The 71,690-nt window shown below is 50.0% G+C and overlaps 1 non-coding gene across 1 annotated transcript; it reads left to right on the top strand.

Annotated features, from left to right (window-relative positions):
* The first annotated feature begins 33,037 nt into the window (after positions 1-33,037).
* On the top strand, positions 33,038-33,141 carry LOC122495305. Its single transcript, XR_006300383.1, has one exon. It is a non-coding gene; the product is annotated as a small nucleolar RNA U13 (small nucleolar RNA).
* The last annotated feature ends 38,549 nt before the right edge of the window (positions 33,142-71,690 follow it).

The raw sequence follows: 71,690 nt of genomic DNA, 5'->3' as shown, positions 1-71,690 counted from the left end.
TGTCTGGCACATAGAAAAAGCTCAATACGTAATAACTTGGGTTTTTTTCTTTTCTTTCTTTTACATCCTAGAACCACAAAGATACAGCCAAGGGCTTCTCAAAAGCAGCACTCTTGGGGCGCCCGGGGGGGCTCAGTGGGTGAAGCGTCTGACTCTTGGTTTGGGGCACAGGTCGCGATCTCACGGTTTGTGAGTTCGAGCCCTACGTCGGGCTCTGCACGGACAGTGTGGAGCCTGCTGGATTCTCTCTCTCCCTCCCTCTCTCTCTCTCTCTGCCCCTCTCCCGCTCGCTGGCTGTCTCTCTAAAAATAAATCAATAAACTTAAAAAATTAAAAAAAAAAAAGCAGCACTCCTGACATTTTGGGCTGGATGGTCCCTTGTCCTGGGGGCTGCCCAGGACACTGCAGGGTGTTGAGCAGGATCCCTGGCCTCCACCTTCTAGATAACAATAGCAAGTCCTCAGGTATGACAAACAAACAAATATCTCCAGACCTTATCAAATGCCCCCCCCTCCAAGCGATAGAATTATCCCAGGTTGAGATTACTCATGTAGCCTCTTGACACAGATTATTTTGAATTGTTTTAATGTTTCTTTATTTTTGAGAGAGAGAGAGAGAGAGACATAATGTGAGTGGGGGAGGGAGACAGAGAGAGAGACTGAGAGAGACACAGAATCCAAAGCAGGCTCCAGGCTCTGAGCGCTCAGCCCAGAGCCCGACACGGGGCTCGAACTCACGAACCGTGAGATCATGACCTGAGCCGAAGCTGGACGCTGAACCGACTGAGCCACCCAGGTGCCCCTTGACACAATTATCTTCAAGAGAAAAATGGATGAGTCTTAAGATGTTCTTATTCTCTTAGTACTCCGCGACATAAATGAATTCACATTGGGTGGGCAAATGTTAAAATGATAAGAAAAATAGTGAAGACAACATTCTGATGGCAGATGACGGTCACTGAGGGCTCCCTGGGGTTCCAGCGTGTGCTTTCAGCTGCCCGTGCATCACCTCTCACCCTGACGGCGGCCCTGCAGGGTAGCTGTTGATCACACATTCCAGATGGGGAAACTGAGGCTCCGAGAGCATCAGATGGCTGGCCCAGCGCCACACACCCGTGAGCGGCAGGTCTGGAAATGCCAGGGAGGTGGGCGTGGCTCCCAAATGCGTGTCTTTCCACAACTCCGTTTCTGTGTCTTTCCAGAATCTTTCTAACTACTAGCTGGGAATTCCAGTTTCTAGTTGAATAATGTCCGTCTGAATGTCTATGTCTCTACCTCTCAGCCCCCCTCCCCCAACCAAATGTTGAAGAGTGAAACTCTCTGAGAAAATGAGCAGAACTTCTAAAAACTAACATCCAAATGTCTGGAAGGCTCTTGCATGGGTGATCAAATTAAGAGAAAGTATGCTTAAACAGAAAGTACCCCTGCCAAATTGAATTCTTGTTCGTCGTGTTGTTTTTGGACGGAGAACGGGACCCTCCGTGTATGGTTAGAGCCGAGATGATTCTACCCCCAACAGCCCAAGAGCAGCACACAGCCTCTCCGGGGGCCACAGGACCCTTCCTCCGCCTTTAATTTCCAAAGCTCCCTTAGGAAAATATCTCCACTGGTGCCATCCGGCCCCTCCACGTTCCAGAACCTACCAGCCAAGATGAAGAGGGCCTGAAGACACCAAGAGTCTTATCATTGCTCCTTATACGGTCCCCGGAACACCGCCAACACCTTGGGAGCTTGTTAGAAGTGTGGATGCGCAGGCCCAACCCCAGGCCCGCTGAACCAGAACCTCTGCGGGTGGGGCCCAGACAATTGTGTTTTCACAAGTCCGCCAGGAGATCCTGATGCTGCTGGTCTCGTCCCACAAGGCCTTCTGCCCTTTCCTCAGACGGGCTTCCCTTGACGGAGAGAGCTCTCCAGATTTTGGCCCAGATAAGGAACGTGCGATCTGAGAAGGGGGGAAGGAGTCATCTGAATCTCGGATGCAGACGCATTTAGAAAGACAAGGATGGAACAGAAAGCACGAAGAGCAGAAGGGGAGGCCCGCGTCGGGACGCGATGCCTCAGCAGTGCCACCGTCCAGGAAGCCGAGCAACGGACAGAGCGTCAGAACTGAAAGGGACCAACATCTCCTCTGCCTCCAGTCCCGCCCACAGAGCTGTCAAAGAGCCCTACTACACAGAAAATACTTGGCGCGGCGTGGGACACTCAGCTGGCAATGAGCGAAGTGTGGGGATCTGATGTCTTGCACTGGAAGAGAAATTATTACCTTGCCTCCCACCATTTCAAACCCTTCTGACCATCACTAGGGCATGCCTCTTTTTACATTCCAGACTCCTTTGCTATTTGCAGGCTGACCCCCACCCCCACCCCGATCGTCACCTCTGTTGAGCCTCAGAGCAGCATTCACTTAGACGCTAAGAAGCCATGGGGCGCCTGGGTGGCGCAGTCGGTTAAGCGTCCGACTTCAGCTCAGGTCACGATCTCGCGGTCCGGGAGTTTGAGCCCCGCGTCGGGTTCTGGGCTGATGGCTCGGAGCCTGGAGCCTGTTTCCGATTCTGTGTCTCCCTCTCTCTCTGCCCCTCCCCCGTTCATGCTCTGTCTCTCTCTGTCCCAAAAAAATAAATAAAACGTTGAAAAAAAATTTTTTTTTAAGAAGCCACAACCCATTTTCTAGAAGAAAAACTCAGGGCTTTTACTCGAGCCCTTACGGGCAAAGATATTTGGTAATCATCACCCAACTTGCCTTAAGATTTAGCCAGCATCTTGGTCAGGGAGTGCTCCTTTGTCACGGACCGTTTATTTGTTACAGTGGTTCTCTACAATCCAACCTGACTTTGAGATAGCTTTTTCCACCTTTCCTAAATATGGTGGGCGTGCGCTTTTCAGAGCCTATTCACTGGAGCCCAGAGCAACAAGCATTGGGATACGGGGAAACACCCAAGGTTAGAAGTGTGTGCAAGCTACAGAGGACGCTTAGTAGTCGGGAAGCCCCTTGAGAAAAGCCTTATGGTGAGAGAGAAGAGGGACAGTAACAGGAAGGACAGAATGACGGGGGAAGGCCAACGACAGAGCCAAAACAGTTGAGTGGCAAGAAGGAGGCTGGGTCCCGGGGCCAACTTACGGAGAAGTGACACATGTTTCTGCTTTAAGTGATCGGTTTTTACTTTTAACATTGAAGATTAAAATTAAGTGCATTACCATAGATCGCTTTACAGGGATTCGGTACATCTGTTTTGGAAATGTGAAACAAAACTGAGCAACATCATTATGTGCATTACCAGAATTGGAGAAAGGTATCAGTAACAACAGCCCCGCCCGCCTCTGCCCTGGCTCCACGCTTCAGCATTTCTCACACTTGGTGGGGAAGACGTTGGGGCCAGGGGTGGAAGAAGAGACCGTGCTCCAAAACCGCAGTGAGGCTCTGAGACACCATCCCGATCCCCTAGGTGGCCAGGTAGCAAAAGCCAGCCCCCTCCCGGGACGAGCCCCACCCCGCGCCCGGCCTGACCCCCTTGGACAACGTGCTCGCCCCGAGTTTCACACTGACCCCCCTGATCCAGCCTGAAGAAAGGAGACTGGCCAGTTCAATTATTGCTTCAATGACGAGAGAATGATTTCTGGTTTGCTATTTACACTGCTCTCTGGGAGAGAAAACAAGCCTTCCAACTGAAGTACTCCAATTTCTACTATTTATCCAAGATTACACATATAATCCCATAATAAAACACCGTTCCTGCCCAGAAAGCAACGTGATTGCCTACAGATGTGCCCAAACCAAAACATCTGCACGTCCAAAGCGGCCACCGGCGTGACCCTTTATCTACTCTGGATTGATGACCAAAATGGCTAATTAACTTCTGGAGCTTTCCGGGTGGAAAGCCCATAGAGGGAAGGGAGAAAGGCAGGCCGGGGACACGCATCTGGACGTGCTACCCAAGCCAGAAGTCCGCGCTGTGCGTGATTTCAAGTTAACACCTTGTGGGCTGATGAAGTTTGGCCCCAACCGCATGCCGTCACTGACACAGGAAAATAAAATGCTTTCCTAATGGTGCCTGGCACAGCGTCAGGAAAATACCTCATCTGAATTTTTATTCAACTGACAAATGATGTGCGTCCCTGCCTTTATCTGGCTGCTTATATTAAAGATCCGGGTGCAGCAGAGATTTCTTAATTTGCTCGTTTCTCTTGGTACCGTTTGGGGTGAGAGCTCGGAATGCACGCGCATCGCCAGGCGGGAGGGAGGTCTACCTGCTCGAATAGCACCCCCCCCCCCTTGGATCATATCACATAATCATCTCGGCTCTACCTTGATTTGTCTCTCAATATACTGTTTAAAAATGTAACCCAATCACCAAGCTCAACAAGCAGTCTGTTTATTATTACTTTTGATAGAAAGGTTCATAACATCCCGTAATGCGCGTGCATTTTTTATTCCGTTTGACTAGTAGACACTAAAACCATTTGGGACATTTATTAAAATGCACTCAGCCGCTCCTTAGGATGAGGTTAATGTGGGATTTATGCCTCTGTGGTGCACGGTGCGCAAAGCAGTAATAATGCTTGTTTGGTACTTGGTTCACGTATAAAATGATCGGCTATAAAAATTGAAGGAATATAAAGGTAGCAAAAAAAAAAAAAAAAAAAAAAAAAGAGCAGAGAACCGGGAGTGATTTTCAGGTTGGGGGCTTAGCTAAGACGTCAGCCAAGGAGGAGAAATTTATTTTAATGGAAAATCTAATTCTCTGGTTGGGTGAAACAGGCTGGGGAGCGGGGGCTCCCAGAAGCCTGGTTCGATAGACCCGGGCTGTCACCTGCCAGGGGACTCTGTGCCACCTCGCACAGACGGGGGACCCTTTCTGCAGAGCCACACTTCCTCTCCCTCTCTCCCTAATTCCTTTCGACCCCAAAGGCCTGCGGCCTTCGGTTCGACCCAGGCCTGTGAGAGGGCCGGTCGGACGTCAGGGCTCGGGCCCCTCTGGGGTCCCAACCAGATGGGCCCGGCAAGAGGGAGGTGCAAATTCCAAGCAACTTCCTAACAGTTGGCCGGGTGTCCAGCCAGCAGGCAGAGAGCGCATGTTTCCGACACATGTTGGTGAGGTACTTGCTTCCAAGAGCAGGAGTGATCCAGAAAACCCCTGGAAACCGCCCAGCACCATCGCCGGGCAAACCTGTCCCTTCAGAGAGCCGCTTCCCGGCCGGCCAGCTGAAGACCAGTGCGCTGCTCCCCTGCAGGAAACGGTGGCGGAGGGGGGGAAGGGGGGTGCTTAGGGACCCAGGAACCGGAGGGGGGGGGTGTTTCTCTCCGCTGCATCTCAGCTCGACTCACTGAAGCAGGGGGAGTCCCAGCGAAGAGGGTCACGCCCATGCTCCAGGCATTGCAGCTGGGCTGGGGGGTGGGGGGACAGGGTTCGCCTAGAGGCTTTGCCCCCCCACCCCCCGCCACTGCCATCCCCAGTGAGGACATGCAGGCTAAAAGCGAAGTCAGCAGGCCAGCTAGGCTGCTAGCACCCACCCTGCAAGATGGCTGGGGCTCCCTCCCTGCTTGCTCCCCCTCTTCCGGTCTCACCCCTGCCCCAGATCACTTCCAAAGAGCAATGGGACCAAGTCAGTCTGCCACCTGTTCAAGCCCTCCCAGGGCTTCCTACCGCACTCAGGAGAACACCCGAATCCTTCCCAGAGCCCGCGAGGCCCTCCACAATGTGGTTCCTGCCTCTTTGCCCCATTTCTCTCCTTGCACCATTCTGCCTAGTCCATTCTGCGGCAGCCACCCCGGCCTCCCTTCGGTGCCTCTCCCTCTCTGCACTCCGGCCGCAGGGCCTTTGCACATGCTGGTCCCCCTGCCCAGAATGCTGTTGCTCCAGATATTTGCATGGCCGCCTCTTCATCATACAGATGTGCGCGTAAACGTCCCCCTCTCATAGAGACCTTGTCTTGCCCCCCCCCCAGTGGAAAAGAGACCCCTATTTTGGTAGCAACAAGAGGCAACTTATTTTAATTTTCAGCAAAGCATTTAGTGCTGGTTCTCCCACTACCCTTGTTTATTCAGCCTGTCTGTAATAGGATGTACGTTTTTTGAGAGCAAGGGCACTGCCTGCCTTATTCACGCCTGTGTCCCTGCCCCTTGAGTGGGGCCGGGCACAAAGTCAGGCTTACTAAATAAACAGTTGTTGGGTGGCTGGAAAGCAGAGGTTACCATGCCCCCAGGCAGCCTAAATACTTCACAGACCTGATCTCATGTTCAGTCCTTGTGACACCCCTGGGCTCTGGCCACCAGACTACATTTATACCCATTTTACAGATGAAAAATCAAAATCAACCAGGTGAAGCACTTATCCAAGGTCACACAACCTGGCGAGAGTTGGCGGTGAGGACTGGCATCCCCGGGCTTGTTTCTTTCTGATCCCAGGGCTGGCGTTCTCGACCAGCCAGCGACCCAGTCTCCATCTGTGGATGACCCACAAGGAGGAGGCCACGTCTCCCCAGACAACCTGAGTTGTAAAAAGGCAAGTCGGGCTGTTTTCCGAGCGCTTCTGGGCAACTGACCCTGTAGCCACTTTCCTGCTTTTCCCTACCCCGAAACGATTCCGGATTCCTGGCCTCGGCATCTCAAACCTTCCCAGACGTGCCCAGGACCCTCTCTCTGTGCCTTTCGCCCTCGTGCACACACCCCTAGTCTCTCGCCCCAACTTCTTGTTTTGGCCCCTCCGTCTTCTCCCCACCCCCCACCCCGAAGTGAATGACTCTTTAAGAAAAAAAAAAAAAAGAAATTCGCACAGCACACACCACGGGAGGTCATGAGAAAGCAATAGAAAGAGGGACAAACTTGAGCGTCAATCAACAATTTTTTTAATGGGTCCTCTGGCTTCCGACAGCTTTCACTACGTGCCTGGGGCTCATTTGAGGAATTATTCTCGGGTACCATTTGCTTTCCTGGCACCGCATCTCCAGCACGTGTATTAGACACGTCCCAGGGCGGGGTGTTCTGCTTAGTTACCCTGGATGTGGAATGTTTCCACAGCTGCAAACAAGACCCTTTCGCTAAGAAGTTGGGGCTGCTGGAGAAGCATGGGGACCTTATGACTGGTGTTTGAACGAACAAGGAAGACGGCAGGGATTCCTCTGGAAGGCACCAGGGCAAATGGCAAATCGGAGGGAGGCAAACAGGGTGAGCCTCTGTGGTGTCTTCACAGGCAAGGTGTTTAACTGGAAACGTCGTCCGTAATTAAGTGAAAATTGGCAGAGACCCACTGCGTGCCCCAGTTAAAAGCAAGGCGAAGGACGGGCACGTACCGAGGGCTTGCTACACGCCAGGCATCGCTGTTACTTCCCTTGCTCCTCGTGACAATGCACGTCGCAGATGAGGACGCTGTGGGCAGGAGGACGGAGCCATGTGCCGGGGCTAGGGCTGGAGCCGAGGGCCCGAGGATATCCATCAGACTCTTAGCCTCTACTCTTCACATTCACGTTAAGCAAAGTGGTTTCCAACTCAACCGCGCCCAGTCACCTGGGGCGCTCTTTGCAGCAAGCAAAGACCCCAGCTCGGACCAGTTAAATCAGAATCGCCGGCAGTGGGCACCTCCACCCGCCTCCCCCAGCCCCCCACCCCCTCCCCGGGCCTCCGGGCACTGGGATATTTGAAAAGCTTCCAAAAGGTGGCTTTTACAGGGCGACCAGACTTGACCCCCGCTGCTCTCAACGGGTGCAAAGTGGTTCTCAAAGTGGGGTTCCCCGGACCCGTAGCAGCAGTCCCTGGGCACCGGTGAGAAATGCCAGCTCCGGAGCCCGACCCTAGACCTGTTGCATCAGAAGCTCTGGAGGGGGACAGAGCCTGGCAACTGACGTTTTCACGACCCCCTCCAGGTAAATCTGACGTGCGTTGTAAAGCTCCGACACGGAGCGCGCGCGCGCGCGCGCGCGCACCGGCTAACGTCTCTCGGAGATTCTGGTTTCAACGTTTTTCTGGATCTATTCCCAGAAGAGGGATTGCTGGATCCCACGGGAGTTCTACTTTCGGGGGGGGGGGGGGGGAGGACTGCTGTAGTGTTTTCCGCGGGGGCTGCGCTCTGTTGCATTCCCACCAACGGGGCTCACAGATCCTGCTTTCTCTATATCCTCGCCAGCACTTGTCTCTTGGGATTGTTTGGTTTAGTTTTTCTTGGCAAAGCCATCCTGACATGGGGGAGGTAGCATCGCATCCTGGTTTTTGCTTGCATTTCCCTGATAATTGGCGACAACCTTGTTTTCATATACCTGTTGACCGTTCGTATACTCCCGTATGCCCACTACAGCACTGTTCACAGCAGCTAAGATGTAGAAACAACGTAAATGCCCGGAGACAGACGAAGGGATAAAGAAAACGTGGTATATGCACACAGTGGGATACCACGCAGCCTTAGGAAAGAAGGAAGTCCCGCCATGTGCATAAACATGGATGGACATCGAGGATGTTATGCTAGCAAAGTAAGCCAGATACAGAAAGACAAGTACTGCCTGATTCCACTTAGGCGGGGCATTTAAAATAGCCAAAGTCATAAAATCAAGGACTGGAATGGTGGTTACCAGGGGCTGGAGGGAGGAAGAAATGAAGCGTTATTAATCAGTAGGCATAAAGTTTCAGTTAAGTAAGACGAATAAGCTTTAGAGAGCTGTCCAGCATTGCACCCACAGCCCGCAATTACATCTTGCACTTTTAAAAATTGTTGAGGGGCACCTGGGTGGCTCATCCGACTTGGGCTCGGGTCATGATCTCACAGTTCGTGGGTTCGAGGTCCGCGCTGGGTTTTGTGCTGACAGCTCGGAGCCTGGAGCCTGTTTCGGATTCTGTGTCTCCCTCCCTCTCTCTGCCATTCCCCTGCTCTGCCTCTGTCTCTGTCTCTGTCTCTCTCTCTCTCTCAAAAATAAATAAACATTAAAAAATTTTTTTTAATTGTTGAGAAGATAGAACTCGCGTTGTGTTCTTACGACAATAATAATTTTTTTTTTAATGCACTGCTCTTTCTAGGATATAAACTCCACGAAGGCGAGTTCACCCCTGTATTCCCAGCACTTAGCACCAAAGTACTTATAACATGAATGAATGGATGAATGAATGACAGCTGGCAGAATCACGTTGATGCTGTTGCCATGACGTTAAGAAAACCTGAACCGGTAAGGATTCAGACCCTACTCTGCAAAGTTAGTTCAGGATTCATTGAACTATCTGTATTGGCAAGACGAAAATCTTTGCGGTCCAAAACTGTTTAGTCTGTTTTTTTGTTTTTTGGGCTTTTTGTTTGTTTGTTTCAAGACAGGCTACAGAGAGAATGAAATTAACACCAACCATAGTTGGTAATTGCTGGCCTGGCCCTTCTGTGATTAGTCCTGGTTAAGCAGGCAGGTAGCTAATCTGCATGCCTGTTTTTTCTGCCATCCACCCCCAACCCTGAGGGTGGAGGGCCCCTCCTTATTGACAAAGACGGGAGAATTTTCCTAACAGTTGAAAGAGTCGATCCTGCATTCTTCTGCCCAGCCCAACACTCAGAGCCCTGGCTTAATCAGAGAGTATTAACTAGCCTTCCCGCTCTCCTCATTAAATGATGGAAATGCATTGTGCCTTTCCGCAGCGGCCTGCTTCCCTCAGATTTCCCTTTCCGCAGCCGGACCGCAGTTTTACTGTGTGTGAAAAATGGCGGGGAATCACAACGGTACTGCAAGGGAGCAGTGATTAAATTTGTCCCCACAATTAATGTGTCTGTGATTGGCAGAGGGGAGGGGAGTGGGGGGCGCTGGAGAAGAGGGTGTTATAGAGCAATCAACAATCAATGGCGGGAAGGTGACCCGACACCACAATCCTCTGCAATTGTAATCAATATCACTCTGGCTTCGAGAGCCTCTCTCAATCTACCCTGCTTCATCTCGATAGAGTTTATTCTTGTATAAATACCTTAAATAAATAGCACAAGGAGAACACCCAGGGATACTTGAAATTACATCCATATCGTGCAAAGGCAAAAGCGAGTTCCACTGGGGAGAATCTGTCTCTCAGAAGCAAACAAGCTTCTCCTTTAAAAACCCTTATAATTGGTTATTTACACACACTGCAACTTCGCATTTAGGCTGCATCTCGATTATCATAAGCATTTCCAATGTGACAGAATCCAACCGCAGTGAATATGCAAGCTCTTCTAATTTCTGACATGACTAACTAGAGCTGGTGAGAAGCGGTGATTTATCTGTTTGGGATTTGAATGGGATACTGCCTGTCTCCAAGCCAGGGCTGTTTTCTGGGAACATGTGTTGTCTTGAAACCCTGGCTGACACTCTTTAGGAATCAGAAGGATTATAGGGGCCAAGATTTTTGTTTTCCTTACTGGTTGCACCCCTCCCCCTCCCCCCCCCATCCCTTCCTCTGGTAAGGGGAAGGGAGGAGATTTTGTGGCGGAAAAACAATGCGGCCCCATTGATACGGTCGCTCTGCAGGTTGGCAAGAAGCAACATCAATTACATGCAGATCAATTTAATCACAAACACCAGAGCAGATTGAAAACAAAGGCGGTTCTGGAGCTGTGGGCCTGTGCCGGGGGGTGTGGGGGTGTGAGGGAGGCAGTTACCCCAGGGGACCCTCTTAGAAATGCTCCTCTTGATGAGAGCCTCCTAGTGGGGAAGAAGCCTAGAACTCCGCTGCTAAAGCTCATCCGGAACGTGCCCGCTTCCCTCCTTGTCCAGGCTGCCCCCTCCCCCAAGCCCCCCTCCCCTTGAGCCCGGGCTGCTGAGAATCCTCCCGAGAGGCCCCCAGCCCATCCCTCTTTCCGTTGTGCCACCCTAATCCGTGTGCCACAGCACAACCAAAGGGGCCCTTGAAAAAGTATACCTTACGTCTTGATACACCCGTGTTTAAAACCCGCCGTGTCTTCCCCTTGCATTTGGAGTGACAAGGCTCTGCGGGCGTGACTCCCGCACACCTCTCCCGCTCAACCGCTCTGCTCCAGAGCCCGTGGCCTTCTTTCTGTTCCTTGAACACACAAAACTTATTCCTACCCCAGGGCCTTTGCTCAGGCGGCGGCGTCTGCCTGGCCCGCTCTTTGTGCCTCCCTTGTATCTTCACATGGCATGACATAATATAATATATATGATACGATATGATACAGCATGATCTCATTTGTGCATCCCCCTTTCGCCCCAGAATGTTGGCTCCACGGGAGCAGAGACTGGTCTCTCCCGCTCAGTGCTCCAACCGTGGCATCTCAAGCAGTGCCTGGCACACAGTAGGTGCTCAGGAAATATCTGGGGAAGGAAGGAATGAATCCTTTCCTTCCAGAAAGGAAGCGTGGTGGCTAGATACCCTTCTGCCCTAAGCCCTAGCTCCACCGATTTGATGATCAGTTTCTCCGTCTGCAAAATTATGAACCCCTCCCCCGTGAAACTGCCTGATCAGAGATGCTGGTCTTGTTGAGGCCAGGCCTTTCCTTCTGCTGTTTCCTGGCCCTGACTCCTTCCATCTCCTTCTGTTGGCTCAACCCCTATGCTCTTTGGAGGCCCAACTGAAGAAGACCCAGGAGGCTTCCCATATCCCTTGCACCACCAAAGTGTCCGTCCATTTAAGGAGGCCTGGCCCCCAAGATCCCGAGACCCCACACAGAGTATTCCACGGGCCCTCTCCTCCCCCCGTCCTGGCTCCTTCCATCCCCTCTTATCCATCTGCACCAGCCCGGAGCTTTCCTGGCATCCCTCAGGGTCTCTCAAGGGGACTGTCCTACGCAGTCAGCATTTTTGGTCACCAGTCAACACAACAACTAAAAACAGCTTCCAGGGAGAAGAGCCATTTCTCCAGCGCCCTTTAATCCAGACTTGATGTCTCCATTGCATAACAGTTCAGAGCATGGAGTCTGGAGTCAGAGAACAAGCGGAGGTCCAATCGTGGCCCTACCACTTACCAGCTGCGTGACCTTGGTCAAGTGGCTTAAGCCTGTCTAAAGCGGAGAGGTTAATCTCTAATCTTATACTTAAGGTCTCTAATCTAATACGTAAATGAGGTTAATTTTGACGATGTGTGGAAAATGCCTGACGTAGTATACTGCCCAGTAGAAAGGAAAACACACACACACACACACACACACACACAAGAATTCTGTTATTCTCTTCTGTTAGCATGGGTTTGTCTTATCTGATCCCCCATATAAATGAGCTCTTTCCCCACTTCCCTACAGCTATGAATTCATCATTTATTTTTTTAGCATTATAGCTTTTTTCCTTGGTAATCTGCTTTATTAAAAGAAAAAAGGAGACTTTTTTTTTTTTTAGAGCATTTTTAGGTTCCCGGCAACTTTGAGATGAAAGAAAGGATATTTCCCATATGCCCCCTCCGCCCACACATGCACAGCCTTCCCCACTATCAACACCCCCAACCAGCGTGGTCCATTGTTACCATTGATGGAGCTTCATTGACACATCATTATCACTCAAAGTCCATGGTTTCCATTAGGATTCACTCTTACCGTTGGACGTTCTATGGGTTTGGACAAATGCATAAGACGTGGATACATCGTTATAGCATCACACAGACCATTTTCATTTTCACTGTCCTCAAGATCCTCTGTGTTCTGCCTAGTCGTCCCCCCTCCCTAAACCCTGGCAACCACTGATCTTTTTCCTGTCTCCATAGTTTTGTCTTTTCCAGAATGCCGTGTAGTTGGACCCATACAGTTTGGAGCCTTTTCAGATTGGCTTCTTTCATTTGGCAATAGGTATTTTAGGTCCCTCCATGTCCTTTAATGGTTTGATCGCTCATTTTTTTTTTTGGTGCTAAATAATATTCCATTGTGTGAATGGACCACAGTTTATTTATCCACTCACCTACCGAAGGGCCTCTTGGTTGCCTCCAAGTTTTGTTCTTGGCTGAGGGAAAGCTCTTCCGTGACCTTTTCCTTGAGAACTGATGACTTAGTGATCAAACTATGTAGCACTTGGTGCGTTTGGGGTTTTAAAAGCTTTTTATTATGCATTATATCAAACCGACCACTGCATGGCATGAGTGGAGATTAAGACTTTATAGAGCTTTTAGACATTGTAACATTTCTTCACATAACTCTGTCCTACAAAGCACAAAACTAAGTATTTGTAAAGGTACCGTAAGCATCCGTGTGCAGATTTTGGTGTGGATATGGTTTTTCAACTCATTTGGGTAAAGGTCAAGGAAAGTGGCGATTGGATCAGATATTAGCATAATAGCATTTTAATCTTTGAATTGTTCCTCGTGGTTTCAACCACTCATCCATTTATTCAACAATCATCTCCCGAGGGCCTATCCAGGGGCTTGGTGCTAGGTACTAGGGACCCAAAGGGGAATGTAACAGATTTGGTTTCTGCCCTTGGAGAGTGTACAGTCAAGGGGGGGAAACAGAGAGGCGACGAGGGAACAGATTAACATGTCATTACAGATGGGCTGTGCGTCGTGAAGGGATTGCGTGGGGCGCAGAGACCAAGGTGAGGGTCGGTTCCGGAGGGGGATATACTTACCCAGAGCTCTCAAGGAGGCCCCTCTAAGGGGGTGACGTCAAAGAAAGGACGAGAAGGGAATGAAAGAGTTTCGGCCATGACAAGAGCCAAGGGGAACGTGTTTCCGATGAAGGGACTCAACGTGAGGAGGCTGTGAGGGGAAAAGAGCTGGGGTAGCTGAGGAACTAAGAACAGGCCTGATGTGGAGGGGAGCCGGACTGCGGGGTCGTAAGAGTGGGGACTAGTCTTGCTTCTGGATAGTCCCTAGGACCCAGTTGCCTGGAAGGAGACAGAAACAAATACGTTCTCTGGAGCCTCATCAGCCCAGGCATCGCCTCTGTTCTAGAGGGGCTCTAGAGCCCCCAAGCTGCATCCTGCTGACCCTTCCAGGCCCAGGAGACGACGTGCAATCAATCACACCGATCACGGACGGAGAGAAGAACCCTCAGCAACCTGAGGAAAGAGGGGCCAAACCAACAGCCACCGCGTACCGAAGAGGACGCCTCAAAAATAAAGGACTCAAAGCTGGACCAGGGGGAGACACACAGGGGAGGCTGGACAGGGGAGGCACCACAGCCTGAGCCTACGATGTGACGCCCGGGTTCCGATGGGGCCACACAACCTCAAAGGAGCCCCCAGGCCAGCGCTCCGAGCACCCGGCTTTGCCACCACTGGAATGTCACCCATGAGCTCCGAGCTGGGCTATCTCCCTTATCGACACCCATAGATTCAGGACCACCACCCCTTTCCCCATATCAACACCCCAACTCTGGCTGGTTGCTTCTTTTCTCAGGGCAGTCGGCCTAGGTATCCATCCCCAATCTTTCTGGAGAGGCTACTCTCGCGGAATCCAAGGACGCTGTCTGTCCCTGTACCTGGGAACTCTTCCTAATGAAGCAAAGGGGAACACGAGTTTAATCCCGAGCAGGGCGCTCCCTCTAAAGACAGGCAACAGTGCGGATTATGGCAATGAGGACTTGCCTTATGAGTTGCAGAGGAATTTATACCTCTTGAAAAAGCATACCATCGCCATTCTTCCCCAAACCCAGCTTCCACTTTCCCTACACTTCACCATTAGGGATTCATTCCTTTGTGCTGACCACACGCGGTATTAAAATACAGATTGGTGGGGAGATTGGGGGAGGTCCATAAGTCATGCATTCACCCGTGTTAAGGGGAGGAGGCCACGGATCAGTGGTTCTCAACCCTGGTGTATATTAGAATTATCTGGGCCACACGCCTGAATAATTGAAACTAAGTCTCTGGAGACAGGGCCCAGACATCTGTAGTTAGCAAACACGGTTCCAGGTTGTTCTGATGCCGTGTGAGTACCAGTAACTACTTCCATGGGCAAACCTTCAAGAAAGGTACCAGGGGACACCCAGTTGGTCACTTGGACTTAGCTGATGGCCCAGGAGAAGCGAGCCGCTGTTCGGACTGGGGGCCACACTGGTTTCACCCGGTTGAGCTCTCTCTGCTGGTGGTGGCCGCTGGCCAGGTATGAGACGGGTTCCCCGGTCTCCGGATGGTTTCCCAACGTTCCCGGCACGGGGGCCGGAGCAGCGCACTCTGTGTTATACGGAGGAAAGAGAAGGGTTAACTGGTAAGCACGGATGTGCAGCCGGAACACTGAGCAAAAAGCCCACTGGCAGAGGGGTAGGACATTCTAACTCAGAAACCAGGAGTGAGCACCTCGGCGCGTTCCCGGCACGCACACAGGTCCCACCGCCTCCGCCGCATCCCGCCTTGAGGGATCCAGGGGAAATGAAAATTAATGGGGTGGGGAAGGTAATCAACAGTGAGTCCCACTTTTGTTAATCACCACCCTCCATCACGGGTAGAATGAGACAGAGCGTCCGTTCCAGGCCAGGGTCACCTTGGGAAAGGAGGGTGGGCGCCTTTGAGGGCGTCTCTTTCCAGCCCGGGTCCTCCCTAGGTCATGGAAGATGGCCTCAGAAATGGACTGTCCCTTTGGAGCTTCCGTACCCTGAGTGCTTTGCAGATTGGCTCCGCGGCATGAGCTGGAATTGTCCATCGGGACCCCCGTGGGTGCCTCCCAGCCCTGCCTTCACTGAGCCATCAGCTCTTCCCCCCGGCTCTGCCTTCGTCCCCGAGACGCTCCACTCTCGCATCGCTAACCTCGCCCCTGCTGCCCATTGCCGCTGACAGAGTTGCCATCGACATGGGGACACGCTGGGGCTGAAGCTGCTGCGAGCGGGTAGGGCGGTCATCGGCCTCGGACCCTGGTGATAAGTTCCCACTGCCCGCTTCCCCGCCCCCTCCCCTGCCGCCAGGCACCTACAAATCACCAGGCCCAATAGACAAACACCTTTCCCAAGTTGGCTCTTTGTTTCCAAAAGTAATTTCCATTTCCCATGTGCTTACTCAGCCTCCCCCCAGCACCGTCTTGCTTGGTGATGGGTGAAATGGGCAAACAGTAGCCTCCAGTGGCAGTGTGCTGTTGGGAGCTGGGGCCACAACAAGGCTGCCTGGGGCCTTCTCGGCCGCACCTGCCATGGAAACCCTGCGATGCAACTGATCCGCTCACGTGGCTGTGCAGCCCGATGGCCAACCCTGCCCGTGAGGTCACGGGTTGGCAGGGAAAGGAAGGGATCTCAGTCAATTCCCACGTGCCGGGCCCCAGGACGAGCCATTGGCATAGAGCACCTCACTAATTCTGCACACCAAGCCAGTCAAGTAGGTGCACGTTAGCGCTTAAAGCTTAGATTCTGGAACCAGACTACCCGGTTTCCAATCCCTGCTCCGCCACTGACTAGCTGTGTGACCTTGGGCAAGTGGCTTAACCTCTCTGAGCCTCATATGCCTGCAACCGATCTGTAAAATACAAATAGCAGCACCTTACGTCATACGGTTGCCGTGAAGCTCCAATAAGATGATATACACAAAGAATATTTAAAACAAAGCCAAGTGTATTAGTCTGGTCAGGCTGCCGTAATAACATACACAGACCCAGTGGCTTAAACAGCAGAAGTTTATTTCTGAGTCTGGAGGCTAGAAGTCCAAGATCAAGGGACCGGCTGATTCGGTTCTGGATGGAGCCTTTTCTTGCTGGCTTGCAATCGCCTCTCACTGTGTCCTTCCCTCCAGATCTGGAAACACAGTCATACCGGGGGTTAGAGTTTCAACATATAAACTGGGGCAGGGGGTGGGGGGCGGTGGGTGCACAACTCAGTCTGTGCAACAGGCACGAAACATGTTCCGTGAGTGTTGCCCATTGTTATTACGGCCACCATACCCCATTTCACATGAGAATGCTGAGCCCAGAGTGGCAGAGTCGGGACCTGAACCCAGGACTGGTCTGACTTCCAAGCACATGGCTGTAACCAGGTGCTAAGTGCTTGTCTCTTCCCACCAGATGGCAGGGGCTCCCGGCCCCCTGCCGAGCACCCCCTGAGTGCTCTTTGACCAATGGCCACTCCTCTGGACACTAGGGAAAGTGTCACACTGCTTGGCCGGGAAGCCAAGACTGTCAGGTTGTGGGCATCAGCTGGGTGCCTAGCCCAGGGGAGCCCTTGCCCATGGAGCTGGAGAAGGTTCCCCCCCCTCCCCACACCTGAATCCTACATCTCCGCTCTGGTTCCTTTCCAGATCCTGTATCACCTGGTTCCTGTCGTCGGGGCTCTGCCTGCCCCCTCCGGAGCCAAATGAGGTTCCTGTTCTAATCGTGTCCGAAAGAGCCAGGAGCCTCCTCTGCCCCGTATCGAGGCTCGGGCGGTGAGGCACGTGGCCAACATCCTGTTCTTCTGGAAACAGCATCCGGTATTGCTTCCAGGAACCATGCATCACACATTCTGTCCATGGGGCTAACTAACTCTGCTCATGTGACTCGCTCTGACCAATCTGAGCATCACATCTTTCTAGATGCTATAGCTGGTTCAGGGACGGGCGCATGTCCAAATCTAGGCAAAGCAGGGCAAAAGAGAGTCAATTCCAGGCTTATCATGAACATAATCAGAGGCGAGACATTCTCCTCAGTGAACTTATTTCTGAGGGTACAGAACTTATTTCTGGCTGCCATGACAACGAAGCCAAAGAAAGGAGAGCAGAGCTGAGAGAGGCTGAGAGACAGAGTCCCGATGACATTGTTTAAGCCCCTGGATATAGCTCTGCCTGAAGACATTCCAAGCCATAATAGCTCCTTTCTCGCTAGTTTGACTTGGGTTTGGTGATTTGTGTGAAAGAAAGAAAGAAAGCAAGAAAGAAAGCAAGAAAGAAAGCAAGAAAGCAAGCAAGCAAGCAAGAAAGAAAGAAACCTTCAAAACAGAGGGAAGATACAGGAATTAGAAATTCTGAGTAGGTTAGAGGCGTTCAGTTTTTCCCACCTGCTGGAGATGAAAGTCATGCCTTCTCCTTCTTTGTCATGGGGAGCTCTAGCATTAGCCAGAGCTATATTCTAGAAATGGAATGTATTCCATTTCTCTCTATATTCTATATTCTAGAGTACTGCCCAAAGAAGTGGGGAGAAATACCACCAGCCCAGCTGGACCAAAAAAGACAATGGGTTATTCAGCATCGCAGTTTGGAGGCACTGGGCTCTTCACGGCCCAGAAATCAATGACTAGCACCAGGAGCCTCCTTCTGAGAGGAACACGGCATTGCCTGGGGGTAAGGCAGGCCAGAGATACACCAGGCAAGCCTGACTGAGTTCACGGGTGTGTGCCCACCAGAGCCGGCTGGTCAGGAATGTTTGATTCCAAGCAGATAATGAATCAGGGGTCAGTGGGCGATCAGAATGGAGATGGGCTCCTCTCAGCCCCCAGCTTCACTCTGGGTCAGGGTCAGGACTAGAGCCGATGACCCAGGGTAGGGCCTGGGCACCTTGAGGATCTTCACCGACCCAAGGGAGGAGGAGTTTAAGGCTGATGGCGCGAGCCCCTGTGGAGGCTGGGAGGGAGGGGGTCCCCCCACCACACACGGGCAAACACACACCCTTCACTTGCCCCTAAGGATATGTGGGGAGGAGAATCAAAGTGAGTCCCCTTGGCCATGGTAGCCCCCTCTTCCCCAAAGCAGGGGTAGCTCCTGCAAGGAGGGACTGATGGCTACATTCAGCAAGTCTTGAGAAAGGGCTACCAGGGCAGAAGACAGGGTGGGGGTGCACGCACAGGCAGGAAGACAGCTGAGATGAATTTGAGCACCAAAGTCTGAGTAATGGATTGGGCCGCAGAGAATGGGATTCCGTAAGAGGGCAAAGCCAAGGACCCCTCTTCAAAGAGCGCCCCCGGGGTCAGGGAGGTCAGGCTGACGCTGCTGGTACGGTGTTTCTTCACCCCTGCTCATGCTGGATCAGTCCGGCTCCGCAGGATGGGGGAGACTGGGGATGGCGGGCTGTCCTCCCTTCTTCTGTCGTGGATAACTGAAGGATGTTCGCTCTTGGTTCCCCCTGGCTCCTTTAATCCCCGAGGGAGACAGCTTAGACCTGTCAGGGTTCTTCAGTGACAAGCAACAGAGGCCAACCCTGGCTGGTGTAAACACGGAGGGGAACTGTCTGGAAAGGTGTCGGGTGGCTCCCAGAATCAAAGGAAAAGACAAAGAACTGGGCTCAAAAGGGCAGGGAAGAGGGACCCTGGAGGGGCAGGGGCCTGTACAAAGTCCCCTAAGACTCGAATCCAGCTCTGGCCATTGTACGTCGTGAGAGAGTAAACGTGAATGGCGGAGCCCCGGACACATGCCCACCCATTGGCCAGGAGAGAGGGGCGGTATCAAACAATAGGAGAATCTCATTGGCTCAAATTGAGTCACTGCCCCACCCATTGCCCGAGCACCTTGATTGACAGATAGGCCAAGAGCAACCCCAGTGGCCAGCGGTCATTCACCGGAAGTAAACCCGGAGGTCTTACCGGAAATGGATGGGAGCGACGACAAAGAAAACACCAAATGGCCACTGCAAGGGTCGGTGAAGCTCAGGCTCAGGAGAGGTTATTTCCACAGAGATGCTCGGAATCTACATATGCTCCGTCAGGTGGTTAGAAAAGAAAGCATCTCTCCAAGCGCTGACCCGGAAAGGGGGCGGGGTGGGGGGGGGAGGGTGGTCAGGAGGAACAGCCGCTGCTGGGGCTACGTTTATGGAGTCCTCACCTTGGACCAAGCAGCGGCTGAGTGTTTTGCACCCCTGATCTCTTCTCACATCCTCACAGCCACACCAGGCGATGGACTTTGCAGATGAGGAACCCGAGGCCCAGCCACGGTGCTCAACCAAGGCACTCGCCCACACTCACGGCTCCCAGAGCCAGGACCTGATGGAGAACTGTCAGCACAAAGCCCATGGGATAGATGGCGGTGCCCCGCAGATCCTCAGAGGCAGAAGGGGACCATCGGGGGGGGGGGGGTGGAAATTGGGGGAAAATGACAAGGAGGCGGAAGAAAGGCAAGAAGAGATGGGGCAGAGGAAAACTCAAGGAACCACGGGGCTGAAGAAGGGCACCAAGGCCTGGGATCTTGGTACCCACACACACAGCAGACTTGTCTCACATTTAGGGAGTGAACCACAAAGATCCAGGATCATCGGGGGCCATGGCACCGGTGGCCAACGTCTCTAATGAGCCTGGGGAAGGAGCTCAAATTCACAGCTGTGTATGTCCCAGATGACATCTTGGAGTTTTCCGGCCGCCTTTTACTCTTCGGCCATCCTCCACCGGGTATCTTAGAACACGAGAGCCCAAAGTCAGGGAAAGCAGAATGGCTTTTCCATTTTTATTGAGCACCTACTAAGGGCCAGGTTGCTTTTCTTACGTTATCCCTCAGTCCCAGGAGAACCTTGAGAGATGGATGTCATGCTGTCTCCATTTTACAGATGAGAAGACTGAGGCTGAGGAAGAGGAGCTGTGATTTGAGCCCCGGAGTAGCTAATACCCAAATCCCAGCTGGAAGGCACGTGGGTGGAGGCGCCAAGGTGGCCGCCACCGGAGCCCGCGTTTCTGTCCGGGGCGGGCCCCAGGGCCAGTGGCGCTGGGCGGCCCTGCTTCGTCTGCCGGGGCGCTGGATCCATCTGGAAGCCTGCCCTCGCGAAGTTAGGGCCTCGCTTAACCAAAGTTCGTGAAAGGGCACCCTGAGAGAAGAAACAGTCTTATCTCACCAGAGCCCTGCTAAAATCCCAATAAGCCCATTGCGAGCTAGAGATTGAAGTGCGATGTTGGCATCTCTCCTCTGGTGTGGAAAGAGCTTACACCGAGTCATATTTCAAAAAGGCACAACTGACACTGTATAATCTCTGGTCTTAACTCCCTCTGACCTTGAGAGAGCGGCAATAAAGCGCAGGGGCTGCAGGGCCTGGGGGGAAGGCCGGCTGCCAGGGGAATCTCATCAGGCCCGGCTGGCATCACAACGCCCTGTCGCTGCGGGGGAGGGGCGGGGGCTTCGCCTGCCATCCCCAGGGGGGGACAAAGCTCCTGGGGCCCCGGGGCGGGGGCAGCCTCCTCGTCCTGGGGCCCCAGCTCCGCCCCTTCCCCAGCACCCCACTGATGCAAGCCCCCAAGGACTCACCACCATCTCCTCTCATCTTATCCGCCCCCCCCCGCCCCTCCCGACCCCCCTTCTCTTTTCCAGTGACAATAATGGAGCTGAAAATGTCGCCAGAAAAGGCATCGATCTGTTTATCTATCGCTTGCTAATCAAAAGTTTCCTGCCTCCCGTTAAAATACCAATGATTTCCTTTGCGGAATCAAACAGGTCTGCTCTCAGAGACTGGAGACAGTTTAATTACCGCCTTTGATGCCTCTTCCCTGAATACCAATCTTTCCCGAGTTACATGATGAACACACATTAGGGGAAGAATTAAATCAAAAAAAAAAGCAGGAACTGATTGTGGGGCATCTCACGTGGAATCGGGCTTCCCTGTGATGCACTCTGTCCTTTCCCGGGGCCCATGCCGTCCGAAGCCCCAACCCTGGGAAATTCCAGCAACATCCAGGGGAGCCTGCTGTTTGCACCCTGAGTTCCCTTGACACATTATAAATGCAAGGCTCAGACTGTGGGCTTTAGAGCCAAAGACTGGTCGGTCCTGTGTTCCAGCCTCAATGCTGGCCACTTAATTTCTAGGAGCCTCAGTTTTCCCGCATCTAAAAATGGGAACATGAACCATCCACGTAAAAGGCTGCTGTGAAAAATAAAGCAAGTGAAACACGTCAAGCCTGGATCATGGGAGAAGTCAGTTAATGAGAGTGGGTATTAGCATTTCATTATGACATTCATTATAACATGCAACAGTAAAGCAGATGTTTTTTCATAGATTATATCCTATTTATATACACTCTATGACTCCACACTTATGCTTTTTTAATGCTTATTTATTTATTTTGAGAGAGAGAGAGCGTGAGCAGGGGAGGAATGGAGAGAGAGGAGGGAGAGAATCCCAAGCAGGCTCCGTGCTGTCAGCACGGGGCCCAGCGTGGGGCTTGATCTCGGGAACCGTGAGATCATGACCTGATCCGAAATCAAGAGGTGGGCACTTAACCGACTGAGCCCCCCAGGTGCCCCTGTTTTTTATAATTTTAGAAAGTTATTGTAAAATATAATAAGCAGTCAGTCTCCTTAATCACTGTATCCCACAGGATGTATTTCACAATTCAGAGAATGAATTCTTACAGGCAGAGGGAATGGCTCACAGGAGCACATGTAAACGCCGTTCCTTCCCTGACTGCCTTCTGATGGAAAGAAGAAAGAAACATGGTCACTTACATGACACTCAAACCTCCCTCGCCCCTCTATCACCCCGCCGTGCCTCGCTGGGCCGGCGGCCCCCACGCTGTCCTGCAGAAGTGTCCCCCAAAGGGCCCACTCGCCGGGCAAGCCCAGAGTGGCAGCGGGTTCCCCTCTCTCCTGCTACTAAATTCCTTTCGACTTTCGACAGGGTCAGATGACTCCCGGATGATACCATTTCTGGAAAAGGATACCCACAAGAACAGTTCTTAGATTTTATATTCTCGAAAAAAAAAAAAAAAAAAACATGATAACGTTATTTGTAAAAATAAAAATAACTCCCCTCTTCTGTCTGGAAAATGATAAGGCCCCTGGCCCTCATATATCTCTCTACTGCCAACCCCAGGTCCCCATTTCTTTCTCTCTCTCTCTCTCTCTCTCTCACACACACACACACACACACACTCACGGCTCTTCCTGCACTGATAATCTCCCACCTTCTTGTGTGGATGGACAGTGGGTTTCCCCTGCTATCCATCACACCCCCACTGATGCCCTGGTGGATGGACTCCCCAGCCAGGGGACCAGCTGCAAGCTGTGTCCCCAAATCGCTGACTCTAACCTTTCCTTGTCAGTGACCTCAGGAGGCATCCAACTGTGTGGACATGAAGCCTCACATCAAGCCCAGAAGGGGGGCAGGGGGCGGGGCTCTGGTTCAGCTCTGGTTGGGGGGGCGGGGCTTTCTGTAAACGTTCCACCAAGAGGCTTATCCCTGGGGCAGCTTCCTGTCCTTCCATCCTGCCCGGTGTCATGAGTGATGCCAGCAGGAGAAAAGGTGTGTGTGTGTGGGGGGGGGGTTCTTCTGGGGGACCAAGATACAGGGGACCTCTTCTGTGGATGCTCTTCCCATCAGAATGCAGCTAGAGGGAAACTGAGGCTTAACTGGCCTACCCCCTTCCCCCATGGAGCCTCCAACAGAAACTAGATGCGCCCTTTCATCAGGCCTTTGCCCCCAAGAGATCGCAAAGCCCCCACAGAGGAGAATAAGGAGGAAGACCCTTTCCTGGGGACTCTACTAGAAGAGACTAAAACGTGCCACACGATTCGACACATAATGCCCCAGATGTGAGTATGTCGCGCACGTGCAATGGTGGCCAAGGCAGGATTCCCCGCTCAGGGAGCACAGAGCCCTGTGGGGACCCGACTCGGCAGCACGCGGTTATGCCGCGGCCTGGGAAGTCCGGCTTCGGGGCAGGCCAGGGGTGCCGGACATGGAGCTTTTAGGAATCAGGTGAGGCTTTGGGGAAGAGGCGGGGCTTGGCGGGGAAATGCAAGGGCAGAGGGTAGGCAGGGCACATGGGCCAGGGCTGGGGGGGCCGCAAAAAGGAGTCGCTCCTGAGGTCCCTGGGGGAGCCATCCAGTAGCTGTGACCACAGCAGTGCTGTGATCTGACTCGCCCTTCACTTTGGCCACGTGTGGAATTTAAGGAACGAGCCCAGGGGAGGAGGATGGTTCGGCCCCTGCGATTGCCAGCGGCCGGCGTTCCTGCCCGTGACCAGCGTGTGCGGGCAGGTGTCGGGTCTCCTTCTGCGTCTCTGTGCCCCCCGTCCCCTCCTTGTGCCCTCTCTCCGTCCTCCCCATCTTCTCTCCTTCTCCCCCTTCTCAACACTCTTCATTTCTGCCTCTCATCCTTCCTCAGCCTCCCTGGCCTTCCCCCCCCCCCCGCCCCCCACCTTCTGGGCACCTCTCGCAGAAGAGCTGGATGTCATTCCTTTTTGTGGGTTTCTTTCCCTGTTGGCGCACACGACCCCCACCCAGCTCCTCATGTAAATATGACCTTTCTGATATTCATTATCAATTAAAGGAACAAATCCCCTTCTCTGAGCGGCACGAGAGACCTTTCCAGCCGAAGAGCACAAAAGGGCCTCTGGGGCCGGCTGCCAGATGGGCCGTCTCCCATCTCTGGGCACGGCCTGGGTGGGTGGGGAGGCCGGGCACACGGGGCGGACGCACAGAAACAAACGGGACGGCAAAGCCCCTGGGACGTCCTCGCTGCAAATGTCTACCCCACACCTGCCACGGGCCCCGCCAGCTTTCATCCCCTTCTTCCCCTGGGGTGGGGGGGGGGTCCCTCCAGAGGGCAGGCCAGGCTTCTCATTCAGGCTCCCCGCCACTGTCCCCCCACCCCGGGCTGCCGCCACCAGGGCTCCGGCCTCCCCCGGGGTCCCTGAGCCACTTTGGGCCAAAGACGGATCTCAGCCCACGGGAGGAGCAGCTCTGGGGACCCAACTATGGGCACCTTGCAAAAAAAAAAAAAAGAGTTTTCACATAGTTTTAAATTCTATTTATTTATTTTGAGAGAGAGAGAGAGAGAGAGAGAGAGAGAGAGAATGCACACGGGGGAGGCACAGAGAGAGAGGGAGACAGAGAATCCCAAGCAGGCTCCGTGCTGCCAGCCCAGAGCCCAATGCGGGTTCGATCCGAGGAGCCTCGAGGTCATGACCTGAGTGGACACCAAGAGCCGGACATTCAACCAAATGAGCCCCCGAGGCGTCCCTCACATTAGGCCACCGCCTTGCGTGGAGGTACGCTTTCCCCCACTGAGCCCACATTGCCCGAACTCCCCCCCCCTCCTTTTCGTTTGCCCTCCCTCCTCCTCCTCCTCCTCTTCTTCTTCTTCCCCCTCCTCGTCACTCTGTTCTGGAAACACCCTCCCAGCTCCCCCACGAAGCCCTTTCCCCCACAGGAGCCAAACAGAAGCCTCAGAGGCCGTGCGGAGGACAGAGATGGGCCCCGCCTGGCCTTCGGCTCCCTCGCCCTCCCCGTGCCCCACAGAGGCCTCAAGCTCCCTGATCTGTGGTCAGCAGCTGGGCTCACCTGCAGGGCTACGGGAGGGAGTGGGTCCCACAGGCAACCACGACAGGGCTGAGCGAGGGGCGGGACCTCCTGCCTGGGATGGTTTCGGGAAGAAACTGTTTCGGGAAACAGTTCCGCGGGCCCCAGCCCTTCCCATGGCTGCACCCCCAGCGCCTTATCCCAGATTGCCCCAGAGCCCCAGGCTCACGCACCACCCAGGAAGAAAGCCCCCACCCACCCCACCCACGGCTCCCTTGTTGCTGTCACAGCCCGGGCTTAATTGCTGGTTAGGGAGGGGCGGCCGTTCCTCGACATGCCCCTGTGGCTGGCTGGGCTAACCACACCCGTCTGGGGCGCCTGGGGACCATGCTGTGTGCATTAGAGGCTCCCGGTTGTGCAAACGGCATTGGGCACGGTGGTTGCCCAAGTCTGGTTCCCATTCCTAGAGCAATGTGCCCACCAGCAACCAGAATCAGACGGGAAGGCGGAGAGCCGTCTGCTGGGGGCTGAAGGCACATTTGGAAAGCCGGGGTGACACAGATGGGTGGGGGAGGGGGAGGGCAAGGGAAAATGCAATACCCCAAAAGCTCAGGCAGTTGGCCTCCGTGTCGGAAACGTTGTGACCCGCAGCCCACTTTGTCTCCCCTTATTCGCTCCTGACAACAAGTGACTTCTCCAAGCTCAGTCCAACGGAGAAGAGGTAACAGCTCATGACCTTGAGCCTGAATTTCTTCTGGCACCCTCCAAGGCACAGCAGCATGGACGCAGGATGCTCGTCCCACAGCCCTTTCCGGGTGATGGAGGAAGCCGGGCCCACCCAGGCCTTCACTAGCTGCCCTCGAGAAAGATCCAAGGATCCCTTCGGGAGCCCACCGCCAGGCCCCTGGAAGGCCAGCCTGCCTGACTCAAGGCCTCCTTCTCTGTCAGCATCATCCGTGGGCCTTCCCACCAGGGCGGGGTGCACTCTGGTGACACCACAAGGCAGGCAGGGGCACTGCAGAGGGAAAGCCCAGAACTGGGCTAAGGGGAGGGCTCTAAACTGGCGCACAGCATGTGAAGGACACACACACGCGCAGCTACACGCACACAGGCACCCACATGTGCACACAGGCATGCACACAAACACCCGTGCACGCGCACACGACATAGGCGCACACACGCACACACACAGACAGACCCAAGGGCAATAGAGTGTGGCCGACAAGCTTGCCAAGGTAGCATGGACCCCTCTTTCTGGCCACATCCCCCCCTCCCAATAGCCTTTGTTTACTTACAGTGTGACCCAAATTTGGGAGTCCTGCCTCAGGGCATCCCTCTAACTAACGGATCTACCTGCTCACCCTTCCTTTACAACTCCTGGGTCTCCTGCCATAGGGGGATGTCCCGGATTTAGAAAATTCAGAGCCGGAGCATCCGATGTAGATACCCACTACTAGGAATTTAACCTATGGATGTGCCATTTTCCATACTCCTTGCAGCATTACTTATAACGGTCAAGCAGCTAGAAACAAACAACCTTATTGTCCATCGCCAGGGCCTGGCAGAGTGCAAGTTCATGTAGCCCAGAGATGACAACTAAGCATGGGGCGGGGCCACAGAGACAGTGAGCCTCGGCCCTTACCCCCAGGTTGCTCACAGGCCAGGGAGGAGGGCGGCCATGTTGGTAGGCTAAGCAAGGCTGAGAGCAACATGTCCGCAGTTCTGGAAAGGGAAGGTGCTTCCTTCCTTTGCCCCGGCTCTCTCCAGCTGTGTGTGGTAGGCTTTCTCTGCTGACGCCTTCTTCTGGCCCCTGGTGTTTCCCCTCACCCAGAGGGCACAACCCCAGCCACGTGGGGCGATTGGCAGCCAAGTAGGTGCAACTGTGGGAAGTGTCCCCAGTTAAGAAGAATACAGTATGCACATGTGAGAATTATTCTGCCAGCTTCCTTTACGCCTTGCTGAATCGAAGCGTTCCTTAGGCTAAACGTTCAGCTACCATTACGTGCTTCCCTTTGGAAGGAAACATCAAAGCCTAGACCGGGGCCACAGAAGGAGTCATTTTGGCTATTACATTCACTATTTATTTATGTATATATACATATATATACACACACATACATATATATATATACATATATATATATGTATATATATATAATTAACCTCAGGCTAAGTTTTAAGCCCAAAACATCATGGCTTAAATAAACAATAAACATTTGTCATCTCACACAGTTTCTCTAGGTCGGGAATTTGAGAGCAGGGATTCAGAGTGGTACTTGTTCCTCATCAGGTCACAGTCAGGACAGTCAGCCATGACTGTGGTCATCAGAAGGCTTGACTGGGGTTGGAAACTCCAAATCCCAGGAGGTACCTGGATGTGGCTGTGGACAGGAGGCCCCGGTTCCTCTTCATCGGAGAGCACCGAGCTGCTTGAGCTTCCTCATAAGATGGTAGCCGCTGTCTCCAGAGCAAGTGACTCCAGTAAGGTGAAAGCCACAATGTCTTGTATGCCCTGACCTTGGCAGTAGCACGCCACCATTTGCACATCATCCTATTGGTTACACAAGTCATTTCTATTCAGCATGCAAGGGGACTACTCAAGGGCATGAATGTCAAGAGGTGGGGAGCACTGGGGGCCATCTTGGAGGTTGGCTAGCCCAGTAATTAATATTCATATTCAGCCACACTGAGCACCACCACCCTGTAACCTGCCCCAGCTCACCACTGGCCTCCAGTCCCCTCCTCATCTGCCCTACAAAGATTCCCACTTGCTATCCTCTCCCAAGTTCCTTTTGGAACAGAAGAGATTGTAAACTGATTCATTCATTTATGGAAACAGTGCCCATGCTATCATTCTGTATTTAGGGCGCTGACACCCTCTCCTATCTTGTGTCTACCACTTTCCTTTCACCACCCTACGTTCCTGCCAACTTCTATGACCTAAAGATCCCTAAATGTGGATGGTTGCATCCACTCCCTGCAGGCTGCATGTTTGTTAAAAATGGCTGGGTGACAGGTTTCTTAACCTCTCTGGGCTTCTCTTTCCTCATCTATAAAATGAGGTTACTAAAAGTACCTGCCTCTCTGAGGTGTCTTGAGGACAAAATGAAATAACACATGGCAGGTACTTAGAACAGTACCTGGACTGGAGGAAGTGCTATTAATATTCTCAGTATTGTCACTCTGTTAACATCATATCCTCCTCCTGGAATCCCCTCTCCCACTCTCCTTATCAGCCTCCTAATGTTCCTTACCATAAAGCCCCCCTGAACCTCTTCACCATCCTCACTTCCCTGCACGTCTGAAGTGCTACCACTTCTGAGCCACCCAGGTGCCCCTCAGATTTTCTACATAGATAATCATGTCATCTGCAAATAGAGACAGTTTTCTTTCTTTCTTCCCTTTTATTTACTTTTCTTGTCTTATTGCATTAGCTATGATATCCACTATAATGCTGAAAAGGAGGGATGAGTGGGGGACATCCTTGCCTTGTGCTGAATCTGAGTAGGAAAGCTTCTAGTTTCTCGGAGAATTTTTTTTTAATATTCACACAGGGGCACCTGGGTGGCTCAGCTGGTTAAGGGCCCGGCTCTTAATCTGGGCTCACGTCATGGTCTTGTGGTTTTGTGAGTTCAAGACCCACATCGAGCTCTGCATTGGCAGCATGGAGACTGCTTGGGATTCTCTCTCTCCCTCTCTCTCTCTCTCTCTGCCTCTCCCTCACTCATGTTGTCTTTATCTCTCTAAAAATAAATAAACTTTAAAAACTACAAAATATGTACTAACACAAAATAAATGATCCATAATGTGTATGTGTGTGTGTATAACAACCTTCACTCTTCTAAACTTCCCTCCCTCTACCATCACCTTGCCCTGAAGTCATCACCTATTAGTTGTGTTGTACATTTCATGCTGAACTTTTCCCTACATATACTCACATATACCTTTTGAAAATATAGATGGAACTGTAGTCTACCTTTTTGTCTATAACCTGTGAGGTTGTTTTTAACTTAAGAGAATACTAATCATTTTAGTTTTCCAGGCTAGTGCATATAAATTTACCTTAGTCTTTATTTTGTTAAGTTTATTTATTTATTCTGAGAGAGACAGAGAACAAGCAAGAGAGGAGCAGAGAAAGAGACGCAGAGAGAGAATCCCCAGCAGGTTCCACACTGTCAGCACAGAGCCTGACACGGGGGTCAAAATCATGAACCGCGAGATCATGACCTGAGCTGAAATCAAGAGTCAGACATTTAATCCATTGAGCCACCCCGGTGCCCCTCGTTTGGTTTTTAATAATAGCCAACTTAATGGATAAGGAGTGTGTAAGTCTCATCCTCTTATGGCTCTTGTCATTATTGGCCAAGGAAATAGTTATGGGTGCCCGGAACATAGTAGCTACTCCATGAATGCTGGTAACTTTCATTATGTAAAGCTCTGACTCAAGCGACTGTCACTGGGAGGGAAGGACACTGAAGGCCAGTCATGGGCTCAAGAGTCAAAGACTCCATTTGGCACCCAAAGATGGATTCCAAAGGGTCAAAGCACTTGCTCAGTCATCTGTCGCTGCTCCTCTTTTCCAGGCAACTCACATATCACACACTTGTCTCCATTTGTGGCCTTGGTCTCCTCTCTCCCCTTGAGGAGAAGTGACTACTTCAAATGCAGAGACAGGAGGGACCTAGGAATCAAGGGTTCCCCGGCCAGAACTCTCTGAGACAAGTTGCTGCCTCAAGCTCGGGGCTCACCTTTCCACCAGGAAGCAAAGGGTCTCTCCCAAGACCAGTTTGTGAAGCCCACTTTCAGAAGCCGGGGAGTTCCGGTCATAGTCACCCCGCTTTGCCTGGTTCCCTAAAGCTTGTCAAAGAACCGCAGAGGTGCTCTCTTTTGGCATTCTTCCCTCCAGCTGAGCTGACCCTATGGGGAACGCTCACTGTTTCCAGAAGCTCTCAAACAAAGGGGCCACCCCGGGCGGTGGTTAGATAAGCCTAGGTTCCCATCTCAGCTCTGTCCCTTGCTAGCTCTGCCAGCTGGATGAATTACCTCACCGGAGTGTAGGCGAAGGTGGAAAGGTGAGGAAATTGCATGCCACGCCCTTCCTTCCCACCCACAGACCCCGAAGACTGTGAAGATGTGGCCACACTTGCCACCCTGAAATGCTGTCACAGCTCTGGTTTCATCTGGAGGGGAAAGTCCCACGGACAGGTTGGGATTTTCTTCACGGAATCTCTCCCTGCCAAGATCCCAACACCTGTTTAGAGCAGGCGCTATGCAAGGCAGTGTCCTCTTCTTTTAAGGACAGCACGGAGCCACTTTCTTCATCTGGTTCACCTGAAAGCATTGCCTTCCAGCTCTAGCCGGGAGCGACTTTCCTTCTTGCGACTCCAGTGGAGCATCTCCAAATGGACCCAAGTGACTGGGGCTCAGATGTTTCTAGTCATTGTCAATAGTGGCAGCAGCATTTTCAGCCGAGGAGGGATCCCAAGGACATAAATTAGACAAAAGAGGACCGGCTTCAGTTGAGAGGGGAATTCGGGGGCGGGTCATGGTCAAAGAGGGTGGTGATTGGGTGAGGGGAGCGGTGTGGAGGTAGACACGGCGACAGGGTTTTGTTTCCACTTCTTTCTTTTTTTTTTTTTTTAAAGTAATCTCTACCCCCAACATGGGGCTCGAACTCACCACCCGGAGGTCAAGAGTCCCGCGCCCCACCCACGGAGCCAGCCAGACACCCCTGGCTTCTTCAATGGGTATTTTTTATATACTGCAAATGATCCTGCTTTTCCCATTGTGGAATTCATATCCTTTCCTCTGACACTATTTATTTAAATAAAAGAGTAATCCCTTGGGTGGAAAGGATTAAGGAAATAATTACATAGCATTCAAAGGTGTGCAGATGGCCATCAAGGCAGGGATGTTTGGAGAGAGGGATCCAACAGGCCACGTATGATTACAAACAGTGCCTTTACTTCCACACGTCTGTTTCCATCAAGGAATGGATGCCAGCGACTGTATAGAGTGGTTCCGGCTGTGCCTTTGCTGTCAGCTGCCGACTCAGCACCCACCATCGCAAGCTCCTTCCCAGGGTTCCTGTGCAGCCCAGAGAAGCCGGAGACTACATTTCCCAGAATCCCCTTCCTCGTGAGGGGGCGGGGGGCGGTTAGAACGGCGAGAAGCCCGGAGGTGGGATTTGCAAGGAGGATAAGAAGTCCTCTTTCTCTGGTGGCCGTTGCAGCCAAGTGCGTAGGGTGACGGGAGGTTTGCAGCAGCTTTCCGCAGAATTTCAGGAATGACTCACTTTGGTGCTGCAGACTGAAGGAGGGAGGAGGGGCTTCCCAAGATTTTCTTTGGAATTGCAGGGTGGCTCCGTGGGTTAAGTGTCCGACTGTTGACTTGGGCTCAGGTCACGACCCCAGGATTGTGGCATGGAGCCCTGCCACCGGCTCAGCGGGGAGCATGGAGCCTGCTTCACATTCTCGCTCTCTCCCTCTGCCCTCTCCCCTACTCGCGCACTCTCTCTCTCTCTCTCAAATGAAAATAAAATTAAATAAGATTAAAAAATTGTGAAACCTTCCCAGCAAACTCTTGAATAATCACTTCCATGCTAAAATGACATTATAGGAACTCTGGAAATCAGCCACAGATCTACAGCAACCAAGCAAACGCCCAACCAAGGAAAAGTCGCGTTCGGCTGGTGGGACAGTGGGTCTTTTTACTGGTCCTTCCTTTGCCCCTCCCTGGCACCACGTGGCACAGTTTGGGGGAAGCGGTGGCCGAATTACCCACTTCCTTCCTGTGGCAGCTGACCTGGAGCTCACGTGGCCAAAAGCACCACAGCCTGGATCTCAGGCAGGAGGCAGTCGTCATGGCTCAGGAAAATTCAAGGGGACTATAGACCTGTGGACTCTTGAGGCAAGTGATTACTGATTGGGGAACGTAACAGAGCAGCTAAAGCCCGAGAAGGACCAGGGGTTAAACTCAGGAAAATGAAGGCACTTAAAAGCAGCCACGAATAATGGAGCAGTACACAGGCCCAGGGGAAACCTACGTCTAGAAAAGGCCCAAGAAGAACCTAAACCTTCATGAAGCTCATCCCAAGGTTCAGAAGATGCCCTGCTAATTGGTGAAGGTCTTAACCCCCAGTCTGCAAAGACTGGGAGACGTGGTTGATTTTTTTAATGCCCCATTTTATTTAAAAAAAATTTTTTTTTCAACGTTTATTTATTTATTTTTTTGGACAGAGAGAGACAGAGCATGAACAGGGGAGGGGGAGGGGGAGGGGGAGGGGGAGAGAGAGAGGGAGACACAGAATCGGAAACAGGCTCCAGGCTCTGAGCCATCAGCCCAGAGCCCGCCGCGGGGCTCGACGCGGGGCTCGAACTCACAGACCGCGAGATCGTGACCTGGCTGAAGTCGGACGCTTACCGACTGTGCCACCCAGGCGCCCCATTTTAAACAACAGATCCCAAAGCCTACAAAGAAACAGGAAAACATGGCCCACGCAAAGGAACAGAATATTTTCCCTGAGAATACACAGGCATTGGACTTACAGGCAAAACCTTAAAATAACTATCTCGGGGTGCCTGGGTGGCTCAGTCGGTTGAGCGTCTGACTTCGGCTCAGGTTATGATCTCGCGGTTAGTGGGTTCGAGCCCCGCATCAGGCTCTGTGCTGACCGCTTAGAGCCTGGAGCCTGTTTCATATTCTGTGTCTCCCTCTCTCTCTCTGACCCACCCCTGTTCATGCTCTGTCTCTCTCTGTCTCAAAAATTAATAAACGTTAAAAAGATATTTTAAAAAAATAATAAATATCTCAAGGGGCACCTGGGGGGCTCAGTTGGTTAAGCCTCCGACTTCAGCACCTGGGGGGCGTGAGATCGTGATCTCACGGTTTGTGAGTTCGAGTTCCACGTGGGGCTCCGTGCGGACAGCTCAGAGCCTGGAACCTGCTTCGGATTCGGTGTCTCCCTCTCTGTCTGCTGCTCCTCCACTCGTGCTCTGTCTCTTTCTCTCTTTCTCTCAAAAATAAGTAAACATTAAAAAAAATTTAAAAAATAAAAATAAATAACTATCTTAAACATCCCTTTGTAGCTCATAAGCATGATGATTGGGTGTTTATGCTGTCGTGTGATGTGGGTCTCCCTCAAACTTTGTTACGACCTTGGTGCATTACCCATCTGACATGAAAAAAAAAAACCACACCAATCTTAAATATGCTCTAACAGCTAAAAGAAAACACAGAGAACGAAAAGAAACCAGCAAAACAATATATGAACCAAATCAGCATATCAACAAAGAGATTGACATTATTTTAAAAGAACCAAAAGGAAATTCTGAGGGTGAAAAATAGAAGAACTGAACTGAAAAATTCACTAGAGTGGGTAAGAGCAGATTCGAACGAACAATCAGCAAACTGGAAGAGGAGTCCTTTGAAATTATTAAGTCTGAGGAGCAAAACAAACGAAGGAAAGTAATAAGAGACAAAGGGACCTATGAGAGGCCATTAAACAGGCTAATTTGTGCATCAAGGCAGTCCCAGAAGGAGAAGGGGGTGAGAGAGGAATAGAGCTTTGAAGAAATAATGGCCCAGAGTCCCAAATTTTAGAAAATACATAACTGTACCCATCCAACAACCTTCAAGTTTGTTCAAAGAAAAATATGCATGCCCATTTATCCAAAAATCTGACTTCTGAGAAATTTTTTCCTTAAGGAAATACTGTAATCTTGAACCCGGGTGGACAGTTAGCTGCAAGGACTTCTCAGAGCCATTTTATAATTATAAATAGTTGGGAACAGCCTACGTGTTCAACAATAGAGGTTTGGGTAAATAAAATACATCTGCACGATGGGACGTGGTGCAGTCATTACAGAAGGTTAACCACGATGTCTGTCTGGAACTGAACACGAAGAGAAAAGAGGGTTTCTAAAATGCCATGTGCAATCTTATTTTTGTACTGTAAGTATGTACGTCTATACGTGAAACATGATTTGGAAGGATAGCCCTGAAAGAATGAAGAGTAGGTTTTTTTCTGAAGGCGTCAGGTTGAGGATGGGTTTTTGGTTTCTTCTTTTTGCTTCTATTAAGAATAAAAAACTGTGAGCAGAGCTAGTATCTTGAAGATAAGAAATAACAAGCATTGGCATAAATGTGACGAAAAGGGAACCCTCGTACACCGTTGGTGGGGATGTCAATTGGCGCAGCCATTGTGGAAAACAGTGTGGAGATTCCACAAAAACTCAAACATAGAAATACCTTATCATTCAGTAATTCTACTGCTGGGTATTTGCCCAAAGAAAAACACTAATTCAAAAAGATACATGCATCCCTATGTTACTGCAGCATTATTTATAATAACCAAGATATAGAAGCAACCCAAGTGTCCATTGGTAGATGGATGGATAAAGAAGATATGGTGTGTGTGTGTGTGTGTGTGTGATGGAATATTACTCAGCCATCAAAAAGAATGCCATTTGTAACAGCATGGATGGATCTAGAGGGCATTACGCTAAGTGAAAGAAGTCAGACAGAGAAAGACAAATACCACATGATTTTCCCTATATGTGTGGACTCTAAAAAACAAAACAAATGGACACACAAACAGAAAAACCCAACCAGACTCTTCAATACAGAGAACAAACTGGTGGTTTCCTGAGGGGAGGTGGTGGGATGGGTGAAACAGATAAAGGGGATTAAGAGGTACAAACTTCCAGTTATAAAATAAATAAGTCACTAACATGAAAAGTACAACGTAGGGAATCTAGTCAGTAACACCGTAGTAATGTTGTGTGGTGACTACACTAATTGTGGTGAGTACTTTTTAAAAATTTTTGGATTTGTAATCAGAGAAAACAGCCTGTATTAAAGCTAGTCCCATACCTAAGAAGTGTCAGAAGTGGGATTTGAATTTATATTGCTTCCCAGTACACCATGCTGCCTTCCGTCCGGCATCAACTGCCTGCTAGAGTTTCCCCTCACTTAGAATGCTCTCTTTCCCAGGGGATGCCCCCACCACGATGGGCTCCCTTCATAATTAAAAGTACTTTAATAGGCCTAGGGAGGAATTGTAGGCTGAGAAAACCAGAAGTTTCAGCATTCATTTGGCTTCCTCTTCTAAATTAGCTAAGACAGATTTAGCTTTTTTTTTTTTCCTTTTTTTTTTTGAATGCTAACTCTCAGCCACCATTTCATGTGCAAATAAGAAAGCCACTCACGCTGAGAGTCATACCTCCCCCAGGCCCTCTCCAGACCTCCTCCACTAATCGTGAGTGTGAGAGCCAAGAATCGGGATGACCAGTTTAAAGCAAGATATTTTCATTTCTGAGTTTGTCAAGGTGTCTTCGAAAATTTCCTCTTTAATTTACATAATTTCCGCTAGCATCACTTCCCCCCGCCCCAGGGGCTTTGGATATCAGACATAAACAGGACATACGAGTCTGTCCCCTCACCTTTGCCAAAGCCTAAATGAAATCAAATAAAAAAAGTAATAAAATAAAATGAATGATGGTCATTACCTTGCCACAGCTATTTCACAGTAACAAGGTCTGACAAGTATTAATTCACCATGCAGTCATATACATGCCCAGATTATATGATGCTATACTCACTTCCCAGTACTGGGGGCTAAGATGTTTTCATCCCAAAGAATCTTTAGAATTCAAGCATATGAACTTTGAACTATGCGGTGTGTGCAAGAATCAAATTCCCACCAGGAAACGGATTCAGACAGAAGTCAACTGACGGATGGCTTCACTTGGAATTTGCAGCTTTTAAAAATAAAATAAATTTTGTCACAAACCCAGGACCACTTTGCCACCAAGAGTAGAAAACAGAACCACTGGAAAGTCATGCACTCCCAAAAGATGCTAAACCCCTGAAATCATTAACCCAGGGAATAACAAAGAAGTCTTTTTATTTTATTTTATTTTACTTTATTTTTTATTTTGAAAAATTTACATCCAAATTAGCATCTAGTGCAACAATGATTTCAGGAGTAGATTCCTTAGTGCCCCTTCCCCATTGAGCCCATCCCCCCTCCCACACCCCCTCCAGGAACCCTCAGTTTGTTCTCCATATTTAGGGGTTTCTTCTGTTTTGTCCCCCTCCCTGTTTTTATATGATTTTTGTTTCCCTTCCCTTATGTTCATCTGTTTTGTCTCTTCAAGTCCTCATGTGAGTGAAGTCGTATGATTTTTGTCTTTCTCTGACTGACTAATTTCACTCGGCATAATACCCTCCAGTTCCATCCACGTAGTTGCAAATGGCAAGATTTCATTCTTTTTGATTGCCAAGTAATACTCCATTGTATATAGATACCACATCTTCTTTATCCATTCATCCGTCGATGGACATTTGGGCTCTTTCCATCCTTTGGCTATTGTGGATAGTGCTGCTATAAACCTGGGGGTGCATGTGTCCCTTCGAAACAGCCCACCTGTATCCCGCGGATAAATGCCTAGCAGTGCAATTGCTGGGTCAGAGAGGATTTCTATTTTTAGTTTTTTGAGGCCCCTCCATACTGTTTTCCAGAGTGGCCGCACCAGCTTGCATTCCCAAAGGAGTCTATTTTATATGTGAAGGCAGATGTTTTTCCAGCACAGACTCTTTCAAGTTTCAAGAGAGCCCAGGACCTAGAGCAGTGATGTCCTCGGTTAGAAAACTCAACTTGGGTTCAAGAGAGCAAGGGGGGGGGGGATGATCTTCCTAAGGGGTTTCCTAAGAAAGAGCTCATCTTAATACTAATATGGCAGAAATACCAGACGTACACAGCCAACCTCTTGAAAAGAAGGAGAAATCCAGAAGTGAAGGAAGCCCCAGGTTTCCAGGCAGAGGTTGTATATACCCGACTCTGTCTCATACTAGTCAGGAGATGCAAAATAGGAGGAACCAGAATCAAAGTCCTAAAAGAATGTCAACCCACAAGAACTACTTTTTTATTCCTAGAAAATTAAGACCTTACGCTAATACTTCCAAAGGGACAAATGTATAAATCAAACCCATACCAAAGGAAAGCAAGAAAAAAAAAAGAAGAAGAAAACAGGGTACCGGGGGGCGGGGGGTTGGGGAAGTGTAATTAGACACCCAGGGTATCAGGTTTGGGGCTACCAGTCTTTCCTTTTCAGGAGCTATTAACATGTTGGACATGTTTTTATATTCCAAAATATGCAAAGAAAACCATAACATTAAAATTCATAGGGGTTTAATTAAAATGTCTGCAAAAGTTAATATTATAGCAACTTCATGAATGGCCAAGTTTAGTATTCATAAAAATTCCATTATGCTGAAAAACAGTTTGAAGGGTAGATATTTCTCCCTTCGCAGGAATTCTTAGGTGCGCACGATTGCCAAGAAACCTCAACCATCGCAAACGAAATGAGGTACTCGTAGCCAAATCATTTCAAAGGCAAAATGATGTCGAAAAACCCTTTTCGACAATCATTGGGAACGCGAGCGGCGGGGGCATTCTGATAGGTGTGCTGTGAGGCGGGGCGGGGTCTCCGAAGGAAAGGGTGCCTATGTGTCATAGCAGCCCTAAACGGGGGCGGGGGGGGGGGCACCAAGGCAGACCCAGGGACGCAGCTGCCAGAGGAATGCTGTTCCACACCATCCCCCAGTCCCTGGTCCGGTGACCCAAGCCCTGCCCGGCTCCCAGCGCCTCCCCGGCTAAGTTTCCACCTCTCTCTTAAGCTTCTATCATAAGTACAGCCCCAGGGCCAGACCCCTAATTGTCAGCTTCTTCTAAGTGCCAGGAAAAAACCTTCTCCAGCCCTCCTCCCCCTCCCCAACACAAGCCCAGGGGGTCAGGCAGGTTCAAAAGGTGAAATAAATGAATCTTTACACATTATAAGGACCCAAGCAACATTCTCTGTGGCATTAGAGCCTGGAGTGGCAGCAAGTAAAAGCAGGTGTGCGGGGCGCCCTGTCAGCTAATGACACTGATAAGCTTGCCATGCCCGGTTCTGCTTCATTTCAAACAGACTGCTGGAAAAAAAAAAAAAAAAAAAAGAGGGGAAAGCCGGAGCAGAAATAATTGCGGGAGCTTCCAGCGAGCTGAGAGAGCCTGCAGGCAGAGACCAACGTGCCTGATTTCCTCCTCTTCCTTTTATTTCTAGAACCTTAAACGTTGTGCTATTATAAAAGTCATCGTGTCAGCCTTCTCCCCAGCCTCTCCGCTGCCCATTTTCAAATTGTATCAATTGGTAAGGCTTTGGGGCTGAAGGATTTTCATCTTGATTTATGGGTTCTGTGCTTTAGAGATGAAGAAGCCCCACTGACCTGATTCAAGCCCCCGGGGGGGCGCGCCGTCCCGGGCACGTGTTTATAATCGGATCCTCCCGAAAGCGCGGAGAGGCTAGGGAAGGCTTGGTGTGTGTCTCTTCTTCTCTTCCTTCCTTTCTTTTTTTCTTTCCTTAAAATACTAGACACTACAGCAAATTGCAGGTGAACAGCATAGTGCTCAATCTCCAGGCCAAGTGGGCGAAGGGGAGTCTCTGATCCTTCACAGGGATTTGGGCTCTGTCCTTGAGGACACTGATGACCACTGGCTTCAAAACTGGGGACCTGAGAGATAAGGCAGAGCAGGGACCTCACAGAGGGGCCCTTCTACACTACTACTTTGTAAGCAAAGAACGGACGGGGTTGGAGAGGAAGGGCTGTGCTCGCTTTTTTAACCAGAGGACTCCCTACACGGTGGGGAAAAAAAAAAAAGTAAATAAACATATGCCTGAATGCTGATTTCTGCGAGTCCGTGGCTTTGCGGGGAGGGCTCACACGTTGCTTTCCAAGTTCTCATGGTGGTGGTGGTGGGGGGGGGGGGGGTTGGCGGTGCAGAGAGTGGGTTATTAAAATGTTCAGCTGGATCGTGGGAGGGCGACGCAACAAAAAGCGACTTCCACAGCCCTCTCCACGCATTGTCCACCGGGGACTCTGGAATAAACGGCCAGCTGGCTTCGTCATGCAAAAAGATGCGGCCAGTCCCACCTGTCACCCACCACCCCCACTGGGGCAGCAGGCAGGAAACGAGAAGGGAGACAGGAGGCCCAGAAGGGGTCCCCGGGAAGAGAGAGAGAGAGAGATGGAACCTCCCTCGGGCTCTCATCCGGGCCCTTCAGAGCGGGTTGGGAGCAGGGGTAAGCTCGGGGCAGCTCCGGAAAGGCCTGAGAAGGACCCTGGTAAAAATCGAGGGGTCAGGTTCAGGGGCCGGACGGCGCAGACGCGGCCAAACGCACATATAAATTAATCAGACACCTGCACTGAATTTATCACCGGCGCTCTCGGGATGAACATGGCAAAGACATATGAGGCCCCATCTCCGAATTTCCCCGGGAACGATGGTGGCGTTTCCCCATAGTCTTTTCCCTAATTCTCTCCAATTAATCCAAGTGTGTAGTTACAGGCCGGTTGACTTAACAGCCTCGCGTTTCTGGGCCTCAAAAAAAAAAAAAAAAATCACACCTTCCTGAGCCTGGAGCCCCTTGCAAAGGCACCCACAAGAGACGCGGCTCTCCGTGGCCCATGTAAAATTGGCGAGAAATAAATCTCAGCGTTGAGAGAGAGAGAGAGAGACAGACAGACAGAGAGAAAGAAGGAGAGAGAGAGGATGCTAATTGTACCAGGGACGCTTGACAGACTTGGCAGAAAGTGTCTTCATTGAGAAATTGCGATCTGAAGTTCTCCCTTGTTCCTTCAGAAACAGGAGGAGAGAGGCATGGGGGAACCTGACAGGAAGTGAGGATCCGAGACTTCAAATACAAACATTATGAAAAACAAGCAACATCTGCAAACAGTAAGTACTTATTTATATTTTATGGAGTGTGTGCTTGGGATTCTGACAGGGTTTTAAACAGAGACCATATTAGGCCCATTCAGAGTCGAGAATGTCCCTTTTAAAAATGCATTACCCCGCTGCTCGGGCAGGTCGGCGGCTCGGCTGGCCTCAGGTGAGCCCTGACCCCTCCCGACCTGGTCTAACAAAACACACATGCGGGTTTGCAATGGGACCGTTTACTGCTCCTCTCTCAAGGTCAGCGCAGGCGGGCGCTGGAGGGTTAGTATTCAGCAGGCTTCTCCCTCAGCTGACAGAGTCGCTTTGAACTTTTCCCTTTTGAACAAATAGGACGGGAAACTGCAAAGAAACAAGGGCTGGGAATCATAGAAAAGAGTGCGCGGCAAATAAATAAATAAGCCGCAAATAAATAAATAAATGGCCAGCCGTGTCCCCGGCAAATGAAAGGCACCACTCCTGGATTTCCAGTGTCTCCATGCATTTGGTGCATAGGAGAAACTTTAAAATAAAGACAATAGCATAAACCGGCTCTCTTTTTCTTCCCCACTCCGAAGGATGAACCCTTTATTTTTGACAGCGAATAAGAGGCAGTTGGCAGGTATGGTGTGCTGTGAACCATAAAATATTTAGTAAGGCAATAACGACTCCCCGGACAGCTTAAGAAAACCACGATTATATTCAGAGAGAAAGCCATGAACAAACAGAGGGGGGGAAATACAAAGAAAGATAAAGGAAGGCCTTTCATCAGGACTTCCTGTCCAATAATGCAGCCAGGCTTGATCCATATGTTTTGAGAAAAATCAAAGCGTCGCAACTATCCAAAATGTCAATAGCTCCGGTAAGGAATATTGTCTAACATTTTCTATTACACCGTTCAAGAATTTGCCTCCCAGCGCAATTTGGAAGGAAAAAAAAAAAAAAAACAAAAAAACCCCTCTTTTCTTTCGAAAACACTCAAAGGAAAGAAAGGCGAGGGGGGAAGAAGGAAGCGGAACAAGGCGCATTTCAGTGCAGCGTGTAATACAATCATGCTCTGGGCTCCCAAACCAGCCTGAAAGCCGATCCTCTGATGAAAGTGAGTTCTCCTCCACACCTCTCGTGTGTTCTGTCCTTTCTTTGCAGACACTCTTGCAAAGGCACTTCCTGGACAGTTGGACGTAACAGAGCAATCTCCATGCAGCAGGAAACCAGAGAAGGCGAACTTTCAGCAGCCTTAATATTTGGATAATCCTGCATAATGACTTCAGGGTTGCATCTGGAAAGCTCCACTGGCTCCTCTCCATGCTAGGCGCCTGGCCCGCTGGGTGACCCGAGTAAGGGAGGGGAGGGGGGGAGAAAAGGACCCCCGTGTGTAAACAAACAATTTATTGCTGCCTCGGCGAAATGTAAACAAAACCCACCCACCTTGCCCTGGGGATCGGCTTGGCTTGGCGAGTTTGACAGAACTTGCTGCTCGGCTGGCATCTCCCGGAGTTGCCTCCCCAACATCCTGGAAATTCTAGAGGGAAAAACCATGCACGAGTGGCTGCTTTCTGTGCCTCGTGGAATCTTAAATAGAATGAAACAGGCCTCCAACAATCAATATTACTGACAAATTAATCTCTGCGAATAAACTTGTTAGCTTCAAGGCTGTCCCGGTGCCCGACATAATTGGTTAAATGAAGTTGGGGCCTTTATGCCAGTTTGTTGGTATTTTTCCTGGCCCTCTCTCCCTGTGGGTAGTGCTCCGATTGGCCCGAGGGATTTGGCCTCATCAGATAAAATCATACAGTGGCCCTGACCTTGCTCCTTTAATTCTCTCTCCACTAGGCCTTTGTCTCTGTTTCACAACAAACACTTGCCAGATGCTGAGAAGATGCCCTTAGCCTATCTTGAAAGAGGGAGAAGGCAAGGGGGGGGGGGGGACAGGCAATGGTCTACATTTCTGTCCAAACCCAGAATTTACCAGAAATAGTTTGTAAGTACCAGGTAAGCAAGGCACTCCATGTCAGGGTTTCAAAATTCTCATTTATTATTTTTTTTTCTTAAGGAATGGAAAGGGCATACAATACTTCTGTGACCTCAAGATTTCTAACCATGCGTGTGGCCGTGGTGGTGTGTATGTGGGGGGGGGAGGGTTCACATCCAGAGCTAAAATGCACCCAGTCTGCATCAGTATTAAGTATCGAGATATTCTCTACCAGTTGCTAAACAGCCATTACCCTCAACCCCTGGTCGCTCATTGCCCTGGCCTTTCCCCAGAGCTTCCACCCTTCCCATAATTCAGTGTCTAAGGGGTTAACATCTGGCAAGGCAAAAGGACCCCCTGGACATCCCTGTCCGGTGCTGATTGGTGAGGGCCATTGCTCCCCATTGTATGGTATTTTGATAGAACTCTACTCAGTTCCACAGCATTTATTGCCAAGCCTGAGGTCCTGCAACCTTGCGCTTGGTTTTTACAGAACTTCTGGAGGGCGAGGCTTTCCTGAGCTCTCCTCTCCTTGGGACCCAGTTTCCAGCTGACCTCAATCTCCATCTGAGACGTGGCGTGGAGCGGGGCTTTGAGACACTCAGGAACATCAGAGCAAACAGGCGAAACTCAGCTGCCTCTTTCCCGAATCACAAACAGTAAACACCAGCAGAAATCAACAGTCACAAGGGTATAATTGTCATTAGTATGTAAATTTTAAAAGCTCAGTCAAAAATATCAATACCTCCCACTTAATTTATTACTATATAAAGATGGATGGTAGTGGAGCATAGCATTGATTTTCAGAGCCCTTAAAAAAAAAAGCCAAGGAAGAAAATAGTCAAAGACAACTTAACACAAAACGCTGTGTCTCAGAATTAATCACTGTGCCTTTTAAAACACACACACACACACACACACTTACAAAAACACTGTACCAATGGCCTATGTGGTTCAATCTTACTTGATTGGCTTTTCTGAAAATGAAGAAATGGAAGAGGCCATTTATGTAAAGAGCCCTCTCAGAATGGATTAGATGTAAAGACGGGTTAGCATTTTTACTGTATCGACAGCAGACCATTAGGCAAGCACACTCCAGCCTCGCCACGGAGAGGAAATCGAAGAGAACAGTTCCCTGGCTGGGCTGGGCAGGACAACCTATCAGCTCCGGGGCCCGGCCGACCAGGCTGTCACTGATCATGCCCTCCCTGCCTGCTGTAATTACGCCATCACCTTCCTATTTACTAAAGTGCTCATAGGAATAGTCGTGACCACTAAATAAATAAGTGAATTCATCATCAGGTTTAAAACTGTTCTGGAGAGTCTATAACCCTGGGAATTATATTTGTGTCTGAAATGACGCAGAGCTCAGAGCATAATCGTCCCCTGTGCCGTGAAAGGATGGGTCACTTCTCTGCTTGTGACATTTTGAGATGTTTGCATTTATACAGAGGGAGAAGAGGGGTGGAGAAAAAAAGATAGTGAAGGGGAAAAAAAAAGAAAAGAATAAAGATGTCGAGACGTAATCATTTTGAAAGTGTCTGTATGATGCCATTCATTTTGTTTCTCAGGCTCTGCACCTTTGAACATCCTCCTGATTAATGCAGGTAAACCTTGTTTTTGTTTTTTTTTTGTAGCCTAGATAGGGGTTGTGTCTCCCTACGACTCTCTCAGTCTCCTGGTGAGGCAAGATTTCCAAAAAAATAGGAATGCCCATGTTTTAAAGTAATAAGGGTATTATTTGTCTATTTCCTGAATTCCAGGGCTCTGTCTCTCGCGCTCCTCGACAAACCCTGTGAACTCCGGATTACTGTCTTGAGCTTTATTACGGCATCTGGGAAAACTTATTTTTTAGAGACTTGTTCCATCAATAATCAGGCTACAAGCCAAGAGCAGCACCTCACATTCCTTCAAACTAGCAATGTGCACCTTTTTTGAGCAGCATTTTGTCAGGAGAACCCCAGTCTCCGACGCGGGCTGTTTATCAGGGTCCGTGCTTACCAGGCTGATACTTTGAATTTATCGGGATGCTTCAAAGGTATGCGCCGGCAATATAGTTCTCTTCTTCAGCCTGCTTATGAAGTACAACTGCGGTTCGAAATGAACATCAAGTTGCGAGCTGTCTTCTTGCTGTAATTGGATTTAATTCATTATCTTTCATTTCAATAAAATCACAGGAAAACACAGGGATATAAATGTGTAGGCTAATTGCTTATGGAAATTCAGGTGCCGTACTTGGTATAAATTTACCTCTTGCATGAGGAAGACACAGTTGTGTCATTATCATGGAATTTGACAACAATATGTAATTATAGAGAGAAGCAGGTGTAATTAGCAAGTCTTTCCACAAAGCAGGTAGCGTCCTTGGTTAAATATTTACAGCTGCGTCAACAGCCAGTAATAATGAGAGTTTTCTCAGCCACACGTTACAGAGCATCCAACAAATATTATGAAAAGTGGTCATTATCAGCCCGGCACGCACTGCTTTGCCTTCCTGCTTGCCAGAAATGCTTCTGTATGGTCTGCGGGACGACAATCCGGGCTGGGTCGGCTGCGCTGGTTTCATCTGTGATGAAGACAAGTAACTAAGATCCCCGCTTCCCTTGTAGCTCCAGAGAGGAGCAATTAAAGCTGCATATTTAGAGATGACATCAGCCAGGATCCCTGTGCAGAGAGGGAAATGGATTGCTTCTCCTTCCCTTCCTTCTTTTCTCATTCCCTTTTCTGTCCGGAGGAAAGCCACGGCCAACTGCAAAGGTACCGGGAGTCTGCAGGCTTGCACGCTCCAAACTGCCGGCCAAGGGTCAGCCTGACCTGCAGCTGTGGCACAAAATAAAATCAACGCGGCCCACACTGTGCAAACACCCTCTGCGGCTCTTTATTACCAAATGATATGAACTTTGACCCCACCCAAATAAAATTTAATATTTTCTCCCAAATATTTAAAAAAAAAAATCATTCTGGGGCTCGAGAGGAGTCAGGGAGTCTGCGTGCCGTAATTTGACATCTGAATTATTCGGAGGCTAATACGAAAGCTATTCGCAAGCTTATTTGGAGATGTGTCAATCAAGATATCACTTGGGCAGGGAAGACGGGCCCGGGCTTAGGGCTGCAGATAGCTTTCAGGGAACCACAAAATAAAAGCAAGGCAAGCTCTGATGAATACGTTACGTCTTCATTCTTGACGATGACATATGTTTTGTTTTTCCTCTCTCTCTCGGTAGAGAGTACGAACGTAGGAGAGCGGTGGCCACAGGATGTGCCTTTTTTCCACACCTGTAAAAACATTTTAACGTTTATTAAAAATGATAACCATAAACAACAAACATGGTGTCGAAACTCGCCTCTGTTAATTTCAACGCGCTGATTAAGATTTTAGGCAACGCTTCTAAATTAGACTGTCAGGCTGCTGTCTTCGACGCGGGCTTGAGGTTCTGATCTCGCGCAAGGCTTGTTTGAGCAAGCAGCCTTTCCGAGTTGATCGTGAGCCGGGCTAGCAACGTTCAGTGTTCTCTCATTCACTGCCGATGAGATGGGGGTGATTCAATTAGCCCTGATTGTCCATGAGATGCGGCCCAAAATAAAACGCCTGGGCTCTGATAGCCTCCTCCCGAGGTATCTCCCAGCTGACAAGTAACAATGTTAATTACCCATTGTTACCATCTGAAAGACAGAATTTTAATTATGTAAATTTGAAGCCATCTTGTTCATATGAGCAAAAAATAAGCAGACAGTGTTTTTCTTCGAGGGAACTGTAATCCCTGTTTGGAATCTCTGAAAGCTTCACTGTGATGTGAGTGATGTGTCAGAGAAGAGTCAACTCCATCCATGCCTGAGCAACCTGGCGATGACTTCTTTCTCAAGAGACAAAGAATAGGACATTGTCTTTGACATTTCTCCTGGCATCATTCTTGGGAGGCTCTGACAGCCAGTTTGCGTGGCCATGTCCGCTCACATAGAGGGTGTCTATAATGGATGGCTTTGCAAAATGCAAAAAACACTTCCAATTTCAATACCTGTGAGGCCCAGCCGTTGCCAAACAGAAATTACATCAAACACCTTCAATAATAGGTCCCTCCAGTAAGTTGGAAACATTTTTTTTTTTTTTCGCTAGCCACCAAAGCTCCAGTTAGCAAAATTCCACAAGCTGGAAAAATAAAACCATCTTCTCTCTGGAGCTGTGGAGAATTCAGGGAACCTTCGCATTCCCCGGGGGATTACTTTATTCCAGAAGTTTGTGCTCCGTGGCCGTTCACCTTCATCCGCTCAGCATACCCTGCATCTTTAGGAATCTGTCAAACGTCCGGGAGGTACATGGTACCCAAGGAATGCAGGCGGGTGTTTATGGGGATCGGGCGCGACTTGATCTCGAGCTGAGGCGCTCCAAACCTCCCGGGGTTATATGGTGGTGCATGCATCTCAGAGTCTTGGGAAAACTAATGGGGTAGAGAGAGATCATGTAACTCAGCTAGAAAAGAATGTAAAATTTTATGATTATATTAAAACGAACAGTGATAAATTACGGATGAGAATTTAAATTTATTAATTTTTAAAGATGAAACAGGAGACACTTAAAAGAAAATGTTTCCCTGGAGTAGAATGCCTAGCCCATGCTCTCACCACACCCCGGACGCTGAGAGGCTGAGTGAAGGGTAATCCAAGTCTATCCTCCTTTGCTGGGTAATCTCAGCGAGAGGGTTTGAAAGGGTCTGGTATGCCTTGGTCCTCAAAGAGATTCCAATCTGGTGCCTTTTTTCCTGCTTCCTGGTCTGATTAAAAAAAAAAAAAAATGAGCCAGAGGACCTGGTCCTTACCAATGGAGTAGTAATCTTTAATACAAAGGACCCGCATGAGTTGGAAGAGAAACCTGGGGGAAGCAGGGGTGGGGAGGGAGGGGGTGAGAGAAGAGGAAGGATGTGCTTCACAAATAGGGTGCTTTTCACATCGACAGCCTGGAAAACAGCCAGCTGGCCTTTATCTGCAAGGTAAGGGAGCAGCCAGAGACCCCACCCAAACACCTGTCCTGTTTTCAGTAGGATTTCGGCGGAGTAGACTGGATCCAAAGGAGTGGCTTATAGGCAAGCCGGCCACGAGATGATAAATGAAAGGAAGTACAGTAAGTACCACTAACTGGAGCACTCACTATGTGCCAGTTTATTATTTCCTCACCCCATCACCGTCGCGCACCCATTTTCCGGAGGAAGAAACCAAGGCTTGGGGGTACTCTCAAGGGGGACCCCTGGTTGCTACAACAACTGCACTAGGCAACAGGCTGTCCTTCTCGGCTCTGCCCCTCCATCCACTACAGTGACTGTTTGTAAATGCTCTGGTCGTGGTCACTCCTCTACTTCCTTAGGACCCTCAGGTGGTTCCCACTGCTCTTAGAAGGAAGCCCAGAGACCCAGCATCAGACTCACCTCAAGCCACTGTCCTGGGGCTTAGGACAGTTAAGCAAATGTAGCCGCCAGCCAGGAGCCCATAGCTGAAGGCCACCCCTCCCCCCTCCCCCCCCTCCCTTAACTGACCCCCATTCATCCTTAAGGACTCCACCTAATTTACCCTGATTTAGGTCCCTCTGCCATGCTCCCTGGGTGTCAGGATCCTCCCTTCCACCCCTCACCGTCACTGTCACTGTCCTTGTACTTGTTTGCTCATGGAATTGTGGATCTCCTCCTCCAGGTGCCACGCTCTGGGAGGACAGAGACTATGATCGCCTCCTACACACTGTCTACACCTGTGCCCACGGTGGCCACGGTGGCTATTGAGAAGGTGCTAATTGAGATAAGAATAAACACTGGATTTCCAAGCCGTAGAACAACAGCGGAATGATGTCAAATGTACCTGGATATTTCGGTGATGTTGGGTTAAATAAATTATTAAGTATAGCACCTGTTTCGGTTTACTTTTTAATTTTTTTTTTTCAACGTGTGTTTATTTTTGAGACAGAGACAGAGCATGAGCGGCGGAGGGGCGGAGAGCGAGGGAGACACCGAATCCGAAGCAGGCTCCGGGCTCCGAGCCGTCAGCACAGAGCCCGACGCGGGGCTCGAACTCACGGACCGCGAGATCGTGACCTGAGCCGAAGTCGGACGCTTAACCGGCTGCGCCACCCAGGCGCCCCTCTGTTTACTTTTTAAAATGTGGCTACTAGAAAATTGAAAATTATCACGTGGCCCACATTATGTTTCTGCTGGACAGTATTCGTCTAGACTCAGTGGGATGCCTGGTATGCACGGGGGGTTGTTTTTAATATACATTAATAGAGTGATCTCATCCTCCACGTACATGAAGTAAGAGGCAAATCAGAATTTGTTGCTCTGTTACTTAAAATCCTTCCGGAGCTTGAAGAAGGAACTCAAGCTCCTCCCCATGGCCTGCAAGGTCCTTCCAGACTGGATCCTGACGGGGACTCTAGCCCAAAGTGTTTGCACATGCTGGTCCTTCTGCCTGGGTCTACCCTTCCATGCCCTCTCTGTCCAGCTTTCTCTGACTTCGAAGTCTCTCTCCGGAAAGTCATCCTGAGTCTTTGGGATGGGATGAGGTGAGAAGCCCCATGGGATTGGGGTGAGAAGCCCCACTGTGTTAGAAGTCATTCATTCATTCATTCATTCGTTCCTTCCTTCTATCACTTTATTGCATTAGTTCCTGAGGATCCAACAGGGAGCAAAACGAGAGATGCTGTGTGTCCTCAGGGAGCCTACAGACCTACTCTCCCATCGGAGTCTGGGTTCCTGACACGGACCACGTCTTTCATCTCTGAAGCCCCATCCCCGGCTCATAGCCCAGTGTAGGATGCATGCCCCGTGTTTTTATAGATAACAAAATATGGTACAGGCTAATGCCACAGGTCCCACGCTAACGCATTCAGCAACAGGCGTGTTCCCATTCAAGCCTCGACTTGGGGTGTGGCACTCACCTTCTCCCTTCCTGACTATCCCCCTGGGGGAGGGGCTGGCTCAGCCCTGGAGTTACCAGTTAGGCCAGGCATTTGCTCAGGGATTACTGGGCCCCTTCCAGAAGAGGATTACCTTATGTCCAAACCCACCGAGTGTGGGAACAGACCTCCAAATATTTGCTGAGAGTTTCTGACCTTTACCTTCTGTCCCACGGCCCCCCAGGGCCGTGATGTGAGCTGTCCCGGCAGGTGACTGACAGCTCAGAGCTCCTCCCCTCTTCCTTCTCCCTGCCAGCTCCCAGAGGAGCCTCCTGGACTCAGCCCAGGCCTGGCTGGAAGGGCAGTGCCTCTGCTTAGTCACTCTTAATATCACATAGGGGATGCTCTCCATGTTGACTCTGCTAAGACCAATAATGCCCCTGGTGGTGTCACTTTAATTTGTGCTCCCAAAGGCAAACTGCTGACCTCGGAGCCTTGGAGGATATTGGTTATATTGAAGATGAGGACAGAGTGGGAAACCAGCTCTGATCTGCAGAAGCGGATGGAAGGATGTGGAGGGAGAGCCTGTGGCATTCAAATCCCGCCACCCCACCTCCCGGATGAGCCACTTAACTGGTCCAAAAGGTATCGCGGAAGGTTCTCAGCAACGTTGGGGTTCTCCCTGCAGGCAAAGCCCAGGAGACTGGGCAAGACGGTCACTGTGGACCGAGAGGCAAGAACAGAAGAGGAAGAGGCTGGGCAGAGTCTCAGGCAATACTCCATCCTATCCAGGCTGCGGCTGAAAGCCAGGGTGGAGCAGAAGGAGGAGAGAGGCTGCCTTGGTGGAGAGGGACTTCCAGGAAGAAGATACTAGAACTTCTGAAGGCAGCCATAGGAAGTATAGTGTGCTGGAAACAGAGCGGCCCAATAAAATACCGGAGGCCCAGTGAGATTTGGATTTCAGGGCAATAACACTTTGTTTCCTGAACAACTTAATCGAGACGTCTTTGAATATAAAAAGTGTACATATTTAAGATGTAGAGATGTGCCTTTTGAAAAAATATTTATCTTCGATCCACGCTGTCAGCGCAGAACCCCATGTGGGGCTCGAACCCATGACCCGCGAGATCATGACGTAAGCTGAAGTCAAGAGTCAGATGCTTGACCAGCTAAGCTAACCCAGGAGCCCCCAGAGATGTATCTTAAGATGTAGATGTAGAAATCAAGCTATCACCTCTACAAAGTTACCATTTGTGTGCGTGTCTTGAGATTTAAGTTATAATCTACGGGGGCGCCTGGGTGGCTCAGTCGGTTAAGCATCCGACTTCCGCTCAGGTCATGATCTCACGGTTCGTGAGTTCGAGCTCCGCTGAGCTGTCAGCACAGAGCCTGGAGCCTGCCTCGGATCCTGTGTCTCCCTCTCTCTCTCTACCCCTCCTCAACTCACGGTCTGTCTCTCTCTCTCTCAAAAGTAAATAAACATTAAAAAAAATTTTTTTTAAATAGTGAAACTCATAGACTCAGAGAGGCAAATGGCGGTTGCCAGGAACCAGAAAATGAGGAGGGATTGATCAAAGGCCACGTAATTTTTTTTTTTTACTATGGTAAAATACAAGAGACGTAAACGTTACCATTTTAACCACTTTGAAGTATATATATAATTCAGTGGCATTCTTGTGCCACCATCACGTCCTAGTTCCAGATTTTTTTCATCTTCCCAAACAGTAACCCATTAAACATTCCCACCAACCACCCGTCAGGGCGGCCGGAGGGAGAGGGGTCTAAAGGGACACGTGCAGAACCGACGGAGCAGACAGTGAAGCCAGCGTGGCTGGCTGCTGACTGACTTGGGGAGCAGAAGAAGAGGTGTCAAGGACTCTGCTTGGGGTTCGGGAGTGTGGGGGGCGTGGGTAGTACCATTGGCAGAGGTGGACCTACCAAAGGGGACCGTGAGTTCAGTTTGGGACATATTAATATTTTCAGAGTGCTCACCCGGTTCCACTGTTTCCCAAGGCTTGCCTCCATGACTATTTAAATCTTCTTCTTCTTCTTCTTCTTCTTTGAGAGAGAGAGAGAGAGAGAGCACAAGTGGGGGAGGAACAGAGAGAGAGGGGGACAGAAGATCTGAAGCAGGCACCTCATTGACAGCAAAGAGCCTGGTGCAGGGCTCGAACTCACTAACCGTGAGCTCATGACCTGAGCCGAAGTCCGCGACGCTCAATAGACTGAGCCACCGAGGTGCCCCTCCGTGGTTGTATTTAGTCCTCACCAAACCTGCCAAGTGGAGCTCAGAGGGTTGGTAACTTGCCTGAGGCCACCCAGCCGGAGAAGTCGGGTGGCCGGGATTTGACGACAGGCCTCTCAGACACAAGGGCTGTGATGCTCACCGCTGGGCCACGCTGCCCTGTCAGCAGCCCTGCCTTGCGGGAAACCCTAATCCCTCTCCGCCCCGGATGGATATTATGTGCGATTCTCACCGTCTACTCTAGGACAGGCATCACTTTTCCTTTTTTGTGGTTTATACACTCCTGAACTATCTCAAGATTTACCGAAACAAAGCAAAAAAAAAAGTGGTTCATTTTTAGAATTAAAAAAAGGATAGACCTTAAAAAAAAAAAAAAAAATCCAGCCCAACAGGTGAGGAGGCAGGGAAGGCCCAGAGGCCAAGGGGTTTCTGTTGGATGAAAAGACCCCAAAGTAGGTGTCATCGGGACAGGGTCAAAGGAGGAAACATCCAAAGATGTGTGGCTGGGCGAATACCAAGTAACTCACTCCCTAGGACCACAGGAGGGGCTCCCCTGAGGCTGGGAAGGGGCTATGTGGGGGCGTTACCCACATAAGACCGTGCTGGGGAGTCTTTCCACACCCTCCCCCGCAAACTATGTGTCTCTCCTACACCGTAAAGGGTCGGGGGGAGACTTTAAACGGAGTCGTGGTCATGAGGAGAACTCCAGAGAGGTACCTGGGAACAACAAGATGGCGGGTCTTGCTTCCCTCCTAGGCAGGCTGGTGGGGCCTCTGCCCACGGACGGGGCCCAGACTGGCGGTGGCCCCAGAGACCCCCCCCCCAACCCAGCGGCCCCCCATTCTATGGCTTGTGCAGCTGACACTTCCTCAGGCTGCAATCGAGTGTTGGCAGACCCAGCTTCACCTCCTGTCACCTCACTCCCACCCCCAAGCCGGCTTCCCTGAGCCCTCTTGCAGACAGACAGCAAGACTTGCAGACTCCTTCCCTTCACAAGGTAGCAAATACGCCTCCAGGGCTCCCTGAGTCCAGAGTGGTGTTGGCAAAAAAAATAATAAGCGGGCACAGGGGGGCCGTGGGCATGAGTCCAAGCATCAGGGGCATGAGGGCGGCGAGCGAACCTGGGCTCCGCCCGCCCTGCGAAGTTGGGCTCAGGGGAAGGAGTCAGACCCCGTCCTTGGCAAACACTCCGGGTTATCGGAGGTCACGCGGCACTAGTAAGACGGGGCCCGAGCACACGGGATCCTCTACGTCACATCAGTTCAAGGAACAAGGGTGTTGTCGTACCCCCAAGCCTAGCGTTTGAAACAGCAAACGTTTGTTATCCCAGGTCGGGTATCCTGGCTTGGCCTAGCCGGGTCCTCGGGCTCAGCGGCACTCACACGGAGACAGCCCTCCCCCCCCCCCAATTCAGCCGGCCTCATGAGTGCTGGCCCTTCTCTCTCCACACCTCCCCCCACCCGTGACCTCTCTGTCCTCTCTCAGCCCAAACATGGCTTCCTCAGGGAAGTCCCGTGGGACCGTCCCTCCCCGCCAGCAGCATCAGGGTCCCGCCATGAATGGCTTCCGAAGGACTCTAGCCTAATAGACTACTCCTCTGAGACCAAATTCCTTCCCCTGTGAAGACCTTCCTCCAAGGGCGGGACTTCTGTTCTCACTGGAGAACAGTGGGCCATTTTACCAACCCACCTCCCCGTTGCCCATTACCCCAGGCCCAGAAGCATGTGTCTCTCCCCAGGTAGGCCATGCCCCTTGACTGGTCACCACATTTCTACAAGGCCCTGCCCTGGGCTTGGCCCCAACGCGGGGCCTTGTTTTCCTTCCTTTGTACACGGGTTGCGGGGAGTGCTGGCGAGCCGGAGGCCCCACCAGGGCTGAGGGTTCAGCTCCTCTCATAATGGGAGGTCAAAAGAAATGAAAACCCACCTCCCTTGCCCCATCATCTGAATTCCTACATTGGCTATGACATGGCTAAGGGGAAAATATTGGATTTATTTTTATGAGTTAGTCATCACCCTAAGGCCCTTAAGAGAAACCGGGCGAAGTGAATCCATTCAGAAGGTCGGGAGGTCATAGCTAACTTGTAAAAATAAATCCAATATTTTTTACTCTGTCTTATTAGATTTATATGATGCAGACATCCAAGGGAGGTTTGTTTAAAAAAAAAAAAATCGTCATTTCCCAGCACTATTTAGAAGATTTTTTTCCTTGCCTCAACCAAATACCCATGCCATCTCTAGGTTCTCCGACTGCGTGGCAATCCCTCGATTTTTAAAATGGAAACTTTTTTGAAACGAACACCTGAGAGTCTCCATCTCCCTTCCAACATTGCCTCTCCACAGAAACCAGCACCAATATTTCTGAGCCTGAAGTAGCCAAACACAAAGGTTGGAAATAACGGAATATGTTTGTTGGCTAAGGCTATGGGCAGGTGCAAACATTCACTTTTTGGGGTGCCAGGTAAGCGTCCGACTTTGGCTCCTGTCATGACGTCACAGTTTGTGAGTTCGAGCCCCGCACTGGGCTCTGTGCTGACAGTGCGGAGCCTGCTTGGGATACCGTGTCCACGTCTCTCTCTCTGCCCGCCGCCCCTCACTTGCTCTCCTATGTCTCCCTCAAAATAAATAAAAATAAACTTTTAAAAACTTATTAAAAAAAAACCTCACTTTTCATCTGAAAAAATAAAGCAGTAGAAGCAGTGAATAGACCCACTGCCATCACTCAGGAAACACACTGCATCGCCCACACGCTCCTGTCTCCCGCTGCCCGGCTGGTTCTCCCTCAGCTGGCATCTCTCAGGTGCCAGTGGGGGCCTGGGCCGCTCAGAGGTTTTCGGGGATGGTCAGCGAAAGTCCACCCTCCCTCCTGGATACCTGCTCAAGCCCCCTCCCCTTTCTCTCCTTCCTCGCTGTCCGTACGTTGACTTTCTCTGCAACAGTTTGGAATTTAATTGTAATTGTTTTCTGCCCCCAAGTCTGACTCCCCTCCTGCGTTAGCTTGCTCCGGCTGCCAGAACAAAGTGACACAGACGGGGTAGCTAAGCCACAGAAATGTATTTGCTCTCCGTTCCACAGGCTGGAAGTCCAAGATCAAGGTGTGGGTAAGCCTGGTCTCTTCTGAGGCCTCTCTCCTTGGCTTGCAGACGGCCACCTGCTTGCTGTGTCCTCGTGTGGTCTTTGTCCGGGTGTGTGCCCGTGTCTAGTCTCTAAATTCCCCCTTCAGAAGGACACCAGTCCGATTAGAGTCCAGTCTAAAGACTTTCTTTTCCCTTAATTTCCTTTTTAAAGATCCTACCTCCTACAGTGATGTTCTGAAGTACGAGGACTTAGGGCTTCACCATTTGAACTTGGGGAGCCAAAATTCAGCCCAGGATGCCCTCCCAGCTGGACGCCAAGGGTTCCACTGGCAAGGAGGGTCTTTGCTCAAACAGTGGGGCAGAAGGGGCTTGGCCAATGCCAGGGGCATCAAACCTCCACAGTAAGAGACACAACGATGTGCGAATCATCTTTTAGACTGTCACGTTACCCTCATTCCTGTTACTTCCCAGCTGTGAAATATCTCATTTATGTGCATGTGCCCTCAGACATTCCCTTCTCTCGGATCACTTTTCTCTAACTACAGAACCCCTTCGGATAGAAAAAGAAGTTAACGGGATTAACTGTTTAATCGGCCAATTATGAATGGTGGGAACGTGGGTAGCCCCCATGGTCTGCTGTGTTTCAACCTCTTTCTTGAAACTGAAGTTTCGAATTATCCGGTGTTCTCAGGAGAAAAGCCATCAGTTTCTGCTGTAAATTTCCAAGGCCTCTTTCCAGCCTGTGATAAATACCCAAAGCTAGCCAGATTGATCCTGCTGGGCTTACGTGTCCCAGCTCCCCTTGGAGAGCATGTGAGCAATAATCATCACATGACTGTCTGGCCTGCCAGCCCTAGCTCTTGCCTCTCCCACCCCCACCCCTCCCCTACCCCTTCTGAAGGATGCAAGGGAGACACCCGGGCAAACCCATTAGGCCAGGAGGCCCAGAGGAGGGTCAGTTCTGGCATTTTACAATAAACGTTAAATGGCGTTTATCCATCAGCCAGCCCGTTACATTTTTTTAAAGTTTATTTTATTTATTTTGAGAGAGACCGTGAGCAGGGGAGCGGCGGAGAGAGACAGGAAGAGAGAGAATCCCAAGCAGGCTCCACGCTCAGTGCAGAGCCCGATGCGGGACTCGATCCCATGAGCCGTGAGATCGTGACCTGAGCCAAAACGAGAGTCGGACGCTCGACCGACCAAGCCGCCCGGGCGCCCCATCGGCCAGCGCTTTAAATTCTTACCATCGCAAGCTTCGTTCGCTCTCACGGACAGGTCTTTATGCGAGCCAACTAAGCCGTTCTCTGAATGGTATGATTTTAAGGGCACTGAAAGACCGTGGGCCTCCAAATTCCACCATTAAAGCCACTCCTTTGAATTAAAGAAATATTGCTCAAAGTGGGCTCTGTGAAACCCCAAGTTCATATAAGGCAGTACTGGGGTGGGGGGAGGGCAAGGAGGAGTTCTTTAAGGGAAGGGAGGGAGACTACATTCTCTTTTACGCACTGTTTTCCCAGATCCTGGCGTGAGGACTGCCACATAGCATAGTCTATGAATCTACGGAGGGTGGTTAGATGGTCAAAGAAGTCTGGGAGCACCAAAAGCCAAATGAAGGGAGCTTTCTTCCTTCGGGCCTCCTCAGAGCTTTGGTGAGCTTGGGACATGCCAAGCGAGGGAGCTTCTCTGCAAATATTTATTTGGGGTTAATAATTTCCAAGTGCAGGTAACCACCTGACCAAGCCACCTGTGTCCCGTGGTGCATTTTCTAGATTGAGAGCTTCACCTGCTCCAGGAGGACACAGAAGGGGATGTGGAGGGGTGTGAGCCTGATAAAAAGTGGCCTTTGGGGGGACTTGAGAAGCAGCTGTGTAGACAGGAATCCCGAAGGTCCTCAAGGCCCATTTGAGGGAAAGTCTGACGGAAGGCGCCGTCTCCGGAACGTGCCCGAGTCAACGTGTTTTGGTGACACCGGGGCTGGGAGAGAGCAATAGAGGGTTTGGGGACGACGTCAGTTTGCTGGCATTTGTCACCCAGTCCCCAGCAGGGCGGCGCATGTCTAGAGCAGGGGAGTCTTCTTGGGGGGGACGGGGGAACCAGCAGGGGTGCAGGACGAGGAAGGAGGCAAGCCAGTAGAGCAGAGACTTGGGGCCTGGCACAGCCATCGACGCGGGTGGGGGTGTGGAGTTGGGACCCCAAAGGGCCCTGAAGACAAATGTTACATAATTCAGGTGTGTCCAAGCCTGACCCTGCTCCCTGATGCCACCAAATAAACACCACCCCCTCATTAAGAAGCGAAGTAGGCTCTTCTCATTCTAGAAAAAAGAGAGACAGAGACAGGCAGAGACAGAACAGTTCCCATTCCTCAAAGCTTCAATCTCACCCACCCTCTGATGGGCGGCTGGCATGATGTGCACAAAACAAGGGCAATTTAAAACTCAGGAATCCCGGCTTTCAATAATTCCCTGCAAGGCTTCCGTCCGCGGAAGAGTAAATAACACCAGTGCTACAAACCCTGGGAGCAAAATCTCCAATAACCGCGCCATGCTTATAAACTTTCCCAATTTTCTGCAAATCTCCACCGCGTCTCCCTCGACTTGGGTCTGTATCAGATTTTTTTTTTTTTCTTTATTGAACATCTGCCTTGGGAGCCACTGTCACAAAAAGTAATAAACACATCAATCCAAAAGAAAAAGAGAGGATTGTGCAGCCCAAACTACGTAGCCAATCAAATTGGCAGCTGGCGCCCACACGGGCAGGGCGAGGGCAGAGACACTCTTCCTGGACGATTTTTCGGTGGGGGGGTGCAGGGGGCCGGTTGCAGGGGGGGGGGCATGCGTCCAACCTGCGCGCGCCTTCCTGATATGTTAATTGCAGTTTCTGATGCTAATTGCAGATTTCAACCTTTGCTGAGATTTCAAGCCCTGGGATTAATTTGTAAGTCTTAGGTGCAGCCAAAATTTGACAGCTCTTGTCTTGCCCTGGCCTCCTCCAAAATATTAAGGGAACAAGGGAGAGATGTGTCTTGGAATAAAGAGTTCCTCTAAAAGAAATAAATCCACACAATAAATGATTGCCTCTCAAGCCACTGCCCGTGGATTCTGCAAACATGTGCTGGAAACGTGATTGCGGTGTTCGGGGTCCCCGAAGGCCCCTCCCTCCCCACCCAAATAACAACAGCAAAAAATTATGCCTGAAAGGGGAAACAAAAGCAATTTATGTTTTCCAGTTATCGTCCCAGAAATAGCCAATGATTACTTGCATACCGAACAGACGAAATCAAATCTTTCACTCCTGCTTAAAAAAAAAAAAAAAATCCTATTACAAATTACATTTAACTCACGTGTGTATAGTTTGCCAGTTCTTATCCAATTGTAAATTAGACCAGGGTTGCCTGTTGGGAGCGAAAAGTGGCTTTTGAAACATGTCTTATTGACTGGGTATAAATTACCTGCAGCAGATTTGTGAAGCAAATTTGAAGCAGGAGGTGCCTCCAGGCAATACTGTATTGATTGTAGATTGATAGTCAGCTGATTTTAAGGTGAAAAATAAATATTGTTTTAGCAGCAATTTAATTAACAAATCATTGCACCAATGGTAAGAATACTGTGTTGTCTAATGCAGGGATTTGAGCTCTTTTTTTTTTTTTCAATTATCTGATAAATGCTTAGTTTCACGCGTAGATAAATTGTCTTTAGTTATCACTCTCCGTCTCTGTGAATCCACATAAAGCAAAATAATGGTCGTGGGCACCTTGTTCATTTTTCTTTAGACTCTAGAAGTGAGGTTTTCCCTGCGCCTCAACGAAAAGAGCACACTCTCCTCTTCAGCACTGGCAAAACCCGGAGTTAATGCTGGGGCGCCTGGGTGGCTCCGTCGGTTGGGCGTCTGGCTCTTGGTTTCAGCTCAGATCATGATCTCAGGGCTCGTGGGTTCAAGCCCCACGTTGGGCTCTGTGCTGACGGTGCGGAGCCTGCTGGGAATTCTCTGTCTCTCTGCCCCTCTCCTGCCCTCTCTCTCTCAAAATAAACAAATGAGCTTTTAAAAAAATTGAAAAAAAAAAAACCAACAAACTTGAGTTGGGCTGTTTGTAGCAGAGCCCTAGTGGGACGGCCAGAACCTGGGGGGAGTCAGGAGTCCTCCCCTGTGGGGTCAGCTCTGTCCTCAGGCGGTCATGTGATCTCGGGCGCATCACTGCACTTCTTCCACTAAAGTAATCTTCCCTAAAGATCTTCCCTAAAGTAATTGTGAGAGAAACAACTAGTTCTTGGAGGCAGAAGATCCGGTTGGTAGTTTCTGCCTGGTCCCATGGTGTAAATTCTCCCTCGGTGGTTGATTTCAGGCAGCCGGCTGGACTCCACGCGTAGCTGGAGAGAGATGCCTCCAGCCCCCTCCGACCAGCTCTAGGACTACAGCGATGAATATTAATATGATTTCGCATTAATAGCATGTCCAAAACATCCAGCTTTTCTCATTTTGTTCTCTTAGGGGGGAAGACGAAGGTAGACAATAACGAAATCCTCTAACGGGGAGATAACCTCTATGCGGGTTCCCAGAAATCCTCGACTGAACCAATTTTTAAAAAGTATCTTTTCTCCCTTAGTACGAAAGTACTACACAGGCAAGGAAAAGAATGCAGGGAAATTCAGGAAAGCAAAAAGGATAAAAATGTTTAAATCCCTATCATTACCTCACCCAGGGATTAACATGTTGGGGAACTGCTGATTCCATTATTTCTCTCTCCTCTCTCTCTCTTTCTCCCTTACACACACACACACACACACACACACGCGCGCGCACGCGCGCGCACACACACTTCTGCAAAAATGAGATCAAACACGGTTTTGTGAGTGTTGTTCACCAACGAGAATGCTACCATGTCATTAAATATTCCTGCATTATTTTAAGGGCTGCATCACCAAGCTTTAATCAATCAGTCCTGTATTTCTGACCTCCAGGCTGTTTCCAGTTGTCTGTTAACGTAAGACAACTGTGTATTCATCATGGACCGAATCTTTGTACACAGCCGTAATTATTGCTGATGAATCAATTGCAAGAACGGGAACTGAGCTATCTACTAATGTATTTTTGTTTTTAAAGATCAAACTTGTCACTGAAAGAAACCCGTTATTATCATCTTTGTGTAAGATGAGAGAAACCCGTGGCCTAGGGACAGGCCCAACGTTGATTGAGTGGCGTTATGTGGTCCGTTTCGTCGGTAATTTTCATTTGCTTTATTTTGTTTTATTTTTGCAATGAAGAGCCAATGAAGAGTTGGTTGCTATCAGTTTTGTCTGTCAAATACCACCGTTCTTCGTAAGGGTGACCCCTGAACATGGAAGAAGGGGCCCAGGAGACCAGTCCCCCATCCCTCTTCGCATTTCAGGGCAGTCTGCCTGGGAAGAAAGTAGGAGAGACCTTCACAGAAGCCCATGGGCGCTTCCCACCTGGGAGATGGCAGGAAGAGTGGGCAGGGAGGGCTCTGTGCACATAGGAGCTCCTACAGGCCTGAGGAAAGAGGCCATCTGAAGGGCAAAAGAAGCCCCTCTTTTGGGGGCACCTGGGTGCACCTCAGTCCATTAAGGGCATTGGGGGCACCTCAGTCCATTAAGGGCATTGGGGGCACCTCAGTCCATTAAGCTTCGGACTTCAGCTCACGTCACGATCTCATGGTCGGTGAGTGCCAGCCCTGCATCGGCTTCACAGCTGTCAGCACAGAGCCTCCTTCAAATCCTCTGTCCACCACCCGCCCCCCGCCCCCCGCCTCTCCCCTGCTCGTGCTTTCTCTCTCCCCCAAAAATAAATAAAAATTTGTTTAAAAAAATTAAAAAAGAGGCCCTGCGTTTGCCACAGAGACTTACTGCGAGAAGTAGACAGCTTTAGGACATTTCTGATTTGCCTTTTCAATAATATTCAAGAGGACACTGAAGCCCGAAATGAGAGCAAGCAGGCCGGGAAAGAAACAATCTGAGATAAGGGAAGAGTGAATGGCGAGAAAACACAATTGATTAATTAAAAACCATCATCTGAACAGCAGGTTGGATACTGCAGAAAATCAATTTAATGAGGTAAGAGACAAATTCAAGACATCTTCCATTATACACATGGGGACGTTTGATAGATACCGATTTACGGTGACAGAGAAAAATGACCAAAGACGCATTTCAAAAACTTAAAGGTTGCCACTAACTGAACAAAAATGGAGTATGTCCTTCTAGATTATTTGTTTAATAATAGGAAGAAAGTAAATTTAATCTGTATGGTTTTTTTTTTTAAAGGAAGGAGGGAAAACTCAAACAAGCCTAAAAAAGAAAACAAAATAGTAGAAAGCAAATATTACTATCAGAGTCCATAATCAGATTAACTATTAAATATAAAGCCATATAAATGAGTTCACACTATTAAGTTTAGAAGTTTTCAGATAGACTAAAAAAAAGTTGCTATTTAGTTGGATAATCTTAAAAGAGAAGGGCTCAAAAGTATTAAATAAGGATATAAAAAATTAAATAATACAATAAGGCTGATTTAATATACACATATCAAGCCATGTTCCCCACAGAAAAGACCAAATTCTTTTCAATTTTCCATAGGATCGGGGCACCTGGGTGGCTGTCAGTTAAGCGTTCGACTTCAGCTCAGGTCATGATGTCACAGCACGTGGGTTCGAGCCCAGAATGGGGCTCTGTGCTGACAGCTCAGCCTGGAGCCCGCTTCGGATTCTGTGTCTCCCTCTCTCTCTGCTCTTCCCCCCACTAGTGCTCTCTGTGTCTGTCAAAAATAAATACACATTAAAAAAAAAAAAAGGAAGTGAAAAATAATCCAACAAGTGACAAAGTGCCTGTATTTAATAGCGGGCATGGAGAAACCCTGAGAAGAATCTGGAGAGTTGAGAAGGCCGGCGAGAACCCCTCCTATTAGAAGGGGCAGGGCTCAGCGTGAGGACGGCATGGGGACTCGAGCAGAGGCCCTGATTCCAAAATGCTGAGCTGAGAGATAAAAGAGAGGTGGGGGTGAGAGGTGCTGGAGGTGAGGCCCACCTGGTTTTCTCATTTTCCTCGCCCTTTTGTTTGTTTCTTCCAGGAAAAAAAAATTCCATGCATGTATATATATATATATATGCGCAAACCTTTTGAGCTGTTTTCCAGATTTAAATGGAGTAAAAATGATACATTCTAAGGTTTTCCAAGTGCTTTGAGACATACATCGTTCCTGTAGCTCCTCCTACTAACCCTTTAATTCGGTGGCCTGGGTAGTATTGTGCCCATTTGACAGAGGATGGATGAGAACACTGAGGCTTGGAGAAGTTAACTGGTTGGCCCGGAGTCACGGAGGGGCGGAGCCGATTCCTGAGTCCGGAACTCCCGACTCGAAGCCCAGGGTCCTTTACCAACAACCGCAGGGCCTCAACCTGTCTCACGAGTAAATAAAAGGCACACTCGAGGGACTGGAGATGGTTCTAAAAGGGTGAGCGTAGCTAACAGGAACAGCTATTACACATGAACTCTTCTGTTGAGCTCTCACCCTGCTCTTTGCCTCATTCTTCTCTTTAATGAAATGGGAAAGTGGTCGGGGCTTCCGCGGCCCCTGTCTTGTCCCTTTGCGGTGATCCTGCCTGCTTGTCCGCTGACGGCAGACCAGGCGGTGGCAGCGGGACAGCCCGTCCCTGAGGCCGCGGCGGCCAGAGTGACCTCCCCGCATCGGTCCGGGCCCCGGGGTGGGCAGGGGCCCCAGGGAGGGAGGGAGGGCGGCTGCCTTCCTCATGCGGGTGAGGCCTCGGCCCCCCTCCCATGTGACTTGCCCTTGGCCGAGGACAGGGCTCTCTGAACTCCGGACTTGGTTGGCTTTTTAGTTCGAGGCTTGGCACAAAGATTTATGTTCCTACTGTGACCACATTCACCATCCATCACGATTAGTTACAATAAAATCTCTCTTCGTGTTTTTAAAAGCCCTTCGACTTACATTCCATTATACAGTTAACATATCGCAGATGGTCGGGCCATTGTTCAACCGGAGAACCATGTTTTGATCTCTGAAAAGGAGGGCAGGGAACCAGCGCTTGACCTCCCCAGAGGCCCTCGAGACCCCGGGCCTGGAGTAGAGGAGAGAGAACAAAGAAGGGGGGCCTGGCTCACTCCCGAGAACTCGGTGGCCAGACTGAAGCGAGTGGCTGAACAAAGAAGAAAGGCTTGGGTTACCGCCTTTTTCTTGAGGGAAGTTAACCTGGATGCCCTCTGGTCCCTAGAACATCCAGTCTGCCTCCCCTCGGAGGCCCTCTCCAGGCTGGCCCGCGTCCGACTCATTCAATTAACATTGGCTCAAAGCCCCTGCTGGGAACTCAGATGTCCAGAGGTGAAGGGGACGATTATTGATGGTGTCTCCCCAAACTTCCAGCCTCCCCAGCCTGGTCTCGATAAATGGCCCTCGCCGGGTAGCCCAGGCCCCTGTGGCAAATATTGTCCTGCTCTCAGATTGTGTCTCCCCTGCCGTGGGAGGATTCTGCTGTCCTCCTCACGGCCTGACACCTGCAGCGTGTTCTGACCCTTGCCCCTGACATCAGGCTTGGCCACGTGGCTTGCTTCAGCCAATGGCATGTGGGAGGACGTAAAGTGGGCAGAAGCCTGAAGAGCCGTCGGGTGTTCCTGCCAGTTCTCTTTCCTGTTTCCGATCCCTCCGTCTCTGGAGTGGATCCCACCAGCAGCCCACAGCGGCCCACAGCCAACGCGGGACCTAACTTTGTTTTAGGAGCTGCTGAGATTCTGGGGCTGTTTGGAGCTGCGGCATAGCTCAGGAAGATCGGGGGAACTCAGGCCCCAAACTCGGGGGCCACCCCTGACCTCCTTCCTCCCCTCAGCTTCCACCTCAGGATACCCCAAGTCAGGCCATCCCTGCCGCCACCGGCTCCAGCCGTGGCCCCCGGGGCCCCGCAGCTAGACGGGATGTCAAGCAGCAGCAATTAGACGAGGCCACGCCCGTGCCTCAACCACCTTCCAAGACTTCTCGAAGCTTTTTCCAAGAAAAGTCCGACTCCTGACCCACGCGTGTGCCCCGTGTGACCGAGCTCTTCCCAGTTTTCCATGGCAGCTCATCCTTCTCTCTGCCAGGTTCGCTGGGCATCCGCCTCCTGGGCGTCCTCTGCCTTCCGCAAACGTGCCAATTCTTTTCTTGTCCCCCGATTCCCTGCCTGGACTGTTGTCCCCGGATCTAGTCACCTCTCCAGGAAGCAGCACATATGCAGCCTCCTCAGAGACTTCTTCCCTGACCCGGCTCCCCGACCCCCGGTCAATTTCAGTGCATTTATAATTATCTCGTTTGTAACTTTTTTGCTCTCTGTCTACCCCTACACCCCACGCTAGAATATAATCCCCATGAAAGAGGGGACAATTGTCTTTTCCTCTGACGCCTCCCCAATGCCCGGCATGTGGGTGCTTGATAGAATTTGCTGAGTAGGTAACAACTAACATTCATTGAGTGCATGCACGTATTAACTCATTTAATCTTCTCAGAGACCCATGAGGGAGGGACGATTATTCTCTCCATTTAATAGGAGAAGGCTCCAAATCTGGGGCACAGAATGGTTATCTCACTTGGCCAAGGTCCCCCGGCTCGTGAGTGGTGGCCCTGGGATCTGAGCCCAGGCAGCCTACCTCTAGAGCCTGGACACTTATCTACAGTGTTATCCTGACCAGATCAATGGCTTGGCGGGACTTGGCCAAGTGACGCTCAACCAGAAACGACACCATCAGTCGGCACATGTCCCGAGAAAATTATACATGTTGTCAAAACGCGGCCACCCTTCTTCCACCTTCTTCCACCTTCTTGCACCCCGTTGCGAGGCTCCTGTGATATTATGAAAGGCACATGAACTTCGAAGCCAGACATGCCCGGGTCTGCTCCTCAGCTGTCATTCATCAAGGACTAACTATGTGCCAGTCAGAGGGCCGACGACTTAGCCCGTGTGATTTCATGTAACAGATAAGGACACCGAGGCTTAGGAAGGTTGAGTACATTGTGTAAGCTCACAAGCAGAGAGAGAAAGAGAGAGAGAATATTCCAGCTCGGACAGTTTGACCGTATGGCTGTGGTCAAGACACTTAATCCCCTGAGTCTCAGGTGACTCACCTACACAGTGATAACAAACAAATAACACAAACTCGCCAAACACCCAGAGCACCGAGCGGCACCCATAGGCCGTCAGATAGCGGCAACAAATAGCAAGGGGGGGTGTCCCTTGCCGTTGGGCACCATTGCTCATTAGAAATAACTGCCTAGCCTCAACTATCAAGCAGCCGGGGATTTCAGAGACTCCTGAGAAAAGTATTGATCCGCTAACGACCCGCCTAAATCACTAGAAAGCCATCTGCAAACAAAACACCCTTGAGAAATCATCAGCTGTCACCAGCTCCTTAACCTTCATGGCCACTGGGGTCAGACAGCGAACTTCATTCCCTAATGTTGTGGTGTCACACACCCTCCCCCTGCCCCACCCCTACCCAGGCCTCTGAGCTGGACAAGATGCTAACCTTTCCAGACCCTCCACCTCCCAGCTAAAAGGGAATCCAGCCCATCGCCGACCCCGGAGAGCTCCAAATCAGATTCATTTTCTCTAAATCCTAATAAATGAAAGGAAGGCAGGGAGTCTCATCTCCTGCTTATCTGCTGTGTGATTCATCCTGGGGATGCGGCCGTGAGGCTGGGAGCATGATGGATCCCTCTCATTAGGGGGTAAATTCATCAACTTCCCATCTCTATTCTAAGTGCCTTCTCAGCCACCCCTGCCTTGCCTCTCTGTTACTACCATCTACTCAGTGGCACGTCAGCTGGCCAAGCCCGGGGGTAGTGGATTCAAAGGCCTCACTTGCTTGAAGATCCCTGCTTGAAGGCCTTCCTTCATTTCTTTCCATTACAGATCTGGAACTCTGGCTGTGCCCAGGCTGCTGGTTGGAAGCTGGCAGAAGGAAGGGGCCAAGTAGGAGAGAATGAAGGCAGAGATGAAGAAAAGCAACAATCTGACTTCAGACTCCACCCATCAGGCTTCAGGGCTCTTTGTCAAATAAGGGGAGCAAGGTGACCTCCCCAAGCAGACCATAGGCATCTCCCAAATTCCACAGTGCCATGATCTGCCCAGGACTCCTGATGGTCCCTCCTGCTCTGGGACAGAGTAGGTCCCTGAGGGATCCTTTGGGGACTCCAAGTAGCTCTACAAGTGAATTCCATCAGAGCCCAGAGTCAGGGCTTTGTCAGAATCACAAGCTTTTCAGAGGGCAAAAACCATAATTGGTCCTTCCAAGAGGTGAGAACTGCTATGGCTCAGACCATCTGCTCTGCAGAGAGCAGGACTGTTGATGAGCCATCAACAGTAGCAGAATTGGGGTGCCTGGCCGGTTTAGTCAGTGGAGCATGTGACTCTTGATCTTGGGGTCGTGAGTTCGAGTCCCACGCTTGGGTAGAGTTTACTTAAAAAAAAAACAACCCAAAAGAGTAGTAGAGTCTACCATAGAACTGGATTGACAGCCAAATTGGGAGGGCTCTCTGCCATGCAAAGTCTGCTTCATGGAGGAGAATGTGGTCACTTGGTCAAACCTTGGCCAAAAGCCAAGAGGCCAGCAGAGGACTTGAAAAATTGCAGAGGAGAGCTTAATATCTGTCTCTAACTTTTGAAGAGTTTTAAAGCAAATACGAACTCCTTGCTCCTCTCAAATGAGGACCAAGACGTTAATAATTGGATATCATCACCCTAACCCACAATTTAGTCCTCAAACATCTTCCACTCTGCCCCCTGGAAACATTTTCCCAGCTGTGTTCTCCATCAAGAACATGTTCTCCATCAAGAACACTTTGAGAGCCTGGTCAACTCAAACAGAAAAAGACCACTCTTTAAAACAGAGAGGTACAGTTACCATGTGAATGTTGCTCAGTGTTGTCTTGGACGCGAAATTAAAGGGGGCTCATTAATAACGTTTGGACAGACATGACACCAAAACCACAGGCAACAGAAGGAGAGGGAAAAGAGAAATACACTAGACTTCATCAAAATGAAACACTTTGGTGCTTCCAAATACACCAGCAAGAAGGTGAAAAGACAACCCACAGAATGTGGAGACTATTTGTGAATTAACATCTGGTGAAGGACTAGTATTCAGAATATATAAAGAACTCTTACAATTCCACAGTGAAGAACAGAAAGAATTCAAGTAAAAGATGAGCAGAGGATTTGAATAGGCATTTTTTTCCAAAGAAAAACTACAAATGGTGACTAAATATGTGAAAACATGCTCAACACCATCAGTCATTAGGGAAGAGTAAATCCAAACCACAATGAGATAACACTTCACACCCGTTAGCACAGCTATTATCAAAAAGATGGCTAGTGCTAAGTGTTGGTGAAGGTGTGGAGGAATAAACTGCTCATAAACTGTTGACAGGAAAGTAAGACGGTACAGTTGCCTTGGAAAATAGCCCTGCAGGTCCTCACAAAGTTAAACATATAGTTTATGTATGTATGTATGTATGACCCCACGATTCCACCTGTAGGTTTACACCCAGGAGAACTTGAAACACATCCACACAAAAACTCATACCCAAATATTCATGGCATCATTATTCATAAGAGCCCAAGAGTGGCAACAACCAAAATATTCGTGAATTAGTGAGTAAGGAAACAAAATGTGGTCCGTCCACACAATGGAATATTATTCAGCATAAGAAGGAACGAAACATGTTACACACTATGGCATGGGTGAACCTTGAAAACAATATGCTAAGTGAAAGCAGCCAGGCCCAAAGGCCACAGATGGTAGGATTCCATTTATACGAATTGTCCAGAATAGGTGAATCCATAGAGACAGAAAATAGATTAGTGGTTGCCAGGGACTGGGAAGAGCAGAGATTGGGAGTGGCTTCTAATGGATATGAGGTTTCTTTCTGGGGTGATGACAATATACTGAAGCTAGACGGTGGTGGTTGTTGCATAACTTCGAGAATGTAATCACTAAAAATCACTGAACTGTTGGCTTCAGGAGGGTGAAATTTTATGGCACGTAAATTCTGTCTCAAACTAAGAAAACAAACTCTTTTGGCAGTGATTACAGGGATCAAAGGAAGACTTAACCTCGAGAAGGGTGCACCCACTAACTTTAGCTAATCCAGAGAAGGCGAAGGGAGCCACTGTCCCCCTGAGCGGGCGTGGTGGTGACGAGCTGGCGAGGAAAAGGCTGGTGGATTGAGGGGAGGTGGGGGTTGACCAGGATGTTGCTGGCTTCCCAGACAAGTGGCCCAACCATAAATGAGTCCGGCCTGTTGTCTTTAAAGGCAAAGGAAGCTCCTTCTGCTTCCAACTAAAATAAGCCCCAGTGAGCTCAAGGAAGATGAACAAATGCTTCTGTGTCCTTTAAAGGCTCAGGCACTGAGGGCCCTCTGAGAGCATTAGTTTCGTCCATGACACACGCTAAGGTCTGGAAGTCAGGAACGCTGGGTGATGGATCCAGTTTTGACCTTACTAGCTGTCATATAACTCAAGTCATATAACTGTTTTGGATCTCAACTTCCTTCGTCAAATGAGGAACAATTGATTTCCAAGATCCTTCTAGCCTTAGAATCCCAGGATTCTGTAACAAAATTCCCAGAGCAAGTGATGCTTCTCCTGCTTAATGAAGTCTTGTTTTTGAAATCAGGCTTGGCATGAATCATATCACGGGATTTCCATCGTATTCCTCTTTCCTACTCAAATTGGGCTGGAGATTTGCCCGGCTAGAGTCTTGACTCCCCACAGGACCTAGAAGGAGGGGAAGCTTGTGGTAGGTGTTTGATGAATATTTATTAGATAATGGGTTGTAATGTTCTTTGGGATCCAAGCTGATGATCTGGTTCATGTCTCTGTGCAGTTATGGAAAGACTGGCCACCCTGTAGGTTGAAGATTAGGAAGCATTGTTGGTCTGAGACTGGACCCCAACATTTTTGAACCCTTGGTTCCAGAGGTGGACATCAGGATTGTTCTTTGGGAGAGTTTATAATGCAGAGATTAGGTAAGACCTTCCTTGCTGTGCCGGGGGAATGGGGTCACCTGGCAACACATGCTTTAGACAAGATGCTAAGATGTCTGCTTCTTCATGTTGAAGGCTAATGTCATGGAGTACAGGGCTTCTCTTTGCAGGAAATGATGATATTAACTGATTTTAAAAACCCAACTAGGTCTTAAAAGGGGTATGCAGTGAGGCCTTTGGACCAGAAGGCAGGCAAGAAAGAACCTTAGGAAGGAGCTTCTTGCCTGGGAAGAAAATCTAGCTCTTGCAATATGGCGACAAGGTGTGTGTGGAAGGGGTGGGGGGTGGGGGGCAGGTGAAGCCTCCCTTGTTAAGTGGATGGACTCCTGGTTTCTAGGCGGACAGAGCCTACATTTCAGTGCTAGGTCTTCCTCTTTAGTGTATGTCTCGTAGTCAATATCAACCTTGACGCAACCCTTGTGCACCACGGCTGTGTGGTCTTGGCTTTCTTATGAGGACCCGTGAGATGGAGCCTTGCTTCGTTTTTGGGCAGGGACTTAAAAGAAAGCGTGCTTGCCCATGATGCCTCCTGCAGCAAGAGGAGATCTAGCCCTGGGACCCCAGGAGGTGCCTAGAAGCAAAGCAAGACGTATCTGGAGTGGCGTGGAGGCATACTCTAGAGGAAAAGGGAGGTAAGGAGCCTGTCTATCCTGGTGACGGACGGTGTTATGGAGGCAGCCCCATGGCGTTCACTCCTTAGATCCACAGCTCCGGCAGGGTCACCGCCTGTAACTGGCTTTTCAACAGAAAGCAATGGCATTTAGAGCTACTCAGGAGCTTCGTGCTGGAGCTGGGAGCCTAACCTTCCTCCAGTTCCAAGCCCTCGATCTCCCAGCGGTGGCCGTAAGCAGCAGCCTCAGTGTCCAGGGCCAAAGGCACCCTGCCACCCTGGTTGTCGCTCTAGAGCACTGCCAGAGCCACTGGGCATCACGTTCGAAGATGGAATCTGAAGGCCCGGCGGGCCAGACCCGCCCAGCCCGGGTCCCCATCGCGGAGCCTTGCCCGCAGTGCCCACATCAGTCCGTACAGACCCGTCGCTTGGCAGGGCTTTAAGAACATCCCGGAACGTGACGGTTCCATTTCAGTCCTGTGAAAGGCTTAGTTCCAATAAAGATGCCGAGTTTTACAGTTGTGCTTTCTGTGTTCTCAGGGAAACTTCTGGATAAAGTCATGTAATCCTGCTGTCATCTAACATCCAAGAGAGCCTAGTTCCAAACGCAGTAAACAGAACAATGGCACAGAGACTAGATGCGGCCGCGATTCTGGATGTGGCTTGTGGGAATGGGACATCCTCTCTATGAGGCACTCTTGTCTGTGTGGTTTCGTCTCAGGGGTGCCCCCACCCCAGCACAGTCTCCTCACTGAATTTCGAGCTTGTGCCATCGGCAACATTTTCCTCTGGGTGAAACCCTCCCTCTGTTGGAACAGGAAATACTCCTGGGAGGTCTCACTCTCTTGCTGATGTAAATGTGTGCTTCAGTGGACAAGAGGGGCTGTAAGTAGGGGACATTTGCAAAGGGGCCTAAGCCGCAGGAAGAAAAGGTAGACAAGACAGAATTCATCCCTGTCGTAATTTTGCTAAGGGCTGCTTTCAGACCTGGAGGCAAACTGAATGCATTTCTCCGATTTGTAGGGACAGTGACAGCCATGGTTTCATTCCCACCTGACGAAGAATGGCTCGAGAAGGAATATGGACCGCAGTGAAATACCAGGTCATGCCCATTCGAATGGTACATATATAAGGGTGCCTGGGGGGCTCCGTCAGGTAAGCGTCCGACTTCCGCTTGGGCCATGACCTCAGGGCTCGTGAGTTCGAGCCCCGCGTCAGCCTCTCTGCTGTCAACACAGAGTCCACTTTGGATCCTCTGTCTCCCTCTCTCTGCCCCTCCCCCTCTGTGTGTGTCTCTCTCTTTCTCTCTCTCTCTCAAATAAACATTAAAAAAAAAAAAAAGAAGAATGGTATGTGCACCTATGGACCTGGAGACTCAGAACGCTTGTGCCCTGCTGGTGAGAACACAAGATGGCTGCCATGGAAAACTGCATAGCGGTTCCTCAGATCGTTAAAAATAGAATTGTCATATATGATCCAGCAAGCAATTCCACCCCGGGGCATACGCCCAAAGGAACTGAAGGCAGGAACTTGAACGGATTTGCGTCTCTCCACGTTCATCACAGCATCATTCACGCTCCAGCCGAAAGGTGTGCGCAACTCAAGTGTCCACTGTTGCACAAACAAATGGCTAAACGAAATGTGGCACACACGTGCAATGGCACGTTAGTCAGCTGAAAAAGGAAGGAAGCTCGGACGCGGGCTACGACACGGACGAACCCTCGAAGACACTATATTAAGGGAAATAAGCCAGACGCAAAAGGACAAATATTGTGTGATTCCACTTTTATGAGGTTTTCCAATAGTTGATTTCATGGGGACAGAAAACAGAAGAGTGGTTACCAGGGAGGAGGGGAGAATAGGGACTTATTGTTTGATGGGGACAAAATTTCAGTATGAGAAGGTAAAAAGTTCTGGCAACGGACACTCGTGATGGTTGCACAGCAGTGTGAATGTGCTTCGTGTCACTGAGCTGCACACTTCGAGGGGTTAAGATGGTCCATTTTATGTCATGTATGTTTTACTACGAATGCATTTTTTTTTAAGGAAAGAAAAAAATTCAGTAGCTGAGAAGTAGGCTTCCCTTCCCTTTCTTCTAGAGGTACAGTTATAATCAGGGTTCAGATTAGAGCTGAAAGTGTGTCAGTTAGAATAGGTTATTGCTAGGTAACAAGCATCCCCCCAGCTCACTCATGCTATGCATTCATCGTGGGGGTGTCAGGGGGGAGTCTGCTTATCCTACTCATTCGGGGACTCTAGCTGATGCAGTAGCACATGCCAGAAGGAAAAAGATGTCCAATGGGTCTTGCACAAATAAGTAAATGCTTTGGCTTGAACATTACATGTGACATTTCCACTCAAAACCCTTTGGCCAGAATTCATCACCTGGTTCTACCTAAGGCTGGGAAGTCCAATGACCATGCTCTTTCGAAGTGGAGGGTCTGAAGTCTTAGGCAAACAATACCAACGATTTCTTTAAAAGTACACAGACCAGGGGTGTCTGGGTGGTTCATTCGGTTGAGTGCCTGGCTCTTGATTTCCGCTCAGGTCATGATCCCAGGGTCATGGGATCGAGCCCTGCATTGGGCTCTGTGCTGAGTGTGGAGCCTGCTTAAGATTCTCTCTCTCTCTCTCTCTCTCTGCCCCCCTCTCCTGCTTTTTCTCTCTCTCAAAAAAAAAAAAACAAAACTAAAATAAAACAGACTAGTCCAAGGGAAATAATGCCTCCATTGCTCTTAAAATTGAAAACTTCCTGGGGCACCTGGGTGGCTTAGTCAGTTGAGCATCTGACTTCGGCTCAGGTCACGATCTCGCGGTCTGTGAGTTCGAGCCCCGCGTCGGGCTCTGTGCTGACAGCTCGGAGCCTGGAGCCTGTTTCGGATTCTGTCTCTCTCTCTCTCTGACCCTCCCCCGTTCATGCTCTCTCTCTCTCTGTCTCAAAAATAAATAAACGTTAAAAAAATTTTTTAAATAAAAAAAAATGAAAATGTCCTTCTGATCTGCAACCTTCCACCTGGCCGTATCACTCATCTGATCTCTTGTCTGCTCCACAAATCTTTTCTGAGAGTCTGCTATATGGGCGGGACCTTCTCTGTGGGCCTGATCACTTCTTACCATCGCAGATGGTTTCTGGTTCCAAGGAGAGGCTCAGTCGCCTGG

Source organism: Prionailurus bengalensis, chromosome E2 (assembly GCF_016509475.1).
Source record: "Prionailurus bengalensis isolate Pbe53 chromosome E2, Fcat_Pben_1.1_paternal_pri, whole genome shotgun sequence".
Lineage (NCBI taxonomy): Eukaryota > Metazoa > Chordata > Mammalia > Carnivora > Felidae > Prionailurus > Prionailurus bengalensis.
Note: the sequence above shows the minus strand (reverse complement) of the source record. Positions and strands in the feature narration are given on the sequence as shown.